Source organism: Vigna angularis, chromosome 9, assembly GCF_016808095.1.
Source record: "Vigna angularis cultivar LongXiaoDou No.4 chromosome 9, ASM1680809v1, whole genome shotgun sequence".
Taxonomy (NCBI): Eukaryota; Viridiplantae; Streptophyta; class Magnoliopsida; order Fabales; family Fabaceae; genus Vigna; species Vigna angularis.
The window spans coordinates 26,208,693-26,280,781 of record NC_068978.1 but is presented as its reverse complement, the minus strand read 5'-3'; the positions used below and the strand labels follow the sequence as shown (position 1 = coordinate 26,280,781).

At 32.6% G+C, this 72,089-nt stretch overlaps 3 protein-coding genes across 17 annotated transcripts; all 3 read left to right on the top strand.

Annotated features, from left to right (window-relative positions):
• Window positions 1–2,182: 2,182 nt before the first annotated feature.
• On the top strand, window positions 2,183–5,181 carry LOC108347336 (uncharacterized). 2 transcript variants are annotated; one of them, XM_052867989.1, is made up of 5 exons: window positions 2,183–2,329; window positions 2,412–2,487; window positions 2,696–3,117; window positions 3,958–4,186; window positions 4,698–5,181. In XM_052867989.1, the coding sequence occupies exons 1-5, from the start codon at window positions 2,312–2,314 to the stop codon at window positions 4,715–4,717; spliced, it is 765 nt and encodes a 254-aa protein (XP_052723949.1). In that variant the 5' UTR covers window positions 2,183–2,311; the 3' UTR covers window positions 4,718–5,181. The 2 variants fall into 2 exon arrangements, with proteins under 2 accessions (XP_052723949.1, XP_017441993.1); XM_017586504.2 differs by having other exon boundaries at window positions 3,961–4,186; window positions 4,698–5,174.
• Window positions 5,182–14,307: 9,126 nt separating this feature from the next.
• On the top strand, window positions 14,308–21,692 carry LOC108347215 (G-type lectin S-receptor-like serine/threonine-protein kinase At1g11330). Of its 2 annotated transcripts, none has more exons than XM_017586378.2 (8): window positions 14,308–14,904; window positions 15,143–15,916; window positions 16,401–16,529; window positions 19,873–20,027; window positions 20,114–20,324; window positions 20,671–20,911; window positions 20,995–21,145; window positions 21,244–21,692. In XM_017586378.2, exons 1-8 carry the CDS (start codon window positions 14,406–14,408, stop codon window positions 21,547–21,549), a joined length of 2,466 nt encoding a protein of 821 aa, XP_017441867.1. In that variant the 5' UTR covers window positions 14,308–14,405; the 3' UTR covers window positions 21,550–21,692. The 2 variants fall into 2 exon arrangements, with proteins under 2 accessions (XP_017441867.1, XP_052724555.1); XM_052868595.1 differs by having other exon boundaries at window positions 16,392–16,529.
• A 9,134-nt stretch (window positions 21,693–30,826) lies between these two features.
• Window positions 30,827–60,599, top strand: LOC108347360 (chromatin modification-related protein EAF1 B). 13 transcript variants are annotated; one of them, XM_052868026.1, is made up of 24 exons: window positions 30,827–31,102; window positions 32,850–33,040; window positions 33,146–33,200; window positions 33,283–33,380; window positions 33,518–34,877; window positions 34,984–35,103; window positions 35,259–35,531; window positions 39,665–39,856; window positions 43,538–43,618; window positions 43,794–43,866; window positions 43,957–44,462; window positions 44,587–44,640; window positions 50,518–50,590; window positions 50,695–50,888; window positions 50,990–51,043; window positions 51,159–51,239; window positions 51,505–51,642; window positions 51,748–51,867; window positions 55,479–55,579; window positions 55,752–55,967; window positions 56,050–56,422; window positions 56,735–58,487; window positions 58,690–58,731; window positions 60,118–60,599. In XM_052868026.1, exons 2-22 carry the CDS (start codon window positions 32,898–32,900, stop codon window positions 58,403–58,405), a joined length of 5,976 nt encoding a protein of 1,991 aa, XP_052723986.1. In that variant the 5' UTR covers window positions 30,827–31,102; window positions 32,850–32,897; the 3' UTR covers window positions 58,406–58,487; window positions 58,690–58,731; window positions 60,118–60,599. The 13 variants fall into 13 exon arrangements, with proteins under 13 accessions (XP_052723986.1, XP_052723983.1, XP_052723989.1 ...); XM_052868023.1 differs by lacking the exon at window positions 58,690–58,731 and adding an exon at window positions 32,049–32,118; XM_052868029.1 differs by lacking the exon at window positions 58,690–58,731 and having other exon boundaries at window positions 56,059–56,422.
• The last annotated feature ends 11,490 nt before the right edge of the window (window positions 60,600–72,089 follow it).

The window sequence follows — 72,089 nt, the reverse complement described above, 5'->3', positions numbered from 1 at the left end:
TTTGGAGGTACAAATTTACGCATCTATGTTGATACATTCTAATGATATCTGGATGGGGAAAGGCTGTGCATGTATGTTGACAATATTGTAAAAGAGTTATAAAAAAAAAATTGTTAAAATAATATTTTTCTTAATACTATACATATTAATTAATAATTCATTATACATTAAACTAGAAGAAGGTAAGTAACTTGATAAATACTAAAATATAATTAATAATAAAGTATGTTCTCGTATTTAGCTCACATCCTTAATTTGATTACCATCTTTATATATAGGCTAACAATAAGCATAACTAATAGGAGACAAAATGAATTACGATTAATAAATTAGTCTTTTAATCTTTTAAAAATTTTACGTGTATTGGATTGAAATTTTTAATTCATCCATATATTTTTACTCATTTTTCTTAATTTATCAAACTGAATTAAAAATAGAAGAGGGAGAAAATTGATACTACAAGAATGTCCAATTTTACTACGGATTTAATTTGACGTTATCGATTTTAACTTTCTTTAAATACGTTTCTTGCAGTTACGAAAATTACTGAAAAAAGCAGCATCATTAATTATTTTCAACGATTATTTGAAAAAACTGTTTTTATTTTGGCGATTTTTAAAACCGCCATTACCTTCAGATTTTTATTTTCCAAAATCGTCGTTAATTATTGAAATTAATAAAATACTATTACTTTAGGAAGTTTTTGAAACTGGTACTTCTGAGATTTCCAAAATTGTCGAGATTGCAATTTTTTTTTTAATATTATGGAAATTATCCAGGATTTTGGAACCCAAAACTACCGGTACTGCAAATTATATTTTTTCAATATTATAAAAATTATTTATTGTCAGAAAAATATTTTAATAAAATAATTTGATACTAAAATTAAATATTATTATATAAAATATATTTGTAAACATGGTTCAAGACAACTAATTTTTAACATAAAAAAATAACATCATTCACCCTTACAAATTAAAAAAATGTTCTACAACAATTATTAATTTTATCATGACTTGTTTTTTTTTTATCATTTTGAATGAAATATTAAAAGATTAACTATTCTATATTATATTATTTTAAGAATACAATCATGCAACAATATTATAACTTCAATTATTAATATTTACAAAAAAAAATCCATTTTCACAGTGAATGAATCCAACCCATTCCATTTTTAATAGATCAAAAGTAAAGTAAGTCAAAACAAATGAAAGTGACATGTTTTACCACTCCTCATAAGTATCTAACGTACAATTAGTTTTTATATCCAATAATAATAAAACATCCATACCCTTTCATATTCCATATTTGTTGAATACTTATAAACTTTTACCCAAACTTTGGCACCCGTACTTTATTTAAATATAAATTCAACGTGTTAATAAAAAATAAATTAAAAAAATATTAAACAAAAAATCTGTTCTTAGTTCATCACTATAAACTTAAGTTATTCAAACATATTCAATTATCACCTATAACATATTTTATACATAAATTAAGAGTTATAACCATACAACGTTATAACTAAAATCTTAAATCATTGGAATATAAATATGATAATTTGGAACAACTAATTCTTAAACTTAAATGTCATGTTCTAATATTCTTTAAAACCTGCTGAAATATATTTTTATAAAATAACTTTTTTTATCACTTTTCATCATAGAATTATTTTATTTTATATTTTTTTTTCTCTTTAATTTTTTCAATTTAAATTAATTTTATCCTTATAATTTCACAAATGCATAATTTTGGTACCTATAAAGTTTTAGTTTCACAATGAACTTTAATAAATATCATTTAGATGAATATACATTCGTATTTTTTTGGCAACAATTAAATTCTAAACAAACAATAGATAAAAATTACATAATCTTGAAAAATAGATAATGAAATCTGAAATTAAAATTTTGCAGCAATCAAATTATACAGTCACGAAACTAGTGTATTTAATTTTTCTTTCTCACAAAAAGAACAAATACTATATTTATGTGTCTTCAATTCATGTTAGTTGGGTTCTCCGCATCACCAACATACAAGTGTATGGCTATGAACCGCTCCACATAAGCTGAAACATTCTTATTAAATCTAGTCCTTTTCCCTTTACACACACCACTCGATCATGCAATATATAACTATATATATATAAAGGGTTCATGTGTGAATCAAAATCATCACCAAACATTCCTCACTCACAAAGGTTGCTTTGTCACTTTGTCTCACCACATTCCTTCAAATCATTGCAACTTCAATTTAATTTTTGTCTGACCCTCAAAGAAGAACAACATATATAGTGGGAAAGTAGTATATGCTCTTAACAATGCAGGTATATGCTTTGTTGTGTATTGGTATATTTATCATATGGTGGAAATTATTTACTTGAATAAAGTTTATATGTTCTTTAACAGATTCTTCAATGGGTCTCTAAAGGGAAAAATGATCATCAAATAGGGAGGAGCAGCAACTGGAAAACAATGATAAGAGGTAACAGCCATTCTTATAACTTTCGTTTATGGGTGAGATATCAGTTGTAATCTCTTATAAAAAAAAACTATATGTTTTGAATTCTTAATTTTGTTAAAAGTGATATAGTTTTAATTTCTCCTTAAGGACTAAAAAGGGTATGAAAAATAGTATGAAAAAGTTGTATCAGAAAGTGATGAGTGTTTTTTCTGATGTTTTTGTTTTTCAGATAAAAAGGGTAAAGGAAAAAATATGATTACACTTAGAGGAACAAAGGGAATCGAAGGTAGAAAGCTTCGGAGCAAGAACTTGAAGCTGTTTATTTTTATCTGTGGAAAAGACATTCCAAAGGCTTGTTTTTACAGAAACATCTACCTACACAGAAAAAGAAACTTGAACAGAAGGAGTTTCATCCTGAATATGAAGAGAGAAGAAGATTTTGCTATTCATGTAGGAAACAAGGTTTTGCCTATATCAGATGAATCATTCTCGAAAACAACTAAAACAATTAAAAATTATTGTTTCAATGCTGAAGCAAAGGATCCAAGTGAAGGTAATGGGAGAAAGAAGCCCATTTCAAGAATGAAAGAGCTACTCAGAAGAGTTGCTTCAACAAAAGAAGACAAAATAGAAGAATTCTATGAACATAAGGTAAAATTTAGAGCCCTTTCACTCTCAACTCATTAAAGAAATAAACTTGTTGAAGTCATTATTATAGTTTCATCGTTATTTTCACACGACAGTGAAAGTAATTGTCTATGAATGTAAATTATATCAGTATATTTGAAAGTGTTGGAAATATTATATAAGGTTAATTTATAATATATATATATATATATATATATATATATATATATATATATATATATATATATATATAAATAGATGCAAACTTTTTTTAAAAGCCGGTTTTGTATAGTTGAGTTAGATTTAAAGTCTATTTTTTTCACATGGTATCAGAGCTATAGTTGGAGTCTATTATAGCTATTTATTGTTTATTAGACATGTTCTTTCACCTACTGTCGGGCCGTTATCAGATCATCTATCAGATTATCTATCATATCATCCATTAATGTCTAGTCTCACGTTCGATGATATCTATACCTCAGTGTGAAGAGTTAATGTCTAGTCTCACACTTGATGATATCTATACCTCAGTGTGAAGGGTTAATGTCTAGTCTCACACTTGATGATATCTATACCTCAGCGTAAGGGTGTATTAAGGTCATTCATTATATCATAAATATATGTTAGTGACTGAATAATTGCTTATTTTAAGAAGAGTTGTAAGTATATATATAATTTGGGATATAATATATGCGAACTTGAGAAATCTTTACATCACAATATTTCCATCCAAATTGTGGTTGTGAACTGAAATTTTTAAACCATGATTAAGAATTTGATTATAACAACTTCAATTGTGTAGTTTCTCAGTTGAATTTACTATGATCGAGTGACTTAACAGTGGACATCATGAAATTTTCATAGCAGGTTTTACAGTATAGAAGAGAAGGAAACGTAGGAGCATTTGCAGAAGAAGATCGAGGAAGCTGTGAATCACCAAAGATCAGTTTCACGTGGGATGTGGATAGTTCATCTGTTCTCTCACTAGCTACTTTGTCTCAGAATGTTCAAACCAACATTTCAAATTCACAAATTTACATCCCTCGCAACAACACTTGCAGAAAAGAAAACTGGATCACCACAGATTCTGAATGTAAGCCAACTTGTATTTACTTTACCAATCTTTTTTCAGCACCTTTTAAGAGAATACAAGTTTATAATAAACTTTGTTGGAAATATCATGTCCCAATTATCACTAAATTATGATACATAAGTAGGTTTATTGTAGATTTTTAAAAGATTACGAAAATCTATAACTTGTGTGAAGAGAAACGACTTTGACTTTTTTTTTTATCAAAAGTCGTGTTAGCAAAAACAACTCATCCATTGTGGTATAATTTTTTAAAAATTTATCTACTTATAATAACAAACAAAAAATCACCATTTTCGTAAATTTTCACTTTATAAATTTGATTAATATTTAAATGGAATGCAAATATCTTGTTACGAACTGAATTTATGCAATTTTATGAAATGAAACATAATTTCATATACTAAAAACTTATTGATTAGTTTTTGTAAGTATTTACAAAAAGAATTATTGCAAACCTACCTATATACTTGTTGTATATGCTTGACTAATCCTCGTTTTGTTGGATTAACAGTTGTGGTGCTGGAACTATGAAGAAAAGTATGTGAGGAAAAAAAAAATATTATACTATACTACTACATAGAGGGAGAACTTTTCACCAAACAATAAACTTTACAAGTTTATGTCTATGGTTTCCGTCTATATCGAATGGATATTCTAGGAATTCTTGGTGGCTTACTGAAAATAGCTAGATTGATTGGCAAGAAAAAGGAAATGTAACATCAGCATCTAGTGATTTTCTTCTGGTGTTCATCGTACTTGTGGATGAAAAGACTATATCTATATTTTTGTTTTAGGAAACGAAATGAGTATGTTTGGCATCTACTTCATCAAACTTAGTTGAAATTGGCTTAAATAATATTGAAGAGTTTACAAGTAAAGCAGAGTGTTTCAGGTAATTTTTTCACTATGAGAAAATTTTCTATTTTTTATTTTGCAACCTCTCTAAACGATAGGATGTTTAATGTAGTTTGGTTCTTTTTTAGACTATAAGATAACGGGACTCAATAAAAAATAAGTGACAATGAAAGAATTTAAAGTAAAACAGTATTATTTGTTATTAAACATTACATTATATTATTATATATTAATACAAAAACAACGTATAACGTCACGTATTCAACGTCCAACCACTCAATAGCCAACGTTAAAAATGACCGGTAATATTTTTGTAAATAAATGCAATATTATTAAACGTCGTTTAGAATTGTAATTCGATGTAAAAGAATATAAAATGTCGAATGCCTCCGCGTTAGATGTCAAAAGGTTATTGAATTCAATAAAACTTTGAGCGGAAGATTTAAAATTCATTCACTTTATCTTAGCGCGCGAAACTCTCTTCTCTGCTCAAACTTTTCTCGAACGAAGTTTGACGACCATAACATGTAATCTTTCTTTCATTTGATACAAATACATGTTAATTTACTACTTTATGTATGATTTTCGTTTGTTTTGACCGATTATTTTTGTGTTCTTGTCCTTCAGAGGCGCATTCTGCTTTCTCTCTCACTTGTGGCAACACTTTATTCCGATGAACCAAGGTTAGTTTTCGTTTTCGTTTTCGTTTTGAATAACTTATTTGTTAAACTTGTTTGTTGTTATTTTTTGTTGAACTTGTTTGTTGTTGTTGTTTGGTTGAACTTGTTTGTTGTTGTTGTTTGATTGAACTTGTTTGTTGTTGATAATATATTACACGTTCATAGCTCATGCTTTACAAAATACTAAAAACTGAAATTTGTTGTTTTTCTGCTTTTCAGGGCTCTAAGAGTTGTAAAAAAGGATCACAATTAATTTAAAAAAATAAAAAAATTGATTAACGTCGTTTATTGATAAAATTCAACGTTAAATTTAACGTCGAATTTTTTAAATTCGACGTCAATTTAACCTCTCCCGATATGACGTCGTTCTCAAATTCGACATGAAAGGCCCAAAATATTCGACGTTGTACGCTGTTTTTGTACTAGTGATAACCAATTAAGATTACGTAATGATGAAGGATTCTGCTATTGCAAATGTGCTTGAAATGATAATAAATAAGGTTACACATCTTTATAAGTATATTTTGATTTCGATACCTAAGATTAAATTCAAACTTTATGATATAACAGGTCATTTTGAATCATGGTAATGGGGACAATAGAAAATCAATAAGTGTAGGGCGAGAGGGGAATTGGTTTGAGGATAACGAAACATAAGAAAGTACTGTAAGGGAGTTTGAATAGTATTTTAAAACTTTTCGCAAATAATGTTTAATATTATTTTGCAAGAGTTAGACGATTTGCAACCATAGTTAAACACTTAGGTTTAAAGAAAACGTTAAATGGAAAACTTATTTTAGACACAAAGGTAGTAAAACACACTTTGATTTTATACTGGTTCACTCCAACTAAATTACGTCTAGTTCTTCCTTAAAAACCTTCAAGGGGGTTCTATTTAAAACGAGTTTAATCACTCCTGATTTATAAACTAACCAAACTGGTCAGACGAGTTTGACTACTCCTGGTATCAACTCTAGACTAACTATCTAAAATGTTTTACTTCACTGAGTTAAACTTTACAAGTTTTTGAGTTCACATATGAATCTAAAACTACAAAGTACTTTTGAAATCTTACAAGACAGAAGATAACTCTCTTATAAAGGATATGAAATTAATAAAATGAACTTTTGAAAACTTGTAAAACGATATTTTCAAAGATGAGTCTTAAAAGAAATAGCTTAGAGAAAAGAAGTGAACGTATAATAATCTTGATAGCTAAAGTTCTTATTCTTCTCTTCATGCAATCCTCTTTATATAGATTTCTTAGAAAAATATTGGTTATTTAGAGCTTTTGACTTTCTTCTAGGTGTGTAGCCTTTATGGTATAATCGGAAGCTATGTTGCATCTTGGCAGAGCAACTATGCTATGTACGGATGAGACATGCATGTAGAAATCATTCCTTCATGTCTCTAAATGTTCTTCTGATTCTGAGCAAGCTTTTGTATATAGTTGGTATTCTGTATAGAAAAAGAGAACACAACACGACAAACAAAAGAGTACTTGAATGTACATGCATTAAAGCGTCAGACGACCTAAGCGTTTAGGCATTACACAAGTACTATCTTTTAGTGCTTGTCTATTTTGAGTAACTTTTAAAGCGTTTAGGATAGCTAGCATTTAGCGAGGTTATATGTATTTTATATGGTCTAACTCTTTATTAAACACTTTAGCGATTAGATGTTCTGTTATGAACTCTATAGTGTTTAGTGTTTATCATTTATAAGTTAAACGCTTTTATTTTATTAGACGCTCTGTATCTTTTAGGTATTTTAAAGAATAGAGTTTATTGCTTCTAACAAATTTCCTAGACGATTAAGCATTATTTCGTTTTAGATGTTATGTTAAACTTTAAAACAAGATTTTCTTAAGCGATCTTGTCTTAACAATCTATCCCTTTTCAATATTTAACAAATACACATGCTAACATGAAATAGATATCATAGATATTAAAAGCATCAATATACTAGTCGTGATAGATTTGGTTCAGAGCATATGTATAGCTAAATTCAATTATATCACGCTAATTAGCTATCTTTTTCTAAAAGACTTTTCAAGAGAGCATATTAAAGCAAAACCGATTTTAAATTCCATTTCATGAAATCAGAGCTTATGGTAAAGAAATCATTTTATCATTTTATCATAGCAATACAAAGAGAAAAATACATCATTAAACTTATATAATTGTGTGATATCTCGTCAAGGGAAATGTAATTTCCATTTTCCACCACGTCCTACATATTTATGTGACATGATTCAAAAAATGCAATCATGCAGTGTTTCCAGTAATCAAAGTTTTCACCCTTGAACAAGAGGGATGATTGACTACGTATCCTTTATTTCCCATTTGAATCTTTCCCCTAGATCTGTTAAGAACTTACCTAGAGGTTAACTTTAATACCAACTAAAACCATAGGAAAACACTAGAAAAGGGGGGAGGGGGGTGTTGAATAGTGTTTTCAAAACCTTTTCGTAATGTAGCGTCTAACAAATGTTATGAAGTAAGGTGGTCAATAGGATTTATCTAGACACTGTTGTTTTGCAAAGCTTGCGAAAAGATATAATCAATAAAACAGTATAGTGAGCTTGAAGAAATGTGTTTATTGATTCAGTGTCTAGAAAAATGATTTATGGAAATCTTTTAGAAGAGTTGTGCAAAAATTAGATTTTATGAGAAGCTTTTCAAGAAAAGATTTGTAAAACACTATGTCCAATTCTCTCTCAAAAACTCTTGAAAGATTCTACTAATACTTTCAAAGATTAGACAAGTATTCTTACCACATTTGGTTTATCGTGAGTATTCTCACCACTCCTAATTTACAATGAGTATTTTCACCACTCTTAGTACTCTATAAAATTTTGGTATCTTCCTGATAAGCTTTCTAGTCAAGTTTCACCACTTCTAGTTTATAAGTATTCTAACCACTCTTGGTTTACAAGAATTCAAACCACTTTTGGTCACTACAGATCCACAACAGGATGTACAATAAGATACAAATGGATAACTCTCTATGAGAGGATATTTTTAATTACAATATAATTTGTAAATCTTGAAGGTGTTTCACTCTCTTTTCACTTTAAAGCTTCAGACGATTTATGAATTATAAGCACAAAGATTAGAGCAAGAAAATGTATTCACTTTGTTATCCTTCTTATCTTGTCTTCATACATCTAGCTATTTATAGCTTTCTTGAAAATATGCTCGTTATGTGTTGAGTTGACTCTTGTTAGATTAGGTTGATAGTCTTTTTAGCTTCAAAATCATACTCAGCTCTGTTTTACAGTTGTACAACGCTTTATCAGAGTTTTACATTGATTGCGCAACTTGTACGACTTGTCAGAGAAGAAGTCTTCAAAGAGAATCATTCTTAGAATGCTTTGTAGTTCTCTTAAGGTATCCAACATGTGTTTTGGTTCTGGTTTATCCATTATATATTTCTGACCTACACATTGACAAAGGACAAAACATACAAACAAAATAACACTTCACAATACATGTATTAATGTACATTTAATGTTTTTGAACGTTTACATACGTCAAGTATCATTTCATGTTCAAAACCATTTTATCATATGTCATGTTAATAATAAATGTATCTTGCTTAGCACAATGTTCAAATATTGATCGACGATGTAGAGTGTTAAACACTTGTTAATGAAAGCATTCTTGAAGTATAATATTGGACATGCTTTTCATTAGAATGTTTCTCTTATAAGACGTTCTCATTGATAACATGTTTCAGTCTTTGTCTTATTGTTTGGAGCTTATGTTCATTAGACAGTATATTCGCTTTAATTCTTCTGTCATTCAAACTAATTTGATATAGAAGTTAAGATTCAGTGTTTTATTTACCTTAAACCACTAGTGCAAAAAAGGCTTTAGACGTTTGTTATTTTGGGCTTTTTACGTGTGATCACGACCTGACGTCTTTACGGGTGACGTTGATGGGACGTCGGTTTGCACTGTCAAATGTCTATATAGACGTCTGACACTACAGATTAGACGTCTAAAGCGACACCGTATTTGATTTGATCTTTCTCTGCTTGAGGCCTCTCGGGTTGCTCCTGGCTCATGGTGATTCGAGTTTACAACTTTATATTTTAGTTGAAGAGAATGGATTGTACGTTTTTTTGTATTGGATGGTTTTAAAAACGTAGTGGATGGAATTGGAGGAGTGCAAAACGCAAGAAATCGCCGCCCAAGAACATCGCCCAAGGACACGAGCAAAACTGCAAGAAAACCCAACGAAAACACATTTTAATCGGTTTAAATGAAAGATAATTCATCAAAGAGTAATGTAATCGGAGTAAAACTAATTTTAAACAGTGCAAAAGTAAGAAAACGAACCTTAAAAACGTGGCCCGTGGAGAGAAAACGTGAGGAAGATGATGAACATTAAGTGTGCGTAACTACTGCCTCGCGTTCGCAGTGTTTTAATGCAGCCATATAGAAGTTTGTTCCCCCCACATCAGACGTCTATATGACTTTAGAAGTCGGATTGACGGGATCTGACGTCTATATGGAGTCAAAAAGTGACTTTTTAGATTTAAAAAATGAGTATGTAGAAGTTTGTTCCCCCTACATCAGATGTCTATATGGCTTTAGAAGTCAGATTGGTGAGATCTGACGTCTAAATGGATTCTAAAGTGACTTTTTAGATTTCAAAAATGAGTATATAGAAGTTTGTTCACCCCACATCAGACGTCTATATGGCTTTAGAAGTCGGATTGGTAGGATCTGACGTCTAAATAGAGTCAAAAATTGAATTTTTAGATTTCAAAAATGAATATATAGAATGTTCCCCACACATCAGACGTTTATATGGCTTTAAAAGTCCAATTGGCGGGATCTGACGTCTAAATGGAGTCAAAAAGTGACTTTTTAGATTAAAAAATAAGTATATAGAAGTATGTTCCCCCCACATCATACGTCTATATGGCTTTAGAAGTTTGTTCCTTCCAGAACATATGTCTATATGGTTGTTTTATTTACGGAAAATGTCACCTGTCATTTTTTACGTTGGATATTCGAGGGTCGAACGTTTAAAGGATGACGTTAAAGGCCTTTTCTACCCTAGTGAACATAGTATATTAATTTCAAAGCTTGAAAACTTATTCTTAATTTTGCACAAATTCAAACGATACATATCATAAATCATCTTTATACTATTATCCAAGTTAAAAATCTCTCCTCTTCTAGTTTTGAATAAGGAAACAAACAAAGATAATAAAAATAAAGTCAAATATTAGTTTCTTTTTATTATTGTTGTAATATTATACTATTTAAAATATTATTGAGTGTATGCTATTATAACTACTTATTTATAAGAATTGAAAAATATATTTAAAATATTAATTTTCTAGAATTTTTAAATTGTTAAAAAGGCAATTCTTTTAATTACTCAATCTATCCCATTTAACTATGTCCAATTGTAACTAAATTCTATTATAACTTAATTGTGTTGATAGTTTAAAAAGAAAAAGTAAATCTAATTCAAGTAATTGACCCAATCAGATTTAATTAGGATTAATTTCATCGTTTGCATTCCTACTTTTACTTTTCAATTGTATGTAATAATTTAATCTCATTAATTAATATAAGCTTATCATAGTTTCTTCAAAATCAATTTCTACATCATTCCTCTTTGAGTCCACCCTAGGTCTACGCAGTCAAATCGTGTAAAAGAGTTAATGTATTTTGTTTTTCATCTCCATTCTTAGTGCACATTCATTATTACAGAAAAAAAAAATTATAACACTTTGAACTCTAAAATTTTAAGATAATATATATATATATATATATATATATATATATATGTAAGTTATATAATATTTATCTTTTTCAATTACAACTAAATTTAAGATTTTTCAAAAAAAAATGAGAAATTGAATACTAATAAAACATGAATAAATACGTATAAAAAAATTATAGTATCATTTTCAACTCAAAACTTTAAAATAATAATTTATAAGTTTTTTTTTTATTTATATATTGTTCATTTTATTTTTTGTATTTAATATAAAACTTCTAGTTTATCTTGAATTTCAGTATCATATATGTATGTCTTGGAAATCTTGTTGCTTAAAAATCATTCCAGAACACATGATTTTGTTCTTGGAAAATCGTTTCAAATATAATAGAAAAGCTTCTGAGTTTCAAAAGTATTATATATATTTTGAAAATTTTGTTTCAGAAATTATATTCTAAAAAACTGATTCAAAATTATATTACATATGTGAAAAATGTTTTTAAAAAATCTTACTTCGTAAATCATATTCTAAAAATTCTACTATGTAAATCATGTGCTGGAAAGTATGAAACTTTTGTTTTAAAAGATTTCTGTAACATATCATTCTGAATTCATTAATAAAATAATCGTTTTAAAAATTATGAAAATACAACTAAAAATAATAGATTACAAGAAGGAAAAGTCAAAATTAATAATTGACGCAAGAGAAAATCAAGTCACCCTTATCGATAATAATATAAAAATAAAAATAAGTCACCCTTCCTGCGATTTTGACCAAATTTCTGCAGGTAACAGTTGTCCCTTTCTGTGTAATAAAATACTTCGTAAGTCAAACTAAGAAAATAGGGAAACCAATTCTCAATTTCCTTTCAAACAATCATAATCGACAATTCGAAAAATATTTTTTATTCTCCAATTTTCCAAACTCATAAATAAATACATTAGTCGTAATGACCTAGTTTCCTTAAAATTTCATAATGCGTGATATGTGGTGAGAATTAGTATATTATTTAAAACGTTCCACCTCCTCTCCCAGTTTTTAAGTAAACAATATCCACATTCAAACACCTATTCTTTTTTATATAGCAAAAGTAATTCTTTTATAACTTGTTGAAAGTTTCAATGATAATTTTTTTTTTCTTTTGGCAAAGTATTTAGAACACTTTATATATATATATATATATATATATATATATATATATATATATATATATATATATATATATATATATGTTTGAGATATTACTAGATTTTAATATTAATTCATGTAATTCTAATTTGTATCTCATTAAAATAGAAAAAGAGAAGTTGGACCAAGTCATAGTGAAGTGGCATTGTAAGGTGTCAGTTTTCTCTTGTTGACTCTCTATATCAGAAAACTATATAGCTTGCTAACAATTGTTGTAATTTCTCTATACTGCTTTTAGTTTATAAGATTGTATTTAGTGATGACATAGCTAAGAAATAATTACAAGGTAGCAACAATATGCATTTTTTTATGCTAAAATATAATTGTTTTAATTTTCCATATGGGCAACCTTAATATATATATTAAGTATAAAAGAGTCTTAATCAGTTTGTTAAGTATGTGTGCACAAGTTATGGTGACTCTTCTTATATCGGAATTCAATTCTTATCCATCAAAAATAAATAAAAAAACTATCGAGTTTTTTTTTTCAGTAATAAATTATCAAGAGTCAACTAAAATAAATTCATAACCTGATTTCCGTCGTTCCTATTCTTAAACTTGTTTATAGAAAATATTAAGTTTGGGAGAAACAAGGTTTATTTTGAAATCATTAGTCTAGATTGATGTGAATTATCATGTTTGATTTATTTTTGTTATAAAATTAATTGATAGAAAAATAGTTATTAAAATAAGTTGGATTCCGAGTTAATTCGAAAAGTTATAATTTAAATTGAATTGAATTATTTTTATCTAGTTCATTTGGCTTTCAATTTAAGTAGATTTAATTCGATTGGTTGATTTTATAAAAGTAATAGTCATATTTGATTAATAATTTAAGTTTAGTCACCAAGAGATAACTCACTCAACCAAAGTGATTTGTGTTTAATTTATGACTTTGAAAAAATGTTGAAATCTCAATTTGAAAGGTGATAAAAATCTATTCAATATTTATCAAACCTCTAAAGATAAATTTTTATAAAGATAGAACTTATTAGTAAAAATAAAAGATAATAATATCACCTATGCATATTTGACAACTCAAAATAATGACTTATTATAATCATATTTATTTTATTTTTTAATACACATTATTATATATACATATTATTATAAAAAATTGTAAATTGGGTACCATTTTCGAAAAAGCAATAATAATCTTCTTCACAATAGAAAAAGTTGTCTACAAAATTTTTGTCCTGTCCAATTCTTATAAAAACTGAAAAAAGAAAATAATTATTTATCCTGAATAACCTAAAGCAAAAGAAAATAATGAACCCGTTGAATAGTTCCATAGATTAATGTCCAAAAGTAAGCTCAAATAATAACATACACTGTCTCTTGGCTTGCACATATTGCTTACTATAACTATTTTCTCTCATTTTTTGTTATCAAATTAGTATAATTTTTCAAACAGTGACCTGGTTCATCTTTTATATATTAATTTGTCTATCTCATTAGGCCAAAAAACTCCTAATTAATTGACATAAAATGAATTGTAGTCTTAGTTCAATTATTAATTTTCCGTTACAAGGTACACGCAAGTTGGCCTCTGAATAAAATAATGTGAATACAGAATTTTTTTTCCCACTCTACTTACCATGCTTAACGCGTAACTAAAGTCAACTCAAGCTTAAGACAACATAGTTTGGTGCTCAACATGAACATGAATTTTGAAGACTAACATGGAAAACCCAAAGTAGTACTAAGAGAGAATCATCATTCAAACAACACCAATTTTCCCACATTCATGGGTTTTCCAACTAGCATCAATCACGTTTTTTTGCTCATACTTTCCAGCTTCTGTTTAGGTGTAAGCTCTGTGAATGATACCATCACATCAACCAGATTCATCAGGGACTCTGATTCTCAGACTATAAGCTCAAGCAACGGTGACTTCAAGCTTGGATTTTTCAGCCCTGGAAACTCCACACATCGCTATGTTGCAATCTGGTATCTCTCTCAAACCTACATCATATGGGTAGGAAATAGAGATCAACCACTGAATGATTCATCTGGGGTGTTGAAAATTCACAAGGATGGGAATCTTGTGGTGCTGAATGGAAAAAATAGTGTGATATGGTCAACAAATATATCGGTTAGTGCTACCAACACTACTGCTCAACTTGACAATTCAGGAAATCTGATCCTGCGTGGTGACTCAAGTTTAACACCATTGTGGGACAGTTTCACACACCCTGCTGATATTGCTGTGCCACAGATGAAAATTGCGACCAATAGGATCACTGGTAAGCCACCATACTTTCATTTACTATTGTATGTGTGTTTTCTTTTTATGCCATCCCATTGAAGTATGCACAAGTTTTCTCTTTCAATCACGGTTTTTTCTTTTCCACACATTGATTGAAAGACTTGATTATGATATTATACTCTTAGATACTTCATCATGTGAAAATATCCAAACTTTATGTGAAACAAAAGAACATGTAAAGGAAGATCTGATGTGGAATCTGTGGATCATAACAGGTAAGAAAATTGAGTATGTGTCATGGAAAAGCAGTTCTGATCCTTCATCTGGGTACATCACTGGGAGCCTTGAAAGGTTGGATGCACCAGAAGTGTTTTTCTGGTACAACAAAACAACGCCATATTGGAGAACTGGTCCATGGAATGGAAGAGTTTTCCTTGGTTCACCAAGAATGTTAACTGAGTATTTATATGGGTGGCGTTTTGAGCCTAATGATAATGGAACTGCATATCTAACGTACAACTTTGAAAAACCTGCAATGTTTGGAATCCTTACCATAACCCCACATGGCACACTGAAATTGGTAGAGTTTTTGAACAGAACCAAGTTTCTGGAACTTGAGGTGGATCAAAATGAATGTGACTTTTATGGGAAGTGTGGACCCTTTGGAAGCTGTGATAACTCCACATCACCAATTTGCAGCTGTTTTGAGGGGTTTGAGCCAAGCAAGCCAGAGGAATGGAACAGCAGAAATTGGACAAGTGGGTGTTTGAGGACTGTGCCACTGAATTGTAGCCAGTTGAGAAATGAGAGTGAAGTTCAAGGAGATGGTTTTTTGCAGAAAAGTAATATGAAAGTGCCTGACTTTGCAGAAAGATCAGATGGAAACCAAGACAAATGTGGTGCAGATTGCTTGGCAAATTGCTCTTGCTTGGCTTATGCATATGATTCTTCTATTGGTTGCATGTATTGGAGCAGGGAATTGATTGATTTGCAGAAATTTCCTTATGGAGGGGTTGATCTCTTCATTCGTGTGCCATCACAACTTCTACGTATGTTTTCTCTTCTTACTCACAATATGTTGGATTATTTACTACAATAATTATAATTATTTTACTAGGAAAACTTTATGTTAATTCTTTTTTTTTCTTTTAGTGTTTTTCTTCCAAACTTTTAAACCATAAAAATGTTTGAGATATTATGTTGATTATATAAATAACCAATTTATATTACATTATAATACAAAAGTAATTTTGTAAATTTGTTTTGTAATATTAAATTAGATATAAATTATCATGTTAAAATTTTAGATTATCTTGAGAATCTTTCGTCAACTCTAAGGTATAAATTTTATCTTCTAAACTGATTAGGTAAATATAAATTAAAATTAATCTCACCAGTTGAAAAAAATACGTTACTTAATTTTATAACTAAAAAAAGAAAACAACATACCTTTTTCCTTTTTACATGTTACGGAGCTTAAAGTACATCAATTTTGTTTATAACTGTTTGGTTCTTTTACTGAAGAACATGCAGCTAGTGGTGATAAAAAGAAAAGAGAAAACAAGGGATTAATAATCATCGGTATTATGACTGCAATTGGAGCATTAGCAATTGCAGTCGGTGCTTATCTTTTGTGGCGGAAATTTACTCCTAACCATACAGGTAAAGTTGCCTTATATTTATATTTATATCTGAATAATTATTTAATTTTTTCCTTAATTGTTTTTATCACGTTTACTATTTTCCAATCTTCCCTTCTTTTTCTACATACTTAAGAAAAGAGTGGACATTACTCATTTTCCATGATAGGGAAACTTCAGAGACAAAAACATTAAAATAATATCGCCCGACAAATTTGAACGAATCTTTGTGAGCAGGAATATAGTACGAATTAAAAGATACGATGAATAGGTTGATGTAGCCATGTGTGCTAGCTTGCTTTTCTGCCGTGAAGGTTGAACTTTTTATTACTTCATTTCCAAAGTCAAGCTGTTCTCTTTATGGTATTTTTTTTTTCACCAAATGTGATAAATTTAATAAGTGATATATGAACAACATAAATGAAAGATATAAAAGAGATACTCTTCTTAAAGATATACACTATTTATTTAATTAAGAAAAACTTTTAAATAGACTTTATACAATAGGAAAGTAACTCCTAAAATATTGAAAAGCATAACAACTTAAATGAAATACTAATCAGTATAAAATATGTAATAAGAAAGTTAAAAATATCGAACATTCTTTCTTAAAGTGACATTACTTTCTAATATCATTTTTAAAGTAAGAATTTCTATCTTTCTAACTGTAAACATTTACCATAATTTGAAATGTTGTAAGTTTGAGTTTGAGAGTCTTTTTTAATATGTATGCTATTTGATCTCCATTCCGATAGTAAATTTGATCAAGTTTTTTATTATTTATTCCATCTTTTAATTTAATTTTAATAAATGGTTTGAACATTAATATGTTTATTTATTTAGTGTGAAATAGAGTGTTTTTTTTTACAACAAACATTGTCACTTTAAATTATAGTAGGTTATTATTGTTTGAAATCAACTTTATCTAGAAGTTTTGTCAATCAAATTGCTTGGTAGACACATGTTGATACAGTTAGCTATAAGTTATCTTTATCTAGTTGATAGTGAAAATTGATTGTTTATGAGAAAACTAAGAAACAACTTCAAATCTCATCTTAAAGACATAACTAGATGTGTTTTTTTTATCATATTTGTCATAAGCATAGTCACATATGTAAAGTTAATCAAATATGACTTTTCTCCCTTTCTGTACAAAATTCCATACTCACTTGTATCTTGCAAAATCTAGGAAGGTTCCATTTGACAACTTATGACCAAAACTTGAAACTTTGACTCTTAATGTTAAAGATGTTTTTTTTTATGTCATTTTGTTGTAATGTAGGATATCGTCAATTTTCATTTTATGTCTTGTTTATTATAAAACATAGTGAATTCAAGCAAATTATATTCTTATTCACAACTAGTCTACAACATTTGTATTGGTTATCTTACTTGTTTTTCAACCACTACTTTATAGCTTTTAAAAGTTGATAAAGCTTTCGGCTTTTCCTTCAAAAAGTAAATCCAAGTTTTCATACTCATGTCATCAATGAAAGTGATAAGATATTTTGTATCTCTATTAGAAATATGATTAATTGGTCAATAAATATTAAAGCGCACAATATCCAATAGTTTTCTTACTCTCTTAGATTTTCGTTTTGAAAATGGTTCTCGGATGTTACATGTTACGAATATATTATTCACATGTATACGTTGGACTAGAAAAATAAAGAAGACCACCTACCATATTTTTTTGTTGAGGTGTTGGTAAACCTCCAAGAACAAGATGATCATAACGAAAATGTCATAGTTACACTTGATTTTTCGAACTTGTTGCATAACATTAATAAGTATAATGATTAAGGTAAAGTGGAAACATCTTATTTGTTGTCATAGCCACTTGAGTGATCAACCCCAATATGCCATCTAGTATTTTACACTCCTTCTCTTTAATTGTGATCTCTCGTAAGCCTTCTCTTTTAACTAAACCATACTTGACAAATTGGTCTTTAAATTTAGGATGAAAAAGGACATTGGACAAGGTGTGAGATTACTTTTAGTTAGTAAAGTTACCTGACATTTTCCCATCATTGAGATTGTAGAAGTGTTTCCAAACTTCACATTACTTCTAAATGTTTCATCAAGAATGGAAAATAAAAAATTATCTACATTCATGTGATTGTTGAACTTGATGCCTAAATACCACAATTTCTTATTGGTTGACTCCCTTTCATGACAAATAATCAACAATGAGATTTTTTTCAAATTGTTTTTCCTTTTCTCTATGAATTTAGATGTTCCACTATGCGCATTTGGAAAACTTAATCAGCATTATGATTTGTAATGACCATACTTGTGACACCAATAGCATTCCATATTTTTCTTGTCAATTGACTTTACTTGATAATCATCTCCTTTTATTCCTTTTTTTCTTGAGATTGTTTTAGTTGATACTGATTTTGTTGATAACCATAGTTTTGTCTACCTCAACCTTTGTCATATCCTCTACATTGATTTTTATTTTTGTTGTTTAATCCATATCCTCTATCTCCTTATAGCCAATCTATCAGTCATAAAAAAACTTAAAAATAAGAGAAACAACCTTAGAGTTCATCCTAATTAACACCCAATTTTGAAAATAGAATTTCTTGACAACACTACACAATTAGTCCCTAAAATATTCTAACAAGAATGAAAGGCAAAACCACCAAAACCCTTTGGACTTGGTTCCCTATTTTCATTGAGATTAAAAATAACTTTCTTAATCTTATAATTAGAAGAACAGTTGATCAACGATATATTCTCTTCCTCTAAAACAACATTAGGAATGTGGTTGACAATTAAGTTTTCCCTGAAATTCATATAGACAAAATTAAAATCAAAATATGCATAAATTTTTTTATAGAAGGTGAAACATGTTCTTCAATATGTTTAGGATCTTCCATAACTAAACCTTCTTCCACCAGTCTATGAATCCCATTAGCATTAACACACTTTTAATCACATAATGAAAAAAAAAATTATCCCATCCTTGAACCAAAACATTTTAGCTTTGTCTTTCCAGAATAAAGCTTGACATGATGCATAATTAAGATCATTCATGACCTATTTTTATTTCATAAAGATTTTACTTCTAGCTAATCTAGACAGGTGAATTGACTATATACTTATTAAATTTTTTTGAAATAATTATAAACATTAATTGATACTAAAGTGAAATTTATATGCATTAATATTTTTCTTTTTCAATATAATTGTTAAACATTAACATTATCATATTCATTATTACATGTAAAAAATTGAACATTTCAAATATAAAACATATCATGAATCGTACATAGTTAAATTTTGCTTTTTAGAATTTCTATTCCTAATTTATTTCGCCTAAATAATTTGTATTACTAATTCGTATATTGCTAACTCAGGAAGTGTCCCTCAAGATGTGATTATTGGAAATAAAAAGGAAATTACTAAATTGGAAGAGCTACCTCTATTTAAATTTGAAAAGCTTTCAAATGCTACAAACAATTTTCACTTTGGTAATATGCTTGGAAAGGGAGGTTTTGGTCCTGTATACAAGGTAATTTTATTTGTATAAAAGATGTTTATTTTTTTTTAAATTAATAATAATTATAAATTAGTATCAATCATATTTTACTGTCGTAGGGACAATTGGAAAACGGACAAGAAATTGCTGTAAAAAGACTTTCAAAAACATCTGGACAAGGATTGGAAGAATTCATGAATGAAGTGGTAGTGATTTCTAAACTTCAACATCGAAATCTAGTAAGACTTCTTGGATGTTGCATAGAAGGAGACGAACCAATGTTGGTCTATGAGTTTATGCCAAATAAAAGTTTAGATTCATTTCTCTTTGGTTAGTAGTTCTTGCCACTTTTAGTCTCTTGTTAAATTTTTTTTTTGTTGAAATTGTTTTTAGTGTGATAGACTTGGAGAAAATTGACCACATCCAAAATATGATTTGCTTATATAAAACACTTCACACCAATTCCAATATAAAATTTTAAGGCTTAAATGTTTGTAGGTCTTTTTTTTCTTATATATCACTTAACTTTTTCATTTTTAGTCAATGTGTGACTTTCAACTCATACTTGAATTCCTAACATTATTTATGATTTAAGTAACTATATTCTACTATTAACTTCCATATAAAATTTAGATTTTTTTTTCATATTTTCCATGTATTCATTATTGTTTTGTAGATCCACTCCAAAGGAAATGTTTAGATTGGAAAAAGCGCTTCAACATAATTGAAGGAATAGCACGAGGAATACTTTATCTCCATAGAGATTCAAGACTAAGAATTATACACAGAGATCTTAAAGCAAGCAACATTTTACTGGACAATGATATGAATCCAAAAATATCAGACTTTGGTTTAGCAAGAATTGTTAGAGGAGGAGATGATGATGAAGCTAACACAAAACGAGTTGTTGGAACTTAGTAAGTAATATGTTTAATATTATACATTATGTTTTTATATTAAATAATGTATTTATTAATTATAATATTTGTTTTCAATGTAGTGGCTATATGCCACCTGAATATGCAATGGAGGGGCTTTTCTCAGAAAAATCAGATGTGTATAGCTTTGGAGTATTATTACTAGAGATTGTAAGTGGACGAAGAAATACTAGTTTTCATAATGATGAGCAATCACTCAGTCTTGTTGGATTTGTAAGTTTCTATAACTTATTTATTTCATTTTCTAAGGAAGTTTCTACAACTTAAGCAAAATGATTATTAATTTTTCTAACGAAGTTTTGCTGTTTTAGGCATGGAGACTATGGAATGAAGGAAACATTATCACTATAATAGATCCAGAGATATTGGATCCAATGTTTGAGAAAAGTATGTTGAAGTGCATACACATAGGACTTTTATGTGTGCAAGAACTTACAAAAGAAAGACCATCTATATCAACTGTGGTTTTGATGCTTATAAGTGAGATTACACATCTTCCTCCTCCAAGACAAGTTGCTTTTGTTCAAAAACAAAATTGTCAGAGTTCAGAGTCTTCTCAGAAAAGTCAATCTAACTCAAACAACAATGTAACTCTAAGTGAAATTCAAGGTAGATAATAAATTAGGTTCAGTATTTTTATTGTTAACTACAATTTATTATGTTTAAGTTATAATTTAATTACTATTGTATACTTAAAAAATGTTCAGTGTTTAATTTTAAGTATTATTAGGAATATTATATGAAATTTGCTAACTCTTAGAAATTCCTATTTATGTAATTTGACTAGTTATAAATGATTAAATGTTAAATATTCATAGAATCTTACAACTTAATTTACAAAAATCATTGTTGTATATTTTGAAATTATTTTCAATGATTTCGTATGTTTTGTTGTTTATTTTATTTTGCATATTTTGTCTCCATTTTTATGTAAAGGATTGATGTGCTAAGTAATGCTATGAAACGAAGACATTCTAACTATTTAGAGTTCTTGATTTTTCATTATTTGTAACATGTAAACCACGGTTAAAAATAAGAGAAAAAAAATACAGAAAAAAAAAGAAGGGACTAAGCCAAAACTCATGTAATAAAGAAAATTAAACAAATCTAAAATTAGGAGAATCAAACATATATATAAAATGATCACATAACATGAAATTAGGCAAATAATTCCACCAAATAAAAGTTTATTTATGATTAACCCTGGCTAATTTATATTAAAAAACATTCCTATAAATGTGAAAATAGAAAAAATGATTGAAGGAGAAAATCTTGAAGTAGTCCAACAATATCAAAAGGTCCAAAAAACAATATTAGCATTGAAAAAAGCATTCACTACAAACTTATAATGTAAGATGATACTCATCCAATTACATTATTTATGTTCAAAACTAAAAGCCTTTGAAACATTCATAAGAAAATAATGATAAAGTGTATTAAAAGATTTTGTAATGTCAAATTTAATAGTCACATTTTTACCTTATAGATCATTTTGAAAGTTATTGGAAGCCAAGTGGATAATAGGTCATGTTTTGTTTTTCAAAACACTTTTACTAATATAGAACAAAGGATAAAGTTTTCTTCATTTACCTTTATCCATGAATCTTAATACTCAAATCATCTTATGCATTATTCCACAATGCATTATTGCACAATTTGGATAGATTTTCTAAGTCACATGTATAGGGCCCTTTAGCTAGATCTTATGGAGAAGAAGGTGTATCATTTTCTTTATGGTATTAGAGTAGGTTCATAAACTGATGGCATACACCTAGAGGTCACATTTCATCACAATGCCTCACCAAAAAGACCATGATTTGTAGGGATATTGATGTCTATAATAGTCAAGATGAGGAAAGTGAGAGTGAGAGTGAAAAACTTAACACAACCAAAAGAGAATATGTCCATCCTTGTGAAGGAGAACTTCTTATGATAAGAAAGCTCTCCAAAATCAACCTAGTTCTCAATAACTAACACAAAAGAGAACATATTTCACACAAAATGCAAAGTTTTAGAAAATAGCATGTTATAATTGTTGTAGCACTAGGTTGGTTGAGAAATAAGCATTAACTATCTTATCCCATTCTCAACCTTACCAACTTCAATGGATTAATGATGATGAGGAAATGACAGTTAATCAAGTAATGGTTAAGTTATCTATAGGTAATTATGAGGATAATGTGCTATATGACATAGTACCTATGGATGCTTGCCATATTTTTTTAGGAAAGCCTTGGTTATTTGACAAAGAATCCATACATAATGGTCATACAAATGAAATACCCATCACTTACAATAAGAGGAAGTTTGTACTTCATCCTCTCACACCTTCTCAAGTGGAAAAGGATTAAATGCAAATGAAAAAGAAAATAAAAAAAGAAAAGGATAAAAAGAAAAATAAAGACACTTCCAACAATCAATTTTCTAAGCGTTAAAGAAAAGTACACAAGTCCAAGGAATTCCTTAAAAAAAAGAGTCATTATCTTAAAGGCCAAGGGTTTGTGTGAAAAAACAAAAGAAGTCTTCTTACTATATTCGTCAAGAAGAATGGAAAGACAAAACCAAATAAAACCTTGTGCTGAAAAGGGAAGTAACTCCAAAGGCACATACACTCAACACAAGGCAAACAAGAGCTTTAAAGAAAATGCTCCTAAAATTAAGGACCTTGATCATTCATTTGATCAAAGGTGTATAATGCTGGAAGCTACATACTTTATATAATTATTCTACCAACACTTGTACTATCTTATGTTTTATGTAGAAGGGTCTTTAACCCTTGAGGAAGAAAGCCAAACATCTCCAGAAAGGAAGAGGATTTTCCATAAGACAACTTGAAGATTTAAGGGAAAATCCTTTTCCAGAGGGAGTAATTGCATACCCTTAGCCATGATGAAGCACTTTCAAGGAGAGTTGAAGTCATCTGTAAAATATGAGCCTAGACTCTCTCTCTTGGACCATCTTAGGCCATCATGGTGCTTCTATAGTAGGAATAATTTTTTAGGCCTTATATTGTAGGTCAAGTCTTTGTATTATGGGTCAAGTAGTGTAGGTTTTATTTTTAGCCTTGTATTTTGGGCCAAGTAATGTAGGGTTTTTATACCATTTGGGTCAATAATGGTCAAGGCCCAATGTTGAATAATTTGAATGCTACTTGGGCTTGTTGGTTGGCCTCACCTCCTTCAAGAAGCATCCCAAGACCACTCTTCACATCACACTTCCTTCATCTTTCATGGCTTTTGCACATCACTCATGGAGTCTTCATCAACTTGCTTGAAGAAGGTTTTCATCATTTTAGGTTTTTCTTTAAAAGTAATAAGGCCTACTTTACAAAAATGTTTTTGTTTACTTTGAGTTATTTATAACTTGTCAGGCAACAACAACTCAAAGTGTGATTTTTCAAAAGCTATTGAGAAGTTTAAAATAATGGGGAGTGGAAGTGGAGTTAAAAGATTTTCAAAAGTAAAGGTTGCAATCAAGAAATGAGAAATATTAATGAAATGATAAGAGTTCAAAGATTGGAAAACTCCCTTTAAAACTCTCGACTCAATTATGATTGTGGGAGTAGGAGGTCCCTTGAGTAGCACTTCTTCCTTGAGTAGGAGTTCTCCCTTCTCCTTTTCTCTTATATCAAGTTCTTCTTTCTCTTTCTCTTGTTTCTCTTTCTTTTCTCTCTCCCTTTCTCTTCTTTCGTTTTCTTCTTTCTCTTTCTTTTCTCTCTCCTCCCTTTCTATTCTAGCTTCCTCCTCTCCTACTCTTTTAGCCTCTTCAATTCTTGCTCTATGAATCACCTCTTCTCTAGCTCTTTGAGCTTTTTCAACTTTATCTTTAATTTTCTCTCTTAGAGCTTATAGCTTTTAGAATTTCTTCTTCCCTAGCTCTTAAAGCTTCTTTCTCTTTTTCTTTCCTAGCTAGTTTTATTTGCTCATCTTTCTTTCTTTTAATATGACTTCTCTCCTTATCCTTGAAGACCTTCTAAACTTTCTCCTGAAACTTCTTCTCTTTAAGAAATAACTATTTTTCATTTTTACGATTTTCTCTATCTTTCACCATGAGTTCTCTATTTTCATGTTTAAGTTCTTGGTTTTTCTTGAAAGAAGTGATTTTCTACCATTTTCAACACCATACTCTCTTTTATGCCACCACTCACATGCATGGATAAGAAATCTAGAAGAACACAACCTAACTATATGATACTTAATACACTTAATAATGAATGGATGAAGTTTTCAAGTTTTTTCTCCCAATCTAAGTATGACACTAGATCAACTTTACTACCAAAATATGGAATGTCATTCTCAACTTTTAAATGGAACTCATCCTCACTATACCCATAGTGGAAACTACTATGATCTCAAAAACTATCATGCAAACTAGAATGATGTGAATGATCACTAATTTTGTGAAGGAGAAATTATTACTCAAAATAATGTAATAGGATAAGGTTTTCTTTAAGTACGTTTCTACGCTATGATAAATTTTGAATTTTACTGATTTTTATTAACCCGTGACATATCAAAAATCAAGGTGTTACAGTTACCCATAATATTAGAGCATAAATATAGACTAATTACTTTTTAAAAGACTGGAAAAAGATATCAAGTTTACTTTTTCTATTTTTATAAAAAGAATTATATTTATTTATTGTTTCTTCAATGGTTTTTATAATTTTGACTATTTAAAAAGTAAATAAAAAATTTCTGTAATTTTATGAAGTTTTTCCAATTAGTAATGGATTTTGAATAAATATATTGGAAGTGTTAAAAATAGATGTACTAAAATTTTGAAGGATGTACTAAAATTTTGGAGTGTCAAATTTATAAAATGTATTAAAATTATAAAAAATATATTTATACATTATTTTACATGTTTGAAAAAAAATTAGGACAAAGTATCTTTATTGTAAAATGTTATTACTAGTTGAGATGTATCTAAAAGCATACAATGGACTTTATTTCTTGCTCTTCAACCCGATGTGTTATTACTAAAATTTAATTTTAATTTTATAAAAAAATATTTATTATTTTATTTTTGCTTGAAAAAATTATTTAAGTTTCTTATTTTCAAAATTAATAAAACACCCATGTTGGGAGTGAAATTTGGAAGTGAAATTTGTTTAGATTTAAATTATAGAAAGTTTGTAATTTTTTTATTTAAAAAAAATTGTAATTAAGTGAGTCAGTGAGCCAACCCGTTTATCCACCAATTTGTGGTGGGTCGGGCCGGGTTCGAATTTTTGTGACTCGCTAATAAATGAGTCGAGTTAGGTTGGCTCACAAAGTAACCAACCTGTGGTGGGCTGGCCGGATCAGGTCGGGTGGTCCGTTTTGACAACTCTACTTGTTTATTGGGCCTAGGGTTTATAAGTTTCATTTATTTTAGAATTTCCTAATTTGTGTAATTATCTTTAATCTACTCTATATCTTTTTATGATTTGTCCTATTATTTATGTGAATATATGCTTTTTCGGTTTGATGTAGGTTGAGAAGTCTTCAACCTTTTGCAGACTCTTAAATATTTTAAATTCTTACTCTATATATATATATATATATATATATATATATATATATATATATATATATATATATATATATATATATATATATATATATATATATCCATAAAAATTAGGGTTAAATATGCTTTTAGTCCCTCAATTATCAAGCGATTTTAATTTTAGCCCCTCTTTCAACTTTGATCATTGTCCTTAAAGAAACTATAATTTTTCGTCCTCCAAAACTAACGCCATTAAAAATAGGATAAGCTGGCTAACGGTGTGCTACCTTATTTTTTCTTTTTCTGACACTGAGTTAATCTTTCCCTCCTTCTCTCCCTTCCTCTCCATCCGTCTCCTTCCTTACATTTCTCTCCCTCCTTCTTCCACTCTTCTTGTTCATTAAACCCTCTATCGACGTCGCAGCCACACACCTCTCCTCCTGCCTTATCCATAATGCTTACGCAAGCAAACAAAACTCAACAATATCGTCAATGGCGCCGTCGTGCAAGCCGAACGAGAGTGAAACCCTCCTGATCGAACTGTAGCGGTTCACGGCGTCGAGCGGGATCGTGTTGCAAATCAGCACATGCCACATCTCGTCCTCTAGTCGTGACATTACAAGTTGAATCGCGTTCTCTGCCGGGTCCACGATGGCGGGCCCTATGCGTCCCACAGTAGAGGAGGGTGGTGCAATCGAAAACTGCTCCATCTAGTGGATGATCTCATCAACCGTGGAAAAGTACTCAGCGGGATTGTTAGGAGGGTGGAAGAGAGAAGTGGATTAGCGTGAAGGCTCGTCAAAGACAGATGCGTTGGCAAAAATCATTTTCTCCACAACTTCAAAGCGGTCGAGTTCTTCCTCTTTAGAGGATTTAGAATCGTCACCGTTTATTAGGTCAGAGATGTCGGATAGTCGGTTATCGAAGGTGGAGAAGATCAGAAGCATGTCTTCGCGATCCTCTTTGGCGGCTTTGAGGCTCTTCACGATCTGTTGAGTCGTGGCTAGGACTCAACAATTTTCTTTTTTCTTTTTTCCCCAAAAGTAAGCTAACCTTTATAAAAGCACTTGGAAGAAACCAACACAGTACAATGGCGAAGATAAGTGGATTCACATTGGGTTAGGTGGAAAAATACAACAATTTAGTTTTAGTTTCTAAATAACGTATGTTCTGATGTGACTATATGAGAACAAAGAACCCAACTGGATACGAAGTCGAGTTTCAGAAAAACAAGAAAAAAGGCATAATGTCCGGTTACTAGTAGCTTCATCTATGCCAAATTTCCAAGCTTCCAGAAATAACAAACTTGTAACCATTTCATCAGCATTAAGAATCCTCTACCATAGCAAATTAAGATAATATTCTACCATAATCAAATATCATTAAAAATCAACATAACAAACCTCTCAGCATCATAGTCAAAACCACGACCTCCTCTCCCAAAAGAAGCAGTTCCCCTAGCTCCATAATTTGAATCACTACCCCTTTCACCATATCCTAAGTCATTATTCCTTCCACCATATCCAAAATCACTGCGTCCACCTCTTCCACCACAACCCCATCGTTTGGATCTTTCTGATTTGCGCCTTCCAAAACTTTGATGAGATCCCATTTTCATTTGATTTTGGAATTGGTTTCGTTTGATTATAATCTTGGAATCCCATTTTTGCCTAAATTGTGTTTCGAACCCTACTAAGATCGTGTCCTTTGAGCGTTCTCCCAACTCCTTCGTGCACTAACAAGGAAGCGATTCTCGTTTTCGCTAGAAACTCATGCGGAGGCACTCTCCCTCCTCCCAACTCCTTCGTACACTGATAGGGAAAGATTGACTAAATGTTAGAAAAAGGAAAAAAAATGATGTGGCAACCGTTAGCCAGTTCAGCCTATTTTTAACGACGTTAGTTTTGGATGACGAAAAATTATAGTTTCTTTAAGGACAAAGATCAAAGCGTACCAAAGTTTGAAAGAAGGACTAAAACTAAAATCGCTTGATAGTTGAGGGACTAAACACATATTTAACCCTAAAAATTAATTTTTTTAAAAAATATAGTTAAAGTTGTAACATTTTTACATTATCTTTATTGTCTTTTATGTTAAAGTATCTTTTAAAAGTTTAATCCATTACAATTGTTTTTGGCATAACTTTTTATCTATTTCAACCTATCATTTTTAATATTTTTTGAAGAATTAAATTGAAAAAATATATCACACCGAAAATTATTTATCATAAATTCAAAATATATAATCTTGATTAAATTTGGAAAAATCATACTCTAAAATGTCAAGTGAGAAAAAATATGGACAAGTATGATAATTTTTAACTTGATTAGGATTAAATTAATTATTTGAGTAATTTAATGTTATAATTTAGTTGATTTTTAACCACCACTCTAAAAAATTAAAATATTTTGAAATTAATTGTTAGCCATGTTCATATAAAGTTGATGAAAAAACAAAAACTATTTTAAGTAACACTACAAAATTAAAATTTTTTTTTTTAAGTCATAAATGAAAAAAAAACATTCTTAAATATGTATTTGACAAACACAATATTTTACCAGACATTTTAAACATCAATTTTAATAAATTTAATAAATCTTACAAATCTAAATTTTAGGCCTTTGTATTCACTTTCAAAAACCTTTTATTTACGATGAATTTTTTTTGGTTTAATATCCTCTTTGGTCTCCACTTTTGCTGGACAATGTCAATTCAGTCCCTATTTTAAAAAGTGTTTAGAATATGTCCATAGTTAGTAAAATTTGCATCTAATTTATCCCTTCCGTTAAGTATAATCAAACAAAGTTAATGAGTTGATGATCTGGCACCAGTTATTGGGAACGTGTCAATATATTATTTTTTGCATACTGACGTGTAACTGACTTATAGAAGATATGGTGTTTTATTAGGATAAGGTTTTTTTATTTGGGGAAAATGTGATTTAGGGCTGATTAGGGGTTCTCTTCTTTCACGGCCAAACCTAGTTTTGGGTTCTTCTCCTTTCTTTGTTCATTCTTTCTCTTGGACAAAAGTCAATCTTGAGACTCTTCTTCTCTCACTAGAAGCGGATTAGGGGAACATGAGCACCCACCTTCATCTTCTCTTCACTCAATTTCTACATCTTTTTTTGTTCTCGGTTTGTGCCGCAAGGGGAGAAGGCTTCATTTCTCTTCTCTTTCTTGGTTCTGGGTGGGGGGGGGGGGGGGGGGGGGGGGGGTTTGCACGTTGGGGATGTGAGTTCGGGTGGCTAGGATGCGAACTCCTTTCTCGTGGCGTAGTGAGTCTTGCAGTAGCAGCGCCTCTGCGATGGCTCGATTCTTGACGTATTTGCGGTGCCAAAGTCCCTGTTTAATGGCGTCGTTGTGAAGAGCGGACGGGCGTTTCACGGTGTGGTGGTCTTCGTTCTCCGATGTTTCTACGGCGATAGGGCTTGCGTGGGGATGCATCGCGGTTTTGAGGATTCATACAGTCATTTCTAGTTTGCGATTTGGGGTTGTTCCTGTGGTTCTATTATTCTTTGCAGGATGGAGGCCCAAGGTTGAGGGTTTTGATCTTGTAATTTGGGGGTTTGATTTTAGGGTTTCTGTATTTGTGAATGGAATGTGTTGGTGTTTTTCGTTTTGGGTTGCTGGGAATTTTCAGTGGATGATGAGAAGTAGTAACCAAGGGAAAAAATTGTATTTTTTTTTTCATTTATGGTAACTTTACCACCAGAACAAGTTGTTCATGTGAAAAATCAAGTTTTTTACCATTCCCTTATGAGATAAGCGTGTAATTTATGGGTGTAACCGTTTTTAATTTGTTTTGGTTTTATCAAAATGATATTACATTGGATTTGTTAGCTTTGCGATAATGTATGAAATTTCCCTATTTTGTCCATATTTTTTTGTGTGAATTTTGACTTAAAATTTGGTTGTAGGAATTCCAATGGGGCGATTCTCCAGTGTTGGTCGGCGAGACCAAGAAATCAGCATAGCCAGAGAAGGAGGATCGATACCTTGTGTCCTAACTCAATTTTTTCCCAAATTCTAAAACCCAATATGTAAAATTCACCTCAACCTCTCATTGCTTACCACGTCACCACGCACATAACTTAAACTTGACACGTTACCAATTCATATTGGCATATCATCAATCCATTAACACCTTTAGTGTTTTTAACGAAAGGGACAACATTGACACAAAATTTACTAAGTAAGAACCAACTAAACACTTTTTTAAAATCAATGACCAAATTAACTCAATCGAGCACAACTAGAGACAAAAGAGGCTATTAAGCCACTTTTTTTTTTTGGGTCAATATGAAATAAATATTTTATCTTATGTCAATAAAAATAGTCACATGAAAGAATCAAGGAATAAAAATGTTAATTCTGAAGACCACCTTATACGTCGTCGTCTTCATGCCCAGCCCACAACAACTCGCATAGTCCCTCTCCACCCACACGCGCAAGAAGAACAAGGAACGTGCAGAATATAGGGAAAGAAAGAGAGGAACAAAATCAGCATCACGATTACCCAAATTGGAGACGTTAGGTTCTTCAGAATTGTTTCCATGGCTGACATTTGCTGCTACATGTTACTCTCTTTGGCCAATTCGTGATCGAAGTGGTGACCCTTTTCCAAAACCCTAGGAGAGAGAAACTTCACATTGAAACGGCCTCTTGGGGCTCTCAGGTTGCGCCCTACCTTCCAATTACGTTAATCTTTTGTGGATTCAGGTGTTTCTCATGCACCAATTGTTGTGGTTTTGGCATTTTCTCTTGTTCCCAAGGAAACCCTAGGATCATGCAAATTGGGGAAATTGGAGGAAATAAGCTCTGTTAGGGCTTAATTTTGTGGGGCGAATTGTGCTTGATTGTTGTCTCCATGCGACTGTGTCGTGCATTATGCTGGAAGTGCTTTCCGGTTTGTCTGTTTATGGGTATTCTATATTAATGTGGTATTAAATAAAGGAGGGTTGTGTCCCCCCATTGGGAAATTAAATGGAATGCATATCTTCGAAGTGGCTGGATTGAAATTTGAAGCTTAAACTTTTTGTTTGCTATGTTGGTTTGAGAATTTGAAAGGAAAAAATATTATTGGTGGCAAGTGGCAGCGTTCATGCATGCATTAGTTTCTCAATACGTGCATTTATTAGTGACTAGTACCTGAATATAAAGTAACACACACTTTTACTCGTTGCTATTAGTTGGCAAGGCATCATTGAAGAGTCTGCAACCTTTGTCTGCATGTGCTATCCTGTTTGAGAAATTTAAACTAAGGTGCCTTCATCCTTTCATCTTGGAAAGTGTTTTGGATGTCTCTGTAGCCTATTGGACCGTGTATATGTTGCTCCTATCTTTACGTAGAAGATGTAGTCAATAATATGCTTACTTGTGATCATCTTGATCTTTAATTTCATTCAGTTGCCGAGTTATATTACCACGTATATATGAATATGCCACTTTTCTACTTCCCTGATAGATAATACTTGTATAGACTATGTTTTCCACCTCCTGTAGATTCTATAATCTACATCCTTCCCACCTCTTCTAGGACTTCCCAATAAAGGACTTTACGACTATTCACCGTTGTTTGGAAGGTGTCTTTGTGACATTTTAACTTAATAGTTATGCTTCAGGTTGAGTTCATTACTCTTTCAAATTGGCACGAACCTGTCAGATAGTGGATTAAACCTTGCTGGAAATCAGGTCACACATTTTTTTATGGAGTGTTTTTCTTACTTATTTATGATCCTCCACGACAACTGATGGTTGCTAGATAGAGGCTCCACATACAGTGGTTGTGGGTGGTGTACATGCGAAACATACCTACACTGAAGTTAGTATGTGTACTAGAAGGCTTGTATACTACATCAGATCCATTTCCAGAGGGTTAGTCCCCTTTGCTGTGGTGAGAATGAGATGCTTGGCTACCGAGTAAGATAGTGTCATTAAGGGATTTAGAGGGATTCTACCCCTTGATAACAGATTGGGAGAAGATATCAAGGCTTTTGATCCTTTTTAACAGATCCTCCAACGATCTTGAGCAGATATCTATCAATTACCTGGTGGGGCCCAGTTTCATAGTCTCTAAATAGCAGCTTTGTATGTTGGAAAAAGGCATCATGGAATATTGTAATGTTTTAGTTCCTTCACACATACGTGTTCCTGTATATTGCTGGCATATAGTGCTAACAAAATACCATTCTAATTGACTGCTGGGAAATATTGCGTGTCTTAATACAACAATAGCCTTATCCCACTAGGTGAAGTTGGCCAAATGGATATGATGTCATTGGATAAAAACCAAATTCTTAGAAATATTATTTGTGTCTTAGTATTTTAGTGTTATTTTTTCTTTAAATTTTTTGTGTAGCTATAAATCACTGTTATTTTCATTTATGCCTTCTTTTACCCTTTTTGCTTCACAAATTTGGCAGACACTTCAGTAGATGGGAAGCGACGCTCTAAGATATTAGAAGTTGGGAATGAATGGATGTAAATCAGGTTCCGCTCTCCTTGTAAATGCTGAGGTTGATTCTATGGGAGGAGTTGTTGATGGTGGAATTGGGATAGGTTTGAAGATCTCTCCGCGCAGAGCAGCAATTGAAAAGGCTCAAGCAGAGCTCAGGTGATGGGGCAACCCTTCATGTGGATGCATTTTGTGTTTGATTACCTTTTCGACTGCCTATCAATTTATTATGCATAAAGAATAACTATTGCATGTTGATCTCAGAGAGGAATATGATGCTCGTGAAGAAAGAAGAAGAGAGCTTGAATTTCTTGAAAAAGTATGAATTTTCTTTTCCTTTGCATTTTGAATCTCATAATACTTTGATGTAAATGAGGGTCACCTGTACTTTGAAAGTGCAGGGTGGGAATCCTCTGGACTTTAAGTCTGGGAATGCTGCTTCAGTTAGTGTGCAGTCTACTTCAATCACTGATCATCCTCATGAGCAGTTTGTGACCAGGTTGACTATTCTTTTCTATTTTAATCTTTTTCCTTGTATGTATGTGAGTTATCTTTCTATTAATATCTTCTGTGTATTAATTTATTAATGCTCTATTGCTTTTTTCTCATGTCACTTTTTCTTTGTTTTGGTCTCAGTGAAGCAAAAGGTAGTTTTGCATTGACTGCCTCCCCTCATACTGATTCTGTTGACAGTAGTGCTAGACCAGGGGCTCCTTTGGCTAGTGAACCTAATACTGCTGATAATCTGCAACTTTTTGACGGGGAGAATGAGTTGCCTGCAACTGAAAGGAGGTGCTTGAATAGGAGGAATAATATTGCTGTGTCAGAACAATCTTCCCAAATTGATGGAAGTCAAAATGCTAAGGAGACTGAAGATTCAGCTATTTTCCGGCCATATGCAAGAAGGAATAGATCTAGACCAATTCATGGTCCTCGAGGGCCTTCAAGGGAAGCAAAGGGGTTACTGTTGGAAACAAATAACCAAAAGAGCCCTAATTTACCAACCATATCTAAGCCCGACCCTTCCAGTTTAAATTGTGATATTGGTACTAAAAATTTAACGACTAATAATACACTGAATGATGAGTTGGTTGGGATCCGAGATCAGCAATCCACTATTGGTAGTGCTAGTGTTCCCAAAGACAAATTGGATATTACAGTGAACATAAACTTAAAAGAAAATCGTGAAACCCTACCTTCTGAAGACAATACTGTTCAAAATCCAATTCTCATGGCTACTGGAGAAGCTAATGTGGTTGAACTAAGCAAACCAGTAGGTGTTGTCAATCGTGACTCTCCATCTCACATACCTACTACTAAAGCTGAAAATGGGCCTTATGATTGTCAGCCAAATGGATTTGGCAATGTAGAAGTAGGCAGGAAAAGTGTAACAAATGAAGGCCAAAATAACATTGCTAGATTAGGCAAGAAGAGTTTCGGTTTAGGGTCCTCATGCACACAAACTAGTTTTGGTAGGCATGTAAATAATGATAGTGATATGTGTACTAATACAAAGAGTGGTGACGCCAATGAAAATACCATGGAACAAACATTTACATTAGAGAATAAGCTGAAATCTGCCAACAGTGAATTTGTGAAAGATAGGCATAAGACCAAAAATGGTGCTATTGTTAGCAATGAACATGATGCTGATTGTCCAGATCATTCTGGTAGTGATAATATCGTCAAAGCTGAGGAAGATTTCCATATTAATAGTTCCTCCATGTCAAATATCAAGGGAGTACACAACGACAGTACCACAGCAAAAGCTGATAAAGATACTGTCTTAGTGGATCAGTCCAATTCTGTCAAGGAAAGCAGCTCAGAAAGACATCAGGTTCCTGTGGACGTGTCACTATCAGAATCTCCTCAGACTGTTCTAGCTGAAACGGTAAAGAGTGCCACCTCTGATGATCAACCATGTGCTATGCACAATATGAATTTAGTAGACAAGGCCCATGAAGATTCTATTTTGGAAGAGGCTCAAATTATAGAGGTCTCTATTTTTTGTTCCATTTCCAATGATTTTTGTATATACTGTTTGGTTACATTTGGACGTTTGCTCAGTAAATTTTGAAGGTCTGATGTGATGCACTAAACAGGCCAAGCGAAAGAGAATTGTGGAGTTATCTCTTCGCTCGTTACCAACACAGAACCACAGAAAGTCACATTGGGGTTTTGTTCTTGAGGAAATGGCATGGCTGGCAAATGATTTTGCTCAGGTTTTATTTTTTTGTTCTTACTGGTGATGCTGTGCTCTCTCAAACTTTCTGCGGAAATCTTTTACTTTTAGAATCAAGCAAAATAATAATTGCCATTAGAATTATTTATGCAATTGCGTAAATGTTAATATTTCTCCTAAAATATTCATCTGTAGGAGCGTCTCTGGAAGACAGCTGCTGCTGCACAATTGGGCCATCAGGCAGCTTTTACTTGTATGTCAAGATTTGAAAAACTAAACAAACAATTAGAGACAAAAGTTTTGTCTCACAAGATAGCAAAGGCTGTCATGCAGTTTTGGCATTCAGCCGAACTTCTTCTAGACAATGATCTTGACAGTAACTGCATTTTGGGTTGTGTTAAATCTAAAAATGTTGATGCAAATGAAGATATCAGAGAGCAGAGAAGAAATTTCAATGTGCTGCCGCTGGTTATTTTCTCCGTCCTTCTCATTCTGTCTACAAAAGAAACAGTGCTATTTGAATTTGGTCTTTGTATTGCTAGATTTTTGCTGTTGTATGAATTTTCTTTTTCTAATTTATTGAGCGAGTTGCTTTTAGGAAATCATTAAGTATGGAGTTGAATGTTTCTACTTTAGTCTACACAATTGAATGATTGAAACCATGAATTGCATTTCCATACAGACTGTGTAAGAATATAAAGTTGTTGCAGTGTTTGGTGATTAAGAAGATTAGAGATAAGTAAATAGAAAGAGAAAGTTCTAGAGATTGAGGGAAACTAACAGTGACAAAAGTGATTAAGTTATGGATCTTGGAGGTGCTCTATATATATTGCTTGCAGTCTATATAATCACTGACAGACAGTCTTCAAGTAATTGTCAGTTACAACAGATGCAACGTAGCTGACTAATTTACTAACTAATATAAGCAAGCTACTGTATGATGTAGAAAATAGTGAACTATGCTTAGACTTATGCTTTGAACAACTTGACAGGGCTGGTTAAGGGTGCTAAAATTCCCAATGAAGCCTTTGTTGTAAACTGGTTGTATGGATTGGTTGAAGGTTGATGATAAACTGAAACAAATGGTAGTGTACTAAAGATGTTTTAGTTTCTGACTTGTCTGTTTGCTTTTGCTTTCTCTATTGATGTTTTTTCCTCTTGATTTAATTACTCATTTAATATTGCTGTTGGTTGCCATTGGAGTTTGCTAGAAGACTACATACTATCATTTCTATCAGTGCTGTTTTATTTCTTATTACTATTATTACTATTACTGGATAAGAGCTTTTGAATGTAATAAGGATTGATAGTACAATAGTAGCATCTTATACATTATTGATACATTTTTAAACCTGAAAAATAAATAAAGAGCAGTGCTATGATAGGAACTTGAGTATTATGGGGTGTCTAAGTCCCCCACGTTGAGTAGTATGATATGCTCACTGGAGTATTTAATTGCTTTGTTCCCCCCCTTAATATCTAGCTTTGTGGGTCTCTCGAGTGCTTGGATACCTTTAAGTTGGTATCAATGCTACTTGTATGATAGGAGACTAGTGGTTAAGAGAGTGCATGTGAGGGCTAATGGAGGGGAAACACATTTGTAAGTAAATAGGCGCATGAATAAGAGGGTAAGGGGTGGTAGTTGGGGGTTAAGAGTTGATACAGAAATTGTAAGGAGTGGAGGAGAGCTTTCTCGACTGCCTCATTGTATGACTTGGTCAGATAGATCACTAGACATTTAGTAAAATACAGGCTGATTGCCTTGTTCTTTTTTCAAAATCTTCCATTCAATTAATTGAATCCTATCTACTGGTAATTGAGCATAATGATCCAATGATGTCTATGATGATTTGCAAGGAATGAATGCAAGAATTGAAGCTCTAAAGAGAGAATTTCGCTTAGTGAAGGATTGGATACAAGTATCACTACAACATATGGAAGATGATCCATAAATTTGGTCAAATGAGGGGTAACCAAGAAGGAAATTCCAATCTTGGGTGAATTGAAATTGAAAATTTAAAATGGGAGGAGGTATGTACGGGAAAAATAAAAACCAAGGAGGCAACAATTTATTCAATCACAAAGCCAGGGAATTTGGCAAATGAGTAAAATTTTAGGAAGTTGGAACTTCCCATTTTTTAAGGAGATGACGTGTTGGGTTGGATAGGGGAAACTCAAAGGTATTTCGTTTGAGGGAACTTGATGAAGAAGAAAGATGGAAGCAGTCTTGGTAGCCATGGAGGGAAAGGCACTTTCTTGGTTATAGTGTGGGATTCTTTCAGGAGAATATCAGTTGGGGGGAGTTAAAAGATGCAATCTTGAGAAGATTTCAGCTCACAATGTGTATAACTCGTTTGAAATTGTACTTAGACTGAAGCTAGAGGACACAATCAAGAAGTATAGAAAGCAATTTGAGATTTTAGTGGGCCCATTATAGACAATCCAGCTAGATAAGTTGTGTGGAAATTTTTCTAATGGCCATCGTCATTGAAGTTGATGATGGGCATCACCCTTTTGATTGACTGAGGGAATGGGATCAATGAAAAGAAGGATTGGCACTCCCAAACCAGAACCCAATTCCAGAATCGAGGAGGAGGAAGTCTGAAAATGAGTCAGCAAGGAGAAGGTCATACTATCTTGGAGTCCTATGGAACTGGTGGTGTTGTCAGGTTTCAATCATCTAAAGGAAGGAACAAGGATGGAAGCCAAAGCAAAGCGAACATAGAAGAGAAAGGTACAGTTTTCAATGTCTTGAGGGTACTAGATGAGGAATATCATGAAAAGATGAGAAGAGGTCTTTGCAGGATTGGTTCTTGTTGATAGTGGGGCAACTCAATATCATATTCACAAAATTGGTAGAATGATTACGGTTACCAGTACCACATACAGTACCCTACATGTCAGAAAAGCTGTTTCTGATATTCATAGAAGAGCAATTGCTCTTAAATAGAATACAAAGACTTAATAACTGAAAATCCTAATTTATGATGGATATAATTTCTTCTTACAATTCAGGATCAATGATACTGTAAAATAAATAAAAAAATATGCTGTTAGCCTATTAATCCTCCTAATTATCGAATGTAATTAAATCTCTAATGATGTAATTAAAATTGTACAAGTCAATATTAAATGCAACATAAATCATGGGATTTTGACACTACACTGTAAAGGTGGGAGGAGGGGAGAGAATTAATTAAGACTTGTGATATGATATGAAAACTAATTTCAGAGGTTTGACACAATTTAAAAGGATGGAGTTAGGTACACTTTGAAAGGGGATCCAACCCTTTGCAAGGTGGAGGTGTCAGCAAAACTATATCAAGGAGTGACAAGAGAGGGAAGAAGGTATTACAGTGGAGTGTGACTCACAAACTAGCAGAGGGGAATGGGTTTCCGATAACTGTCAGGGATGTATTAAAATAATTTATGGTTGTCTTCCAAGAAAAACTAGGGCTTCTCCCTAAATGGGCTCATGACCATGCTATATCTTTGAAAGAAGGGGCAACAATCCCCAATCTCAGGCCATATATGTATCATCATTTCAAAAATATGAAATTGAGAAGCTAGTTATTGATATGTTGAAAAGTGGTATCAAAAGGCCTAGTGACAACCCTTATTCCAGCCCAATTATACTAGTAAAGAAAAAAGATGACAATTTCGGTTTTTATAAACGGGATAGTGATTCCTAACAAGTTTGCTATTCCACTAATTGATGATTGTTGGATGAGTTGACGGGTGCAATAACTTTTTCCAAGTTGGATAGTAAATCAGGCTATCAGAATGAATAAGGAAGATATACTGAAAACAACTTTACTATGCATGAGGGTCACTAGGAGTATTTGGAAATTTGTGTAAGTATTTTCTTGATGATATACTAATATACTGCAAAGATGAGGAAAGTAATGTGACAACAAACAAAGGTTTTTCAATTATTGCAGTAACATGAAGTTGTTGTCAATAACAAGAAATGTGATTTTTGGGATATCAAAAGTAGAATATTTGGGCACATAATTTCTGCACAGGGGGTATTGGGCTGATTCAAAGAAATTGGAGGCAATGGTAAATTGGCCAATTCGAAAGGAAGTAAAAGGGTGAGGATTTTTGGGAATTACAGCCTACTATAAGCATTTTGTAGAAGGGTATGGAGTGATTGCGATACCTCTTACAGAACTACTCAAGAAAGATGGCTTTAGTTGGTGTGATAAGGCTGGAAATGCTTTCAATCTCAAAAGAAACATGACTTCTTTGCCAGTTTTGGCTTTTCCAGATTACTTCAAGCCTGTTTATGGTTGAAACAGGGTGCATCAAGTAAGGGAGTGGGGGAGCTGTTGTTACAATTTATTTTGCTTGATGAGATAAGGTAGCATAATATTTAATGTAAACCCTAAGATAAAAATTGTAAATTTGACAATGCATTTTATCAACGTTGATGTGATCAGGAAGCACTAGAGGTTTAAATCAAGAACTATTACATTGTTCTTTTTATTGGGGGAAATTTTGGAATGCTTAATTGATTTTTCTTAACTGTTTGTAACATCTACATCTATTTATTTTGAGCTATTTATTATTGATGCTTTCATGTTGGTGGTTTTCCTCAGGAAACAACCACACTTTTGGAGGGACAAAATCCTGTCAAACGTCCTGCACTTAAAGTGGATGCATATGCTTTGAGATTTATAAAGGCTAATAGGTCTCATGGAATTTCCTCTCAAGCAGAGGCACCAACAACTCCTGAAAAGATTTTTGACTCAAGCACTGTTGATATGTCATGGGATGAGCATCTTAATGAAGTATAATACAAGTTTCTTTATAGTTCTTGTTAAATATATTTATTTGATGCTAGGCTTGCAACTTGGTATGCGTGCCTTTTTTTCCATGTGTTCATTTGTCCCAACATTCTTAAGAAGTCGACTTTAAACTAATTCAATCTTATAAAACACTCATAATCTTCTATTTGTAAGAATAAATTGATACAAAAGTACATGATAAATAAGGTAACCCTAGGCACAATATAATCATGATAAATAGGGTAACCCTAGACATAATATAATCATGATAAATAGGGTAACCCTTGACACAATATAATCATGATAAATAGGGTAACTCTTGACACAATATAATGATGATAAAATAGGATAAATATCCTAACACTCCCCCTCAAGCTGGAACATACAAATTGTATGTACCAAGCTTGGAACAAATAAACTCAATCCGAGGTCTCTTTAGGAACTTAGAAACTTCGACTTAGAATAAGATGCACGTATACTTCAGACCATCCAAAGAGAATGTCTATAAACCAAATTGGACTCACAATCCCGCATAGCCAAAGAGACTCCTCATAAGCTTATGGAGAATAATATTGGACAACCATGAAACTTCATCTAGCACCATGAACCTTCAAGTAGGATGACTTTGACAAAGTTGATTTCCATTAAAAGTGAATGACGAGTGGTAAATAGCGACAAACTGCAGAAACTGGATTGCCATCAAGTAAGGATGGGGCCTGCATGGCTAAAAGCGACAAAAATGCAGGGACTGCTATCTCTGACTAGTTGGGGCCTGCAGTGACTGAAAGCGACAAAACTGCAGGGAGTGCCATCTCTGACTAATTGGGGCCTGCAGTGGTTGAAAGTAGGGACTGTCATCTCTGACTAGTTGGGGCCTCTGACTAGTGGCTAGAAACATAACTAAATTGCCATTACTGATTGATGGGGCCTGCAGGGACTAAATTGCCATCACTCACTGATGGAGCCTGCAGGAACTAAATTGCCATCACTGACTGATGGGGCCTGTAGTGGCTGGAAACATACTCCCCCTCATTGCAGGGACTAAATTGCCATTATTGACAGATGGGGCCTGCAGGGACTAAATTGCCATTACTGACAGATGGGGCCTGTAGGGACTAAATTGCCATCATTGACTGATGGAGCCTGCAGGGACTAAATTGCCATCATTGACTGATGGGGCCAGTAGTGGCTGGAAGCGACGAAACTACAAGCACTGCCATCACTGACTGACAAGGTGATGGGGGCCTGCAGTGGCTGAAAGGACAAAACTGCAGGGACTGCCATCACTGACTGATGGGGCATGCAGTGGCTGGAAACATATTGCAGTGGTTGGAAGCATACTCCCCCTCACGACAAAATGACGGAAATGACGATGCTGCCGATGACAAATCGGGAAGGTGGAAGATCATAATGGTCTTCTTTATTCATCAAAGCATCCAAAAACATATCTGACAAGGGACTGGTGAAATTGTTTGACTAAGATTTTGAATCAGAAATAAACTCCCCTCATGCCATGAGGAACCTTCAACCTATGACTTTGGTGTTGAAATTCCTTGGTGTTAACCAACTAATAGCACTGACTCTCCTTGGAGACTTGTAAATAAATGACACAAGCCATCAGGAACATCACAACTGCTACAATACGCAAAGCTAAACAAATATTATGAAAGGAGGCTAAAGAACAATGCTGAAACAGAGGTATAATGCTAATATAGAGAGTTTTTTTTATTTGGTCGAGCGAGATGAACTATAGTGACACAGTGTGATTCCGACACCGGAAAGGTGGCGTGTGACAAACAAGCGCTAGAAGCTTATTAAAGAGAAGTCGTGCGTGACAAGATGAGAATGAGGCAACGACTAGGGATGAGTCACGCTCCTCGAGGCGCACAAAACCCCTAACTTCGCCAGAGAAAATGTGACAATGGCGGAGGTGAACATCGGACAAATGTGGCGTGTATGGCGGCGCCTGGATGAGAACTAGCCCTCTCGCTCAAGGAGGCGATCCAGATCACTAGTCGTCGAACTAAACTGTGGCAGCAGATGCAACGGACGACAATAGACGGTGGTCGGCAGCGGACAACGGCGGACGGTGATGAACGGTGTCGGGAACATAAGTTGATGGTGACAAACTTCTGTGGACAGCTCCTCACAGTGGCAAAACAGTGCTAGATGGACAACAACAAATGGCACCAGACAACGACAAACGACGTCGAACCGCTGCAAACGGCGTTGGGACAGCGGCGAATGGCGCCTGGACAGCGGCAAACGGCGCCTGGACAGCGGCAAACGACGCCTGGACAACAACAAACGGTGCTTGACAGTTGCGGACAACAACTAAGGTTTGGAGACTAGACAAAAATCAGAACGGGACTGCTCATTGAAGTATTTCAGAAAAGATGAAATTTTTAAGACCGCCGGTGGCCAGTGCCGCCACCGACGGCAACAAACACAGAGTAGGAAGAGATTCAGACAACCTGCTCGGATACCAACTTGAGATTGAAAAGAAATAATTCTAGAGGACTTGATTGATCCTCTCATAATCTTCTATTTATAAGAATAAATTGATACAAAAGTACATGTTAAATAGGGTAACCCTAGACACAATATAATCATGAGAAATAGGGTAACCCTAGACAATATAATCATGATAAATAGGGTAACCCTAGACACAATATAATCATGATAAATAGGGTAACCCTTGACACAATATAATGATGATAAAATAGGATAAATATCCTAACAAAAACTAACTTATAAAGTGAGGAATGCATCACTTATAAATTGGTATTACCTTTAATTGATGTGAGATCTCCTACACATCATCCCTCAAAACTTGGCATGTACATATTGTGTGGGGCTAGATACCTGGGTGGTCTGATAATAGTGACACAATAGGTTCAACAAATCTCGTTAAGATAGCCTTTGATACTATATTGGGAAGTGAATTTAAGCTTAACTCATCCTCATAACACCGGTTGGTAAGGTGAGATTTTCATCCACTTATATATTATAAATTGATCATATCTTCGGTTGACATGAGATTTCCAACACAACCTCTCACACCGAAGCATGTAGATCTCGAGTGTGAGACTAGATGCTTGTTGGTGGTTTGATAATGACCTAATAGTGGGTCGCATGATAGGTCGAGCAAACAACAAACCTTGTTAGGATATACTCTAAATGCCTCTTATACTATCGTAAGGGTGGATTTATGCTTAACTCAAGTATACAAAATTGACTTATAAAGTGAGGATTGTCTCCACTTATAAATTGTAATTTGGCCTAATCTTTAGTTGATGTGAAATTTCTATAAAAAAATATTATATCTAAATGTAATATTGTATTTAAACTCGACCGGATATGTTTTTTGTTTTTTATCTAATTTATGATTTAATGTTGTTGAAATATTTATTTCATGTTAGCTTTGCAACTTTCTATGTCTTTTTGTGTATGGTTCTCACATGTTCATTTTGTCCCAACATATTATACCTAAATGCAATGTTCTTTTTCAACTCCACTGAATGTGGTGTTTTAATCTTTATTTTTTAGTAGATGAGTTTTATGGAGTGCTTTTGTTATTATTTTGGTCAGTCAATGTAAGCAAATCTCAGTTAGTGGGAGGCTTTTTTGTTGTTGTGTAACTACTCTATGCAAATAACTACTTTATGTCATTTAAATTTGTAGGAAAATCTTTTCTACGAAGTTTCTCCTACTGCAGTGGAAACATACAGAAAAGCTATCGAATCTCATTTCCATCATTTTGAGGTAAATGTATGATCTAAGATTCTCAGCTACTTTGTATATCAGGAAAAAAAACAGAAAATATTTGGTTACCATGCTTTAATTCCTTCCTGGAAGGCAAAGCCAATTCAGGAATATGCTTATTTGTTCAAATATTTATCGAAACAAAATATTTTAATTTAAGTTGTTGAAAAAATAGAATAAACTTTTTCAGAAGACTGGGAGTAGCATTCAAGAGGAAATTGAAACATCTGTGTATAATACCACAGCAGGTACTGTTGAGACTACGTGCATTGTTTGTTTTTTTGTGCTTAGTTGGTTATTCTAAACCTGTCATTATTTTCTTTTATTGATTCAAATAGAGTTTGGATCACAAGAGAATGCATATGATGAGGAAGAAGGAGAAAATAGCACTTATTACTTGCCCAGTGTCTATGAGGGCAACAAATCATCAAAATCGGCACAGAAGAAGCATAAAATTTTGAAGTCTTATACTCCTAGGTGTAGTGATGCTGATGCTAATTTGCCTTATGTACACTATGCAACTGGAACTCAACCATCCATGATGTTTGGAAAAAGACCTGCTAGTTTAAATGTTGGGTCAATACCAACAAAGCGCATGCGTACAGCTACTAGGCATAGAGTTGTAAGCCCTTTCACTAACATTGGGACAGTACAAGCTCAAGCTAAGGCGGATGCTTCAAGTGGTGATACCAATTCCTTTCATGATGACCAGAGTACTTTACATGTCGGACCCCTGATCCAAAAAGGGACTGAGGTGGAGTCAGTTGCAGATTTTGAAAAACAGCTATCTTATGATTCTGCAGAAACATTTGTTAAAACGAAGAAGAAAAAGGCAAAGACTTTGGTAATAATCAATCTGTTATTACATAACTTGAGAGATACTTATTTTTGAACATGTGGCGGAGGTGTGTTTTGATTTATTTCAGAATCTGTATTTCAGCTTCATTTGCTTTATAATGATTCTGCAGGGTTCGATGTATGATCAGGGTTGGCAGTTGGATTATGTTGTCCTAAATGAACAGGTAACCTTTTTCAGTGAAATTGCCTTAGTAGCCTTCATCTTTCAACATTATGAAACAGAATTTGAATTTCTGGATTGTTAATTTTCAATGGGAATCTTTATACTTCGTAGCTTAAACCTAATGCTCTACTATAGCGTGATAGAGGGTTGTTGAACGAGATAAATTGATGGAACAAATGCGGAAAACCGTGTATATTATCGAAGCTGGTTGTAACAAGTGATAATAGTTATAGGATAATTTATTTCTATATAAATTACATGATATGCCAATCAGTTCTAGTTAGATATCCCTATAATTATAAAGATTGTTATTAACTAAATAAGGAAACAAATCATAAAATAGAAAAAAATAAATCTTTGGTGATCGTCCATGATACTCTAAACTATTCTAAGTTAATATCAAAAGATATTTTTCATTTTTCTATCACTCCATCCTCAAGTTGAAGCTTACTATGCATTAGCTTGTTACAAGAAAGTTGTAAAATATATGATTGATCTTAGTAATTAGGGAAATATCTACAACTGTTAATTAGGGATTTTTTCCATTATTAGCCCTTATTAGGTTTCCTATACATTGAATGATTAAAAAGAAAGGATTTATACGTTTGATTAAGCACACAATTCACAATAACAATAAAACAATTTAAAAATAAATTACTTCCCCTCAAATTGAAAAAATAAAAAACTTAAAAATTGAGCTCCACCAAATGGTTGGAAAAGAGACTCCTGGATACTGGAGAAACTTGAGAAAAAAATAGCTTATCTAGATAGCTAGAATGATCAACAACCTAAGACAGTTCATGGCAAGCAAAGCAGGTCCGTGCTTCTCTATACCATATTCTAAAGCTTTAAACTAATCTTTTTGAAGTCCTAAAATATTTAATCTTGAAACTAAGTTTTATAATGGCTTTTCAGATAGAAACAAGGCCACATATATGGGGTGGAGATGGGGCTAGATTTGCGCTTCTAGGACACATGGGACTAGGGTATTCAGGGACATAATTAGGACCTGTGCACCTAAAACAAAGACATGGTCAGTAAATCTGGGAAAAGGATGGGCCAGTTCATCTAAGACAAAGCATGGGTCAGTGCATATGGGACAAATTTGGGGTTGGAGCATCTATGACTAGTTGGTGGCCTACACATTTAAAAGGTGGTTAGCAAAGGGTGTATCAACGGAAAAGTTGGCCATAGTGAGACAATTTTTTTGGTTTAGGGAACTTAACAACAAGAGTGATAAAACAGGTTCGTATAATTTTGGGTAGAATCATTTAATATTTTATGCTAATAATACAATTCATATATACAAGGCTATAAAGCTATTTTAGAAAGTATCATAATAGCACATAGATAACCGAATCCCTATGATTCGGGGATATCCCCATCATACACTGTAATTATAATATGCTAAATAAGGAAACAATAAAACACAAATCCTTAAACTGGTGAATAGGTATTTTCCATTCCTAGCTTGGAAACAATACTTTCAAAATTGTTGTTGTTCAGTTCCTTTGTTAGAATATTTGCAAGATTGTCTTGTGAGGAGACATAAGGAGTGCAGATCAAATCATTGTCTAATTTTTTATGATAAAATGTCTGTCAATCTCAATATGTTTGGTTCTATCATGCTACACTAGATTATGAGCGATGCTAATAGCAGATTTGTTATCACAATAAAGTCTCATCAATTTATCAAATTTTATTCTTAAGTCTTCCAAGATGATCTTAAGCTAGAGTAGTTCACATATTCCTTGTGCAATTTCCCTGAACTCTGCATCAGCACTAGATCATGCTACCACATTTTGTTTTTTACTCTTCCAAGTTACAAGATTCCCTCTAAGGAAAGTGAAATATCCCATAGTTGACCTTTTATCCACAATTGACCCTACATAGTCTGTATCTGTATATGCTTCCAGACATATATTCCCATTTCGTTCAAACAAAATTCCCCTACCTGGGCCCCTTTCAAATATTGCACATTTCTTAGTGCAGCTTGGAAATGAACCTCCTTTGGTTGGTGCATGAACTGACTAACTAGACTCATAACGAATGCAACATCAGGTTTAGTGTGAGATAAATATATCAATCTGCCAACTAGGCTTTGATACATTTCCTTGACAACTGTAGTATCTCCTGCGTTTACCAATTTTAGGTTTGGATCAATTGGTGTATTTGTAGGCTTGCATGCTGTCTTAGTAGTTTTTTTCAACAAATATTACTTTTTTAGAATGGGCCACTTCAATTCCCAGAAAATACTTCACTTTTCCCAAGGTTTTAATTTCAAAGTTTTTGGTCAGATGTTGGCCTAATCGTTGTTGCTCCTCCTTATCACTTGTCACTATAATATCATCCACCTAAACCAATAATACTATCACTCCCCTTGACTTAGAGTGTTTAATTAACCGAGTGTGGTTTCCTTGACTTTGTTTAAAGCCCAAACCTATCATAACTTTAGTAAACCTTCCAAACCTTACTCGTGGTGATTGTTTCAACCCAAACTTGGCTTTGATACCATCTTATAATTTAGGGTAGAATCATTTAATATATTATGCTGAGAATACAATTCTTATATACAAGGCTAGAAAGCTATTTTAGGAAGTTTAATAATGGCACCTAGACAACTGAATCCCTATGATTTAGGAATATCCCCATCATACATTGGAATTATAATATGCTAAATAAGGAAACAATAAAACACAAATCCTGAAAGAAATAATACAGCCAATAAAACAGATTCTAACACAGGTTATGGAGGATGTTATTGATATAATACTGTTAGAAGTGAACTTTAAGTCTAACTCAACCCCAAAAAATCGGCTTGTAGGGTGAGGTTTGCACCCACTTATAAACTATGAGTTGGCCTTATCTTTAGTCGATGTGAGACTTCTAACACACCCCCTCACATCGAGGTATATGCATCTCGAGTGTGGGATTAGACATTTTTAATGGGTGGTCTGATAGCGGTCCGATAGCGGATGATACAATATGCCTAGCAAACAACAAATATTGCTAGGATAGGCTCTAACCATGACTCTGATACCATCTTAGAAGTGGACTTTAAGCCTAACTTAACCCCACAAAACCGGCTTGTAGGGTGAGATTTGCACCCACTTATAAACTATGAATTGGCCTTATCTCTAGTCGATGTAGGACTTCCAACAAATACCATGCTGAAAGAAAAAAATACATGGAAGAGACAAGATTCTGAAAAATTGTGTATGAACTATATACATTATAGTCCATTTTATATTAGCATATTGCAACACATACCATAAAAAGGAGATTTTATTAATTTGGGCATGAAATGATATACCAAAAAATCAAATTCTAATAAATTTAATTTTAATAATATATTCTTGTAACTATAATGATCCTAATTAAATAAGGAAACAAATCGTAAAATATAAAGGAATAAATCTTAATATACTTTGTAGCTATAGCTGTTCAACATCCGCTAGACTTCAAATTTAATTTCACTTACTAACTGGTTAAAGTGAGCTTGGCCAAGCATATATTTTTGGATCTTGTTTGTAGAACAAAAGGTATAATGCTTTGGACTTCAGTATTATATTCTAAAGCATTGTTGTTAAAATTGTCCACAAGATCACATGATCCTACATTCCTCTTCAATTGCATGCAGGACAAGTTTCGGTAATGTAATTTTGGTTGGTCTTAGAAAGTTGATAGGACCTTAAGGGTCTATGAAAGGAGGAAGGGAATTAAAAACAAGACATGATGGTTAGGAGGGGGGAAAGTTAGTTAGGTGGCTTTGGTAAGTGTGTTTGGGTTTAGTTGTTAGCTATATAAGGGGGAAGAGTGTCTCGGAGGAGACACATTTTGTTGTTTGTTGTTTGACAGGAATATTACATCCTGTGTGATGGAAGAATTGATTCCTGGATGCTTTCAAACATGTCCTTTGTACCTTAAATATCAATATAGTTTACCATTTTTGAGTTTGTGTGTGTGTTGTATGCTAAACCGAGGGTGTCTTGGGTTTCTTTCACCAAGAAACCTATAAAAAGTGGATTTTAAATCTTACACTATCACAAAACCAACTTTTAAAGTGAGATTTGTATCCTTGTAAAGGAGTGAGCTTTATTTCTATCTCAACCCTACAAAACCTACTTTTAAGTTGAGGATTACATTATTTATATACTATATTTTGGTCTTATCTTTAGTCAACATGATATTTCCGATGCCTCACGATGATGACTAAATATTTGTGTGTGGTCTGATAGCAACCCTATAGTAAGGGGTATGATAGGCCAACAAATCTCTCTAGGATAGATTCTGAGATCATCAGAGAAAGTGAATTTTTAAGCCTAACTCAATCGTACAAAACATGTTTGTCAAGAGCTAATGCTTATAAATATATGAATCTAAATAAATAGTGAGATCCAACTTAAGATCTCTTACAGATTTTTTTTCTCATATATTCTCTTTGAAGTATTTTCAAAAGATAACTTCTGTATTTGGTTGTTTCACCATTGTCCCAATATCATGTGATCTAAGCCAAGTTCCAATTCCATTCAATATCACATTGTTCTTGAGTTTTCCATTTTGGCTTCATCAATTGCACACTTGAAGAAGTTTTTAATGGCACAACCCAATTGGCTAATTGTATCACTCATCTTTCTTGCCCATTGATGGGTCTTGCTTCATTGTTTGTTCTCCCAGACCAGATCTTTGTATTATCGTGGTATTCAAACCCAATATCCCAATGCTCTTCTTGACATGTTTAGTTGAATGGGGGATCAATCTCCTCTTTAATCATTTTGCTTATTTGTGATATTGTCCTCCAATATGATGTGTTTATGCTTTCACCTTTCCAGCTACATCTTGATCTCTTGTATTCCATCGATTGTCTTGATGTGAGAAGGATGTGTGTCCACCCTTTAAGAAGAAGTAGGACTTTGCACACGTTGTGGAGCAAGTGTTAAGAAACCTTGGGACACATCCTATAAACCTTGTGTGTTGTTGGTATAAAGGGCATATACTTCGTCCAAACTAATGCACACTTCTCACGGGGACAGAAAATATGTCTGAGTAAGGTGTGAATAGTGAATTTAATAACCCTACTAAATGAACATCAATCTTTATCCATTGTTCTTGATTTTTGTAGGAACGGATTGAATGGTGGTAGTGAATGGGATTTGTAGCCCAACCTACCTAATTTTAACCTTAAGTGGAATAGTTGGACTTATCCATCTTCTGAAAACAATACTATGGTTAGAGAAATGGGAGAATATGTTCTGGAGGTTGATGAGGTGTTGGGACTTTCTTTCCTAGAAAATAATAATAATAATAAAATGAAGTAAGGAGAGGGAAAACTTGTTGGAACAGTGAACGTGAACCTGGGAGAAAGGTTCTAAAAAGAGTCCTCTGGAGCCAGTGGGTTTATTGGGCCAGCACAGTTTTGAAAAAGGCTCTAAATACCATACTGAACTCTAGGAAAGAGACACTAAGCTGAAATTGAGTTTTTCTGCAACAGCACAAATGCTTTATTTTTAATGACAAAAAAATCAATACAATTTATAGGGAAGATTCAATATCCTATAATAACAAAAATATAATGCGGGGAAATAAATAAAAACCTTCATAATGATACATACATTATCTAGATATTCTTGATTGTGTAGGATTAGTTTTCTATTTCTGTAATTATAATATATATGAAAGTGATTGACTCTCCAAATGTCCTTTTTGTGTCTGAAGTTTGAGTCTGTCTGTCTTTATTTTTTTGGTCCTAGGAACATCAGAAAGTTGTTATAACAATTTGAGTCTAGGATTGCTATATAGCCCACCTTATATATGTATATTTTATAAACTATTTATGAATATTAATTTTTAATGCTTATTCTGTGATGTTTTCTCAAAGCAGAGGGATCAGTCCAAGAAGAGAGGGGATAGTCATCACTTTGAATCTATTGGAAGTGGTGGTAAAGCTACTTGTAATTTTATTATAGATCTTGAAACTTCTTTTATTTACATTAAGCATGTGTATTCTATTTTCTTCATGATTAATGATTTATAAATTCAACTTTCCTGTTTGAAGGTTTATATGGGCAACATAATGGGAAGAAACCAAAGATAATGAGGCCACTCGATAATCCTTTGGACAATATCGTGCCACTGAGTAATTCTATTCCTTCCCCTGCTGCTTCACAAATGAGTAACATGTCATCTCCTAATAAATTTATCAAGATCATTAGTGGTCGAGACAGGGGCCGGAAAGCTAAATCTCTGAAGGTAAAATTTTTATATGAATTTAGATGCTCATGGGCTAGTAATTTTTGTTTCTGCAATTGTGCTAATTCTATTATTATATTTTTATTATTTTTTACTATTAGACTTCTGCTGGACAGCCTGGTTCTGGAAGTCCTTGGTCACTATTTGAAGATCAGGTGATTTGAAATTCATTTGCCTTATCAAATTTTCTCTCCTTTTTTAATTAATATATAAAATTGAATATCTATGAATTGCCTGAAAGGCTTACCGTTATTGCACTACTTGTTGCAGGCTCTTGTGGTCCTGGTGCATGATATGGGTCCAAACTGGGAGCTCGTGAGTGATGCTATCAATAGTGCTCTCCAAATAAAGGTACTGATGTTGCAATATGGATGGTTTTAGAGGAAAGAGGACATCGTTTCTGGAATTTTTTTTCGAAATCATGTCATATTCCATTAGATCATCATGCAAAATCCTTCTAATGCTTTATGTTATTACTTATTACATCAATCTCTTGAATCTCTGAGCTGTGCTTTATGACACTTTAAATGCTAAAATTCATTTAATACGTGATTTGGTGGGTTATTTGGTTTTTATTGGAACTTTTGCTGATAACCACATTTTACAATATTTCCAGTGTGTCTTTCGCAAACCAAAAGAGTGCAAGGATCGTCATAAAATTTTAATGGATAGAACTACTGGGGATGGTGCAGACAGTGCTGAAGATTCAGGGTCTTCACAATCTTACCCGTCTACGTTACCTGGAATTCCTAAGGCATGGAATTGTTTTCATTTTCATGTACTATTTGGATGCATTGGGGCAATGTCATGTTTATTTATTTTTTTTGGCTTTAATTGGGTAAATCTTTCGTATCTTTAGCAGGGTAGTGCCAGGCAGCTATTTCAACGGTTACAGGGGCCAATGGAGGAGGATACATTGAAGTCTCATTTTGAGAAAATTATAAAGATTGGGCAGAAGCAACATTACCTTAAGAATCAGGTTTGAATCCAAAACATTTACGTCAGGAAAAGATTGTAAGATTCAGAGACACTTAAAATTTGGCACGTGTTAAGTTGTTAGGATATATATTATTGGACATCTTAGGATTTATGATACACTTCATTTCACAATTTGATAAACAGGCCTAAGGATTCATGATTTGAATCTTGATATGCTACCTTCTTATCACTCTTAGAGATTGAGGCAAAGAAGAAAAGCAGATAACTGGGAAAAGTGATTTTGAGAAATATTATTAGCACACTGTCAAATAGAGTACAATTGTGTATTTATACATGATAGAATGCATAGCTGTCATAACTAAAAGCACAGATGGCTAACTGTTTTTTAACTACCTGTAATGGAACACTAAAACTCTAGGAGGTAGTTGAATAACTGCACCTGTACACAATACTCATTCAATCACTAATGTCAATGTTTAAATTAGATTGGCTGTTAACTGGCAATAGATGATAGATTGTTGCTTTTAGTGTTATTAATGCTTAATTAAAGTGTCGGTGGCTTGGTGCAACTTCAACATAAGTTTCATATAGTGATATGATTATCAATATTAGTTTGGTAAGAAGTGGATTTTAACTCTAATTTAATTTTACAAAATCGGCTTGAAATGTGAGGTTTCTACCCACTTAATTTTAAGTCCACCTCCGGCCGTTGTTCGCCCGCCGTCCACCGCTGGCCGCCGCCATTCACCGCCTTGGTGTCGGCGATTCCAGCTGCGCTAGAACGCATGATTGTCACGTGCCGCCTTGGTGTCGGAATCACATCGCGCCGCGTTGGACCTCCATCTCTCCTTCCATAGCAGCATCTTTGTTTTCTTTCGTTCTCACTAGATTCCCCGCAAGCTTCCGCCTCGGTTCGATGACGATCCAGCTCGGCCCCAGATTCTCCTCTAGGTGTGCCAGCCATACATTCCACCCATCGCACCTCATGTTTCCTCTTTGCCGCATTGGCAAGGGAGTAGTGGCAGCGGTCAAGCAAGTTGTGTTGCTGTTGTTCGTGCCTCTTCTGAAGGCTTTCTGCACCACCAATGGTTTTCGTGGCTGTAACTCAGACCTAGGGTTTGGATCCTAAGTCCTTTTATTCCTGTTCGGATATAAAATTGTTCATAAGAAACTAAACCCTTGCTCTTGCGAGGGATAAGTTGGTAGATGACTCTGGAAAGCAATTTTTTTGTTCTCAACAGTGATGTTCAGCAGACCGCCGTTGACGTCACTGTGTCACTTCTTTCTTCAATCGTTGATCGTTGTTGGTCACTTTCTTCTTAGGCTCGAGTCTAGTTTGTTTAGCCTGTACTTCTTGTGATACAGTACTAAGTATCACCATTTGGGAGTAGTCAGGAGAACCTTTGGACCTGTCTTTGGCATTTTAATGTTATCATCATGTTTTGGTTCCCAATCTTTGTTCCTCGAATCTATCATCCTTACAGTGCTTGGTTCCTAGTGGTGTTTTGGTTTCTGCCATCACCACGTTCTTTCTTCTCTTTTCTTATGTGGCACAATTATTAAAAGAAAAAAAAGTACCTCTTCAGCATTGTTCCTTGATTATTTTTGTTTGATTTGTTCTAGCTCTTTGTTGATGGTAACTAGCTCGCTCGATTGACCTTAGTCTCCTTCAATTATGTGTGTTTAGCTTTGTATGTTGTAGCAGTTGTGATGCTCCTATTGGGTGTTATTTATTTATAAGTCTCCAAGGACAGTGGTTAACACTAAGGAATTTCAACACCAAAGTCATGGGTTGAAGGTTGCTCAAGGAGTCTATTTCTAGCGAGATTCAAAATCTTAGTCAACAATTTCACCAACCCTTTGTCAGATATGTTTTTGGGTGCTTTGATGAATAAAGGAGACCATTATGATCTTCCACTTTCACGATTTGTCATCGGCGCGTCGTCATTTCCACCGTTCACTGTGAGGGGGAGTATGTTTCCAGCAGGTCCCACCAGTCAGAGATGGCAATCCCTGCAATTTCTCCACTGCAGGCCCCATCGTTACTTGATGCCAGTTTAGTCCCTACAGTTTGGTCGCTTTCGGCCACTACAGGCCCCATAAGTCAGTGATGGCAATTTAGTTCTTGCAGTTTGTCTCCTGTAGTTTGTCGCTCTCTACCATTGTTGCCCATCATCCACTTTTATGGAAATATCCTTTGTCAAAGTCATTCTACTTGAAGTTTCATGGTACTAGTTGAAGTTTCATAGTTGTCCACCACTGTCCAATCTATAAGCTGTTGTTAGTTGTCTGTCGTCCTGTGTTTGCACATCTGTTTGCCGCACACTCTTGAAGACAAATCATATATTTCAAATTGAGTTTATTCCAAGCTTGGTTCATACAATTTGTATGCTCCAGCTTGAGGGGAGTGTTAGATATATTATTTTTATTTTATATTTATCTTTTATCTTTAGTTAGTTTGTTATTTCTTATTTGTATTTTGGGCTTAGCCCATATTTCTTCTATTATAAATAGAGGATCCTATGTGTATATTCAACACCAGTGAGATTAATCCTATATATAATTTTCACTATATTTAACTTCTATTTATTAGAATGGATAATAGAGAAATTAGAATTACATTTTGATTGAGACCTTTTAGGAAATGTAGATCTAACATTTTTTCCTAGTTCACATGACTTACATTCTAAGGTCTGGAGACCACTAAAAGCTCTAATGGACATAAGAAGTCTTGGTTCCACTGATTGTCATAACAGAGCACACAATTGGAAATCTGCTTGTTTCCACTTGTAAGCTTTTTCAGGAGGCACATGGCTTCTATCTTGTTCAAGGTGATCATGACGTCCTTGGCCAAGAAACCACATCTCAACGACAACAGAACAAGATAAATATTTCTTTCCATTTAGCTTCTCTAAAGTAATTGAGGGACTTCCAGAGAACGAAATAACACTTCCAATAGCCATTTCTGATTAAAAAAGTGAGGGAGCTTGGAAACAAAAAACCCTAGGGCTTTTCTTCAAGGGTAGCTTCGGACGTCACTGAAATGAAGTTTTGAGGGTCAGAACAGAGAGAGGAGGGACCGACAACCATTATGGAGGTGGCATGGTGACGTTTTGGATGAGCAGAAGGTGGCACGTGAACAGTACGTGCCTGGGAGCAGTGGACAAAGACAGTGTGCGTGGCGACTAACTGACCATCAACACCGACATGGTTGGTCGTCGCTTGGAGAGGCGATCCATATTCGGTGGTCGCCGGACGAAACTGCGACGGTGGCGCATGGCGGTGGACTGCAGCAAACAGCAGCGAATCGGCAGAGAACAGAGGCTAACAATGTTGGACAACTTCAACCTGCAGTGGACAGTTGTAGAAAGGAGCTGGACAGTCGTGGACAATGGCTAACGGTGCCGGATAGATGCGGACAACAATGACAGTCATGGCGCATGAGACGAGACAAAAACCAAAGTGGGATCTCGCTTTGATACCAACTTGTGATTAAAATAGAGAAATATATTTCTGGAGGGCTTAATGAACCCCTCTCATAGTTCTGTATTTATATATATGAAGGTTGATACATAGGAGGACTAAAATTTGTCTGTTTTGTTGCTAGATTGTGAGATGATTCTTAGAAGACAGTCTTTTTTCTTAATGCAGATTGATAACCAGGATTCAAAACAAGTAGTGGCTGCCCATAATTCACATGTGATTGCTCTTTCCCTAACGAGTCCCAACAACCTGAATGGAAATCTTTTAACGTAAGTTTTTATTTTATTTTCTGGCCAATAGAGACATTTTATAATTTGGATTCTGTTGCATTGTCTACTCTGTGCATCTAACTGTAGTTAAGGTTTTCTTGTAATTTTAAAATATTGGTACACATGATTAGATTGTTTAAGAATTTAATTTTTGTTTGAATCCCGGATGAAGGCCACTTGATCTCTGTGAAGCTGAAGAAACAAACCCGGATGTCCCAGCCGTAGGGTATCAAGGTTCTCATCCTGGTGGTTTGACATTACCTCATCAAGGTTCTATACAATCGACGCTTCCCACATCTGGGGTGAACTCTTCCTTACCTGGGGCTTCTGGTATGGTTCTCGGCCATAACTTGTCATCATCATCTGGTTCAGCCATAACATCTGTCAGGTGTGCAGTTTCATTTCTGGTGATTCTTGTGCATTAACATTTTTGTGCATTGCTATACAATCAGTTGATGTGATTGTTTCAGGGGTGGTAGATATGGAATTCCAAGGAATTCTCCTACATCAGTGGATGAGCAACAGAGAGTACAATACAATCAAATGTTATCTGGAAGAAACATTCAGCAGAGCATTTCAGTTACTGGGACTCTTTCTGGAAGTGATCATGGTCGCATGCTTCCAGGCGGAAATGGTATTGGCATAATGGGTGGAATTAACAAAGCCATGGCAATGTCTAGGCCAGGGTTTCAAGGATTAGCATCACCATCGATGCTTAATTCTGGAAGCATGATTTCCTCTACTATGGTTGGGATGCCAAGCCCTGTAAATATGCACTCTGGAGTTGGCCCAGGACCAGGCAACTCAATTTTAAGACCTCATGAGACACTACATATGATGAGGGTGAGAAGTATTCTTATTCCATCATGCTAGGATTGAATTGTTTAAGCTTTCAAAAACTGATAATCAAATTGCCAGAGAGAATTTAACCAGAGAGCCATTTTTTTAAATCTTTGTGAAAAGCCAAAAACAAAGTGATCCTAAGTTGTACTTGACCTTGAGGTTATGAAACTTGTTTTCCCAACTAACTCAACATTTCTTCTTTGACTGTAATCATAATCGCCCTTCTTAGGCTGTTAGGTGTTTGGTTTATTTCTTAACATTTATGGTGATCTTATTTTATTTATACTAATGACTTTTTCTTATTGCCATTAGCCTGGCCATAACCCGGAACATCAAAGACAAATGATGGTTCCAGAGCTTCAGATGCAAGTCACCCAAGGGAACAGTCAAGGTATTCCTGCTATATGTGGGCTGAGTTCTTCCTTTAGCAATCAGACAACACCAGCTGTTCAGCCTTATCCAGGACATGCACAACAGTCACACCAACTCTCGCAGCAGCAGACCCATCTCAGTAATCCTCGTCCTCATCTTCAAGGTCCGAGTCATACTAATTCACAGCAGCAAACCTATGCTGTCCGGTTAGCGAAGGAAAGGCAAATGCAGCAACGATATCTCCAGCACCAGCAGCAGCTTGCTGCATCCAATGCGTTGCTGCCACATGTCCAGGCAAAGTCTCAACTTTCCATATCATCAACACCATTGCAGAACAATTCTCAGGTTCAGCCACAAAATTCTTCGCAGCAAGTCCCACATTCACCTGTAACGCCATCATCCCCTTTGACTCCCATGTCATCCCAGCTCCAACAACAGAAACTTCACCAGTCACAACCTGGGTTCAGCAGAAATCCCCCCTCTAGTGGGTTGACTAACCAAGCAGCAAAGCAACGCCCACGACATTCACCACAGCAGCCACCACCGCAACAGCAGTATCAACAATCTGGTAGGCAGCATCCTAATCAACGGCATAATGTACAGTCTCAACAGCAGGCAAAACTTATGAAGGGAATGGGAAGAGGAAGTATGTTGGTCCATCCGAACCTCTCTGTGGACACTTCTCATCTAAGTGGACTCTCTCTGCCTGTGGGAAGTCAAACAGGTGAAAAAGGGGACCAAATCTTGCACATGAGGCAAGGTCAAAATATATATCCAGGATCTGGTTTAAACCCAAATCAGCCATCAAAGCCTTTGGGTCATACTCATTCTTCAAATCATTCACAGTTGCAGCAGAAGCTGCATTCTGGGTCACCAACCACTTCATCGAAGCAACTTCATATTGCTTCTGATACTAAAGCTCAAGCACAGGTTTCACCAGTTTCATCAGGCCAGTTGTCATCTCCACCGCCAGCTGTTATTTCTTCTAACCACCATCAGCTGCAGCCACAGAGTCAGTCTAAGAAAATTAATCATACTCAAACCAACGTTCAGAGAATCTTGCCACTAAACCATCCTGTTCATTCTGAGTCATTAAAGTCTGATCCAATTCAAGCTGATCAGCAGCCTGCAAACAGTTTTTGCAAGGTTAGCGCATGTGCTACAGTGGCACAGAGTTGTATGGATCCTGTTAGTGCTGTACCAGCTATTGCCACAGTATCTTCTCAGTGGAAAACAGCTGAACCGCCATTTGATTCAACTATGAACAATCAAACCACTCAAATGAGCTCCTTGGGAAGTGCACCTGTTGGAAATTCCACTGGAAATGAGGAACCGACAATTAGTCAAGGGTTGGAGCCAAGATCTGTTAGCTTGACTTGTCATGCACATAATTCTGATACACAGTGGCAAAAACGTCAGGTACAACATCTCCAACAGTCATCACAACCCATCCTATCTCAGCAGCCATATCAGACTGAGCAGCAGCAACAGCATGAGAAAGAAGAATATTCTCCCAAAGATACTGTTTTACAACCTCAACAACATATGCCGCATCTACAATCAGGGCAGAACAGTATGTTTATCCAGCCACCTAATTCTAAAGTTGAATGATGCTTTCCAACGGATGGAGCAGCCAAGTGCTCTTTTTCTGTCAGGATTGGAGTTTTTATGCCTTAATGACAGCATTGTACAGGTAATTCTATATTCTTTTACTGTTTAGCTTGTATATGTGCAAATATAGCATTGAATTGTATTTGTTTGTTGTTTGGCTCTATTGGATGGGGCAGGTTCATGTTTTTTCACCACATGCATATAAAACACATTCGTCATACATGAAAGCTTTTTCCTGAATGATCCTATTAGTAATTGATTGACTTTGTTTACAATATCTGCAGATTTTTCTAAGAAATTATTGCTGTTCTCGAGTGTGTTGAATGGTAATGCGAGAAAGGAATAAATTGGCGTGCTAAGTATATCATTTTAGAACATTACACAGAATCCACTACCCAGAAACTAATTTAATTGGAACCAGGAAAAGTCTATTAAAAAGGTTAATTTGTGAATAATATTATCAAACCGCTTGAATAATGTCAGTTGGTAGTGTTATAATTTTAAAATTACAGAACAGGTCCTATATAATAAAGAATATCTAAATTTTATGTTTTATTTGGAATATTTTTATTTATTCTCATATTACTAGAGGATATTAAATCTTCTTGATTTATTGTATTGATTCTGTTTTTTCGATATAAATAAAACATTCATGTTGTCTCAGAAACACATGGTTTCAACTGTCTCTTTCTTTCCTAGAATTTGACAGGTAGGATACCTTATTAGTTTCAATTTTTAATATAATTTCTTCTTGTGTCAGAAAAATTTAAGTTTGTTTCTCACTTCACACACATGGTACCATAGTTAACTTAAAGTGAACGGAAAAAGAACCAACTATAGTTTTTTATCATTAATGCTACACAAGGTTACTATCTTCAAAGCATGGATAAATCTTTCTATTGAGTGTGACTTTCACATGTTATTCAAGCTCAACTCAATTCTTCGGGATCTTACTTGTAGGTAGTTGATTTTTTTTGTAGATAGTAGTACTATGTGTTCTTTTTTTTTTAAATATTTTATAGAGGGTAGCCATTGTCCTGAGTTTTTCAGGGATGGATTTGATTTTTCATTTTACACTGTTAAGGATTAGTAGGCCAGGTTTTGTACCCTCACTATATTTTGTATTTTCCTCTTTTTTTGTGATATTCTAAGGTGCTACATATGATTGATGCTGGTGTTAACATAGTTGGGACATACAACATACTGATGTTTTAGTATTAAAAGAAAACATTAATGCGAAAAAAGGTTACTTAAAATAAAAAATATTTTATTCAAGCAAAAATAAGAATGTAAATCTAGTCATACCAGTTATCAAGTCTCTATTCCTTTTCTGAAACCTTAGGTTTATCACCTCAGGAGTTTGAAAGCTAAAGCTGTTAACTCCTCACCACTTGGTTAAGGAGGCTGTCATGTCGTGTCATTAGCTAATTCGCCAAGGCATGTCAATGGTTTTATCGATTTGCATGATTACATCTCTTAGCAGAAATGTATTTTAAATTCATGATTAATGATATTTGTTCATATTTATAGAAAGTGTCATATAAGTAATTTATTTGTTCATATTTATTCATATTGCGGTCTTATCCGTGTTTAATTTTCTCATGAATCCAGTGACGGTAGTCTTACGAAGTTTTCCTTTTAGGCGGACTTGTGTATTTTTTTCTGTAAGATGACAAAAGAAAAACAGACCTCATTTGTGGGGTTTTGTGCAGATGAAGCTGATTATTCATGGGGACTGTGGAATATGGAAACAGATATTCGTTGTTTCTGCATAGGTCCTGTTGATGTACTAACCGAAGTTATATTGGCAGGCATCATGGCTAATCATGTTCTTGTTTGGCAAATCTTGTATATTAATAGTTCTTAGAAGGTTGACCCCCCATTTTGATTTTTGGAAAAGAGACGAGTATAGAGGTCTTTTTGTATAGGATCGTCTCTTGGGTCCTTTGTACTTTCCCCTCCTTTTCCTTTTTTGTTTTACTTTCTCATGTGCAGAGAAACAGTTTATTTTTGTTTTACTAGATTAGTGAATGTATTATTACTCTAGATAATCATTTTTATTGGCAAAAGCCAATTGAAGCTTTTGTGAATACAAGTTTCCCAATGATGTCTTGGTACTACCATCTGTATATATGTAACTTCTCAATTTTGTAATCATTTTAATGAAACATGTCCCAATAGCTTTTCCTTTTTATTCCAAGTGTGTATCAACCAACAACAGCATGAGTTTTAAGTAGGATAGAAAAGTGGTTCGTTGGGTTAGGAGATTCAGCTCACCAGCTTGTCATGATCCATTTTGTGGGTTTCGATCATACATGAAATAAAAAGTATTTTAAGAATTTAAATTTAATGTTTTTAATATGTAGCTTTTTAATATTTTAATGTTCTTTAAAAATAAAAGTATGTTATGTTATTATTGTTAGTTTGCTTTATATATTTCTTTTTTGTAATACTGATAAAAGTTCAGACTATTACTAAAGTTTTATATTTTCCTTAACTTGATTTGTTAGTTAAAACTAATTTTTTTTTTAATTTTTTGTGGGTTTATTTTGAGGGAAGTCCAAATGGATTGAGCTAGTGTGTTTTATCATTTCTAATTTTAAGGGCTTGTTTAGATAAGTTTCTTCTCTCCACAATATTTTGAGATAAAAATATAGAAAATGACAAATATTTCTATAATCTATTATTAACTAAATTAGAATTTAAGCATATAAAGGTTCTTACAAATTTGTTTATGTATAAATACATTCTAATTTCTCTCCGCAGTGTTTTGAGATAAAAATATAGAAACTGACATTTTTCTATAATCTATTATTAATTAAAGTAGAAATTAAACATATAAAGTAGTTCTTACAAATTTGTTTATGTATAAATATATATTAATTGATGAAAAATAGGGTTAAATATGTTTTTAATCCCTAAACTATCACATGATTTTGGGTTTAGTCTCTACTCGAAAGTTTTGTTCATTTTAGTCCTTGTAGTTTTGAAATTGTTATAAATAGTCCCTAATTTTGGATGGCGTTAACTTTTGTTTGACGTGGCTAACGGCCAGCCCACGTCTGATGCCAGGTTCCCTTTTTATTCTCTGCCACGTTGGTTTTTTCATTTTAGAAATCAGATTAAGTATGTTAAGTTCGTGTATTGTGTATTAGTTGGTTCAACCTAGCTTCATCATCTCTTATAAATGAGATCTGAAGCAAGTGTGTTGTTCGTCTTTTTCAACCTAGCTTCACATTTGAAGGTTTGAAGAAAGCTGAACATCTTAAAGTTGGAGTTCGTCTTGTTCAGGAGGTAAGTTCATACGATTGGGGATATAGGGTTTTCGTGGGAATAGTGGGAAGTAAGTTGATGATGAGATTTCTTTGTTGTAGTGAAATGAAAGGTGACAATGGAGGAAATGCTTGGACGCGAAGGATGATTGGTTCGGGAAAGTCGCAAAGTTGTGGATCTTCTTCTTGGTTACCAGCTAGATTGTGTGGTTATGGAGAAACATTGTTGCTTTTGAAGGCAACTACTTTGAAGAACAAAGGAAGATTATTTTACCGATGTAGAAATTGGATAGTAAGTGACTAAATCCTTCCGTTCATGTGCTGAATTTTTTATTAATGGTGTGTTTTTTTTATTGCACAGTAATTCAAGTTGTAATTGCTTTGAATGGGTTGATGAAGGACATTCTAAAATTGAAGGAAGCTTTGAAAGAAAACGTGAAGAAGTTGAAATGTCTTTGGAAAATGAAAAACTTGTACTGTATCTAAGGAAGAAGAACAACAAGCTGAAGAGGAAATTAGAGCAAGAGAAAAAAGTTTGGAAAATGATTTTGTTGTTGTTTGTTTTGTCATGGGCGTTAACAATTTTCTTTTGCATTATGTTTTTGTTTAAGATGAATTGTAGTTAAGAATTATGGTTCAATAAAATGAAGTACTTCAGTATGTCTCTAAATTGTGCTTGATGATGTTACTGTTGTCCTTGATGATGTCTTTGACAGAACACAAATGTGCTTGTTATATGACTAATGGAATCAGTTTAATTGTATCACAATGTCAACGCATCATAGTATCCTGCTTGAATTAGAACATGATAAATAAAGTTGGAAAAAGATAGCAGCAGACAACACATGATAAATAAAGTTGGAATTCAACAAATTAAAAGTAATTGAAGTGGTCCCATACTATTAAATAAGATAAGTAATTTAAGTGGTCCCTTACCACTGACAAAAAATATTGTGCAAGCACTACTATTGTTCCCTAAGTGGTCCCATACAATTACATATGCTGCTAGATGATAAAAACTGACTGTACCCACTTTTAATATTCCCTAAGTAGGTGACAGTGACTTGCAAAATACATTAAAAATAACGTTTGGCTACACTAAATCTTCAATTGGTACAAGCTTGGGACCCTAGATGTTGTGCAGTAGTCATGAGGATGTTCTTCTTCCACCTTGGTTAGTTGATGCAGGTCGTCCTCCACTGCCACTTGTTCCAGGTTGTGATGTTGTTGGAGGTCCTCTTGGTTGAGAAGTCCCCCTTCCCCTTATTAATGTTCATCCACCTTGTGACGTTGATGGAGCTGGTTGTGCTTTAGAACCTCCTGCAGTGGAAGTTCCCCTGTTGTTGCCAGATCGTCCTGCACTTGAAGTGCCCCTTCAAGTTCTTGTTCATATCATCTTGTCTATACTTTTGAACTTGCCCCTTTTGAACCTCACATCCTCATCACTTTCTACATCTGAATCCAATTCATCACTATTGTATTCTTCATTGATGTCATGCTCTCCAACTTCTTCATTCATTATAAATGAACCTTCCCCAACATTGTCTCTTCTACTCACACGTTTCTTCTTTTCTTTCATTCTATTCCACCTATCTAAAACTGGATTAATGTTTCTACGAACTTGGTCCACCCAATCATTCTCAACACCAAACCCATCATCATCATTTGTCATTCTTTCCTCTTCGCTGTCATCCAACCATGTTGCAGCTGAAGCTTCTACTTCCTCCTCAACCACATTCCCCCCTTCCTCTTCTTCATGAAGATAATCTTGTTCCTCACCACCATCACACTCTTCCTCTTTCTCCCCATTTCAACCTCTTCTACATGCACATTAACATGTGAACCCTGTTGTTCAACACATTCACCCTCTGAATGATATTCCTTAGCACCATCACCCACTTCCAGACCCATTCCACCCTCTTCTACAATCTCAGGCACTTCTTCGTGATGTAAATTAATCTCTTCGTCACCCACTTTGGAAACCACTTTCTCCATCTCCTCTATGTTTCCTTCATCTGCCTCTTCATCACAAGTAAGAAACTGAACTTCCACTACCTCACTACGAACATGTTGAACATAGATTTCTACCTCTTCCTTATTCTCCTCTGCATAATTAGCCAAGTACAGTGCTTCCTTGTCATCACTCAGTATTCTGAGATTATTCATCAGCTTTTGTTTCGACCCCTTCCACCATAGCTTGAAGTCTGCATCATACTTAAATTTTTTAACTATTCCAACTGCTTCAAAATACGACCAATGATCCGGATCAACTCCTTTCATCACGTGTATCTCTCCTCCAACATACTATAGCCCCTTATTATTAACAAAGTTGCCCATGTGATGCAAAGAGACGTCGAAAACAATTTCTAGACCTACACTTATACATCAACATTTTACGCCCAAATTGGACCAACCATAAGCAAAAAACAAAAACAATAACTTACCTTGATTGCTTTCGCCTGTCTTTCACACCCAATGTTTCTTTCACGACCACTGCAAGGAACACCGCAACGCCCACCTTGATAGAATGACTCAAGTACAATGTTTCGAGTACAATGGTTGGAATACAATGGTTGGAGAAAACCTAGTTTTCCCCAATTGAAAAAAAGTAAGTTATGAACCCTAATTGCTAATCTGATTTCATAAACATCACGTGCCAATGACTTAATCTCATCAATATAAAGAAAAGAAAATGTGGCAGAAAATAAACTTATACCTAGCATCGGACGTGGGCTGGCCGTTAGCCACGTCAAACAAAAGTTAATGTCATCCAAAATTAGGGACTATTTATAACCGTTTCAAAATTACGAGAACTAAAATGAACAAAACTTTCGAGTAGGGACTAAACCCAAAATCGTGTGATAGTTAAGGGACTAAAAACATATTTAACCAATAAAAAATATTAGGACTGGAAGTATGAATATGTCAAGATACATGCTATTAGTAACATCTTTTTAAAAGCCCTACTAGATATGTATTATTTAAAAGTTTAATCACCTTCAATGTTAGAGGTTCTTATACATTTAGACATTTGAACCATATCAAGGACTCGAGAAAACTTACAGACTACTTCAAAGGCTTGATTCATTATAGAATGGTGAATTGCAAGTATCATGGAAAATCATACAAGGCTCGTGAAAAACAAAAGGGCAAGAATGAAGATTTGATTACAATTTTTTGTAAGTATGTTTAAATACATGAAGTTAGATGGTAGGTTTATATATGTTAAATAACTTGACTTTTAAAAACTTCACATTTTTTTAGTTAAGAATTTTTTAGATCGTAGTCACTCTTAAGTGACCTTGTACTAGTATTATTTTGGATGGTAGCTATCCATGGCTAATCCCACCAAGTATTTATGACACTTCGTCACTCCCAGCTAAAAGACTTGAATATTCTTTTATATCATAGTCACTCTTAGGTAATCTTGTCAAATACTCTTTCATAACAAACCACTTTTTTAAATAAGCCACTCTTGGCTTAAGATCATCAAATAACAGCTTTTGCTCAATAGAGAGAGGTAATGTCTTTTGATGTTTATAAGGTTAAATATTTTTCACTAGTTTGCTAAATAAACACAAACAATTTATTATAAAGCTTTAGGACACAACACAGAGAAAAATTGATTAAGTAGTCACTACAATTCCTTTTCTGGCCAATGAGTAACATTAATTATTCTTCTCTTCTCATACAATATCATTTATAGCTAGTAGTACTTATTTTCCTTGATTGTATAGATATTTATTCCAAATCAAAGTAAAAGTACACCCATATTGGGATAAAGTTGGACCATAGTTGAAATATGCTTATATCAAGACTGTAGGTAGATAAAGCAACTTTAACTCGATTGATAAGAGGTTTGTAATAAAACTTGTATTTGGTGCATATTTTCTTGGCGACAAATGGTAAAGATATTCTCTTCAACCGTTTCAAGAATATTCTTTACGTTTATGTTGGTTTAATGGTTGTTTGTACTTATAATTTGATAATCACCTGTTAGTTATCAGACGAAGTGAAAGATATGTTTGGTGCTTTATTATTTTTTATACGAGGTACTTGCAATTTTTCTGTATAGTTTGTTCATAGTCTATCATACACATCTTCACATTCTATGCTTTGTATTAATCACTTAATCAAAATTATAGGTTGCTAAGTTTTGCTATAACAAGGCTAACACTAGCTTGATTAAACATTCAAATGGTTCTTATATGAACCTTAGCCCTAATAGGGATCTTGACAAAAAAACAAAAGATATTAGGTATTGGAAAAAGATGTGAGAGTGAAACTAAGGTCATGAATTCGAAACGTTAAATTCAACCAAGAGGAAACTCTTGTACTTTCTATAATGATAATAATTGGTGAACTTTTTTTTTGGATTTGTTGAAAATGAAGGCTTTAAAAAGTTTATGTAATCTAGGGATAGATATATATTTATCTTGTTCTCATAACTTATTAAAAAATCAAATATTATTCATATTTATAATCTTGGTATACCATGTTAATGTGAGAATTTTTTTATCAAAATATGAATGAGTTTGAATAATACTTATGAATCAGAGGTATATTTACTATCCCATACTAAATTAACTTGGTTTTTTAAATAATTATTATATTTTAAAAACTAAATATATTTTTTAGTTTAGATATACATATGTAATAATTTATATATATTAATTCAATTAATCTAAAAATTAAATTTATTTATTAATATTATTTAAATTTTAAAAGTAGATATTTGTTCTTTATTTTTTAGATTTAAAATTATATTTTTAAGTGAGTCAATTAGTTTATTTGTTCGTTGGCCAGACATTGGGTCTAAGAAAATATCTTTGAAAATAATCTCTTGTTATCTATGAAATTTCATATCATGAAATAATTTGTTCACTTTATATATGGACATTATCGTTTCATAGAGAAGACAGTGAAAATAGGTTTTAAAATGTAGATGTTAGAAACAAAAAGAATATAATGTATATGACGAATTATGGTTTATTCATGTGCTCAAACTTTTAAAAAACTATGCTTAAGATTACAAAATTATATAATTTTTTTTAAAAGCATTATATATATTATATTGTTGATTATATTAAATGTTACATCAACTGACAAATACCCTTTCACATACCTTTTAATTATTATTAGTTTTATTAATTCATTTGATTATATACATGTTCAAACGAGTTTTTATGTTTGGTCAATTAGTTTCCACTTGATTGGATGGTTAATTTAGGCAATATTTATTTAAATCATGTTAAAATAGGGACACCCTTAGCAAAAGATATAATCTTATCTTGCATTTGTATATAACTAGCTCACATGGAAGACATATTCTTCAACATATATATCATTCAATAGCGCTACATGTCTTCGGTACCCGTTACCTAAGAATATTTTTCTATACTTTGAATTAGGGCTGCGCAAAAATAACTGATCTGTACTGTACTATAGTTAACTGTACTATATTATACTTAAAAAAACTGATCCACTTTTACTAAAAGTTCAGTATACTATTTTATGGTTTAGTTTTTAAAAACTGAACTTATAACAGTTTCGGTTCAGTTAACTGTGAGAACTGTATCTACTCTCTTCTCTTCTCTAAACGTTAATATTAATAAAAGAAACCGTTCAAATAAAAAATTAATAATAAATTTTTTAAGACAAAATTTTTTTATCACAAATTTTTATATTCTTTTATCAATAAACATATATTATTTTTTAAATAATATTATTTTAAGTAATAAAAGTAAAATATATTTTTTTAAATTTAATTTTATTAAATGATTAAGTAATATAAATCATAAAAAAAAGACTATATAAAAAAAATAATACTTTAAATATATTATATTCTTTAACATATTATTAAATATGTAAAAATATGTTAAAAAAACTTTTAATGATATTAAAATGTGTGTAAGATCACACACTAAAATAACTATTTATTTTAAAAATCAACTTACTTTAAAATAAATATCAATATTATTATTTTTAAATGATAGTATTTTACATACTAAAACTAAAATATATTTTTTAACGTTAAATTTTATTAAATGAATATATAATAAAATATCATAAAAAAAATAGTAATGTAGCAAAAATAATTAATATTATAGAAATACCAAATGACAAAAAAATTAACAAACGTTTATTAAAAATAATTTTTCTAGTATCATCTTTTATTATATTATAATAATTAATAAATATTAGTTTACTTTTTTCATAATAAAATATAAATAATAAATAATTGATTAATAAAACAATTTTACGAGGGAACAAAATAAATATAAATAAAAAATTATTTTAAAATAAAATAAGTAGATAAAAAGATAAAATAAATTATATACACATATAAAACAAAAAAATATAAATAAAAAATTAAAAAAATAAATATAAAATTAAAATAATATTCATGACAAAATAAATATAAGTAAAAAAAATAAAATAAAATAAAAATAAATAAATAATTTTCATACACATATAATAATAAAAGAAATATAAATAAAATAGAAAATAATAATATCAAATAATTAAAAAGTTAATTTGTAAGACATTTATGAATAAAATAAAATAAATATTAAAATAAATTTCAATTAAAAAGAACAAGTATTGTTATACTATTCAGTTTAAAAACTAGTACAATTCAGTTTATAAACTAGTACAATTAAGTTTAAAATTAGTATAGTTAGTAGTTCAGTTTAGTTTATATTGTAGTTTAGTACAATTTAGTATAGTTCAGTTCAGTCCAGTTTGATAAAACAAAAAACAGTTCAGTTCAGTTTGTCTGAACTGTTTTATAGTTCAGTTCAGTTTAGACAAATTAGTTTTTAGTTCAGTCCAGATTTTAGTAGTACAGTGCAGTTCAGTTCTATTTGCCCACCCCTACTTCGAATATATCCATGGTGTCAATATTTTTATAATATTTTTTTAATTTAAAAAAATTGTTTAAAAAATCGTCTTTAAAATATAAACTTACATAAAAAAATAAATTTAAATTACAATTCAAATAAAATTACAAGTATTAATGCAAAAAAAGTTAGTTTGTAAAAAGAAACAATTTTAAATTAGTTGCACCAATATAAATTTTAAAAAATCATTATATTTTTAAATAACTTAAATTTCATAGTTCTAGATAAAATAAATTTTTTTCAATAATTAATATTTTTTATATGATTTATTTATTTAAACATATTTAAAAAAAAATACTCAAACACAATTAATTAATTATTATTAATGGGTATATGCTAGTTGAATACCATAATACTTGTATATGTTCCGTTAATAAACTGATAATTAAATCTTCGTGTATGTCTATATATATATATATATATATATATATATATATATATATATATATATATATATATATATATATATATATATATATTTATATCATCGAATATTCATATTCATTAAGGATATCTATTAATAATTATTAATAGATATTTTTGTCTATTCAATATCCAAATGTACATCTAAATGGTGTTATATGACAATTTAGATGAAGACTAATCCAAACAAATCGTTTAAGCACCACAAGAATAGGGATGACAATAAAACGAGTTCTTATGAGTATTCTTCAAATTCTGTTTCTATTTTGACGAAAAATTCCTACATTAAAAAGGTACGGATACTGGTATGAATAATATTCGGTTTTTTTTAATTGAGTATAAAAACAAGAATGAATATATATACATATCTATCTCATCTCTCTCCCCATCTTCATCATCATGCTCGCTTAAAATAAATAAAACACATTTTATACACACTAAGAATTGAACCCATGATCACCAATCCATAACAAGAAACTCTAATCATTTATAATATACTTCACTTCTATAATACTTATATTCTATTATTTTAATTCATAATACTTAGATTCACCATCTTTCTAGATAATTACTTTTTTTTTATCTTATATTCTTCCCAATTCAACATTTTTCTTTTCGAAAATTGTACTTATTAAGAATCATACACCATGCAACTTCCCAAAAACTTAATAAATAGATCATATTACCACGTCAATATGACATAATAAAATACTTTTACTGCATAAAAAAGTATATTATTTAATACGATATTATCTCTAATATAATTATATGATAACACGTATACTACCATTTATTATAAAACAAAAATACATAATTTCATATATTTTTATTCTTTTAAGTATTATAATATACCAAATTCTCCCATAGTAGTCACTTTAATAAAAAGAAACCAAAATCTCAAATTTACCAATCTTTTATAAAAATATATCTATTATACCACGTCTATTCAACTTTATCATAAAATCTATATATATATATATATATATATATATATATAATATTTATTATAATATAATATATATTATAATATATTATGTACCAAAATGATTAGTACCCATAAATATTAATGCATCAACCCATAATTTAAGTGAACATTTTTACAATTTTTTTTACAAATACTTAAAACAAAACCCACTGCAAATTTAAAACTTGATTATGTGCTATGATCGTTGTTCATAAAAACCTCAAATTTAATATAATACCAACGTATAGTATTAAGTGAAATACCCACACAACCAGATTTTCTACTATCATAGCTAATAAAACAAATTCGCTAAGCACTAATGTCAAAATTACAATCACATCCAACTACAATTATCAAAAACTCTTAAACTTGTTAGCTCATAATCCTACTATTCTCTAAATTAAATTAATTTTTATAAAATCATTAATATGCTTAAACACTAATTCATCGAAACTTTATTTTCAAACCTTTATTTAATATCCAGTTTCCTTTCATATATAAAAATCAACGTCTTAAAATTTTAATTTACCTCGATATGCTTCTCACATATAAATTCATCCTTTAAAATCATTTTTCATAAACCCCAATAAAATTACATAAACCCTAAACACATAAATTTTTCATAATATTATAATAACAACAATTTCGAACAGATAAAAAAAATCACAAGACAACACATAGTCACATAACAAACTTCTCAATGTATTAAAAATCTTATAAAACAAAACCACAATCTAATAATATCAAACACAACTATAAATAGCAAAAAACTCTTCAATAGAAACTCTACGCATTTTCACATAATGCACAACAAGTTACAAAGATTCACAGTAAAGACTAAATCAAATCTAAAACAATTTAAACATAGATTATCAAATCATATAAAAATATAAACAGCATGACACTCTTCCACAACAGTCTCAACCACAATTCATAACAAGCTACATAGATACATGACAAAATTTAAGTTACATTTTTTTATTATAAATCTATACTTTTTGTTATTTTCTATTTTTAAAATTGTTTTTTCCCTTTTTCAAAAGAAATTAAAAAAATAGACAAATCATAAATGTCAATAATCAGTTGTCTCTTTAAATATTTTGATAAATCTTTTTAAGAATAAATATTTTCATATATTTTCTTAAGAATAAGTTAGACAACTTATGATTTGTTCTCCTTAATTTTATATTATAAGATATTTTGTAATTATGAGTAATAATTATTGTTCCAAACATTATTTACAAGAATAACAATAGTGAAAGGCAATAATCCGTTTTTTCATGACATAATTAACCTTTTTTTTCTCATTCTTACTTGAGGTTTTCCTAGTTTCGTAATTTTTGTTCTTGGTTTCGTGACTTCGCTCATCATTCTTCTTCACGATCCCAATTCATTGTCTTGGTTTGTGGTTCCTATCCGTCGCTCTGTTTGTGATTCCAGGCTTCTTGTTTTTGCTTTAACAACGTTGTTGCTCGTTCTTTTGACAATCACCATGACTCCCCCAAAGAGAAACAATTCTTGTGTTCGCTTTACCGACAAGAGTTATTTTGTTTGAGAATTTCAATTCAAGATGTATGTCAAAAGGAAAGGATTATGGGGTAACTTTTGGATGGAATATTGTTGCCACCCAAGGAGGAAGCTACCTTCATTACATGTGAGGTGAAAGATGCTCAAATTGTTTCTTGAATGCTTAGCACTATTGATTCCCAAATAATCAATAATTTGTGCTCTTGTACAACTGCTTAACAAATATGACATTATATGAAGCTCATTTACATCAAAGACAATACGACCAAGTGTTTTCAGTTGGAATGGGAGACAGCCAATTACAGACAAAACACTACCATTTTATATGTTGATGTTCCCCAAACTTCATGGTTTGTTGTTCAAGAAGTTTACAACATTAGTAAGCGCAATTAGTTTCTCATGAAACTTTGTTTCGAGTGTGAGGCTGTCAAAAAGTTTTTTCTTGAATAAGATTCTTGTTCCATCTTTGGATGCATGTGTTGATGAACTTCTTATGAAGAACAATGTTTGCTTACCCAAGGATCCATGACTCATGATGCTACTCTTTTTGAACCTGCTTTACTATGTTGCCCACAATAAAAGTAAAGGTCATGATA

Bases quoted from the DNA above. Each gene is read 5' to 3' on its own strand.
- LOC108347336 (XM_052867989.1), top strand. The intron at 2,488-2,695 runs GTAACAGCCATT...TTTGTTTTTCAG, and splicing joins CTGGAAAACAATGATAAGAG to ATAAAAAGGGTAAAGGAAAA. The intron at 3,118-3,957 runs GTAAAATTTAGA...AAATTTTCATAG, and splicing joins AAGAATTCTATGAACATAAG to CAGGTTTTACAGTATAGAAG.
- LOC108347215 (XM_052868595.1), top strand. From the start codon at position 14,406: ATGGGTTTTCCAACTAGCATCAATCACGTTTTTTTGCTCATACTTTCC. The intron at 20,028-20,113 runs GTAATTTTATTT...TTACTGTCGTAG, and splicing joins GTTTTGGTCCTGTATACAAG to GGACAATTGGAAAACGGACA. The intron at 20,325-20,670 runs GTTAGTAGTTCT...ATTGTTTTGTAG, and splicing joins TTTAGATTCATTTCTCTTTG to ATCCACTCCAAAGGAAATGT.
- LOC108347360 (XM_052868025.1), top strand. From the start codon at position 32,898: ATGAATGGATGTAAATCAGGTTCCGCTCTCCTTGTAAATGCTGAGGTT. The intron at 34,878-34,983 runs GTCTCTATTTTT...TGCACTAAACAG, and splicing joins AAGAGGCTCAAATTATAGAG to GCCAAGCGAAAGAGAATTGT. The intron at 50,889-50,989 runs GTAAAATTTTTA...TTTTACTATTAG, and splicing joins GGAAAGCTAAATCTCTGAAG to ACTTCTGCTGGACAGCCTGG.